This window comes from Numida meleagris, chromosome 19 (genome assembly GCF_002078875.1).
Source record: "Numida meleagris isolate 19003 breed g44 Domestic line chromosome 19, NumMel1.0, whole genome shotgun sequence".
Classification (NCBI taxonomy): domain Eukaryota; kingdom Metazoa; phylum Chordata; class Aves; order Galliformes; family Numididae; genus Numida; species Numida meleagris.
Genome location: NC_034427.1, coordinates 10,133,969 through 10,199,276, shown reverse-complemented (window position 1 = coordinate 10,199,276; position 65,308 = coordinate 10,133,969). Strand labels below are relative to the sequence as shown.

Sequence of the window (65,308 nt, the reverse complement as noted above, 5' to 3'; positions counted from 1 at the left end):
TAAGGAGGAGATTCTGCACAGGGAGAAGCTGGTTGATATCGTGGCAGGCCCTGATGCATATCGGGACCTTCCCCGGCTGCTGGCCGTGGCTGAATCTGGGCAGCAGGCTGCTAATGTCCTGTTATCACTAGATGAGACTTATGCAGATATTCTGCCTGTCCAGACTAGCGCAGGTGGCAAAACAGCATTTGTGTGAGTACCTTTTTTTTTTCTGTGTGTATTTCTGTCATTCTGGTTTGGAAATGTTGCTGTGCTGAGCAGTCATGTCAGTGACAGCAGCTACCCGAGAGAGGCAATGCCTGGCTGCACTCACTCCCCCAGCCCAGAGGCAGCAGCACACCAGACTGTGTTTGCTGTCTTTTTGCTGTCTGACTGAGTGCTGGAGAGACTGACCTGTGCTCTGGCTGGCTGCAGGCTTCTCTTGCTGTCCTCTGAGAATGCTGCTTGTCTAAGCACGGTGCTGCAGCAAGTGAATTCTGTCCCACTGATGTCTGTGCCTTTCAAGTCTGTGCCTTCTGTCATCTTCCTTCTGCTGTGTTCTGTCTTCTAATCCTCCATGCATTGTAATTTTTGTTGGTTTTATTTCCATTTGTTCAGATTTGGTAATAAGATTCCCAAATAATGAAGTCAGATTCTGCTAGGTATGACCTTAGTGTACAGAGGAATAGTTTTCACCCTCTGCAGGTGCAGAGTGCAGAAGGATCCTTCATCCCTACCAGGTTGCAGTGCACGTCTGTGTCTTATCAGTTGCTTTCCAGGTTAATTGTTTGGAAATGTACATGGAAAATTATGAGGTGTTAGCTAGGGGCAAGCAGAATTCAGCTCTAATTGGAATGATGTGTAAGAGAAAGCTGCAAAGCTGTGTTCAGAGTTGGTGCTGTGTGTGCTGCAGACAAGTGAGTTGGCCGAAGGTAGCAGTGCTGGGAAGGGTGGATGGAGGGCAGGATGCAACATGGATGATTCTTCCAGAGTGATCATGGTGTGACCTGTGCTTCACCTCCCGGCAGGTCCATCATGCGGGGCTGTGACAACATGTGTAGCTATTGCATTGTGCCCTTCACCCGTGGCCGTGAAAGGAGCCGCCCCATCGCGTCCATCCTGGAGGAAGTGAAGATACTCTCAGATCAGGTAGGGCAGAGCCTACTTCCACCTGTCCCAAATGATGTGCGGGTTCTCAGTGATAGCTTTGACCAATGAGACAGCCTTCATCTCTGGAGATGAGGTCACTGTGGGCGTCCACCAATTGCTACTTCATTCCCCTTGTAATACTCTTGAGACAGACAGGGAAGAGAGGGATCCCCTTGGAGACTCCTCCTTGAAGTAAGAGAAGAGCCATGGCTGCCACTGCAGCTTAGCCATCCTGTCTGGATCATAATTTTTTCTTCCCTCTCTGTTTATCTTTGTAGGGGGTGAAAGAAGTGACCCTTTTGGGTCAGAATGTCAACAGCTTTCGAGATATGTCTGAGGTGCAGTTTCAGTCAGCTGCTGCCCCAGTCCTCAGTCGTGGCTTTAGCACTGTCTACAAAGCTAAACCAGGAGGCTTGCGTTTTGCACATCTTCTAGACCAGGTCTCTAGAATTGATCCAGAAATGAGGATTCGTTTCACTTCTCCACACCCCAAGGATTTTCCTGATGAGGCAAGTATGAGATAAAAACCTGGACCTCTATCTTGCAGGCAGACAGCTGTGAAATGTTAGATACGGGTTGTGCTTCCTTCCCAGAGGTAGCAAAGAATCACAGGATAGGAGCCTAGGAGGGGAAATGTGTATGCTAAAGCTGGCAGTTTTTCAATCTGCTGTCTTTTATCTGGGGCAGACTCTTTCCTTTAGCACTCTGGTAGAGCTGAGCTATCTATGATACTGTCTCCCGAACGTGCCTCACAGGTCCTGCAGCTTATCCAGGAGCGACACAACATCTGCAAACAACTTCACCTCCCAGCCCAGAGTGGAAGCACACGAGTCCTGGAGGCCATGAGACGGGGGTGAGCGATGGCCATGGGGAGCCCTGTGCCCTGCTGCCTGATTTAGGGTGCTGGTTTCTCCTCACCAACATCAGAGTTTTCTGATCAGCAAATCCTTGTGCTGTTCATTGCAGATACACAAGAGAAGCATACTTAGAGCTCGTACACCATGTGCGCAACACCATTCCAGGTAGGGACTCCCTTTAGCTTGATCTGAGCTCAATACAGCTGTATCTTACTGTCCTTTCTTGAATGAAATGTTCCTCTCTTCCTTGAGTGAAGTGTAAATCTGCATCTCTGTGACAGGAGTGAGTTTAAGCAGTGATTTCATTGCTGGTTTCTGTGGGGAAACAGAAGAAGATCACCAGCAGACTGTGTCCTTGCTGCGAGAAGTCCGCTACAATGTAGGCTTCCTCTTCGCTTATAGCATGAGACAGGTGAGTGCAAGATCTACTGGAAAAGAGTCTTTTCTGTGGGCATCTCCTCTAACTCCTTAAGTGCTATTTCTCACAGTAAGACAGTAACAGAGCCTGTTGAAAACAATACCTAGAGATGTGGTATCTTGACAAATTTTTTTGCTTGCGTGCAACATTTCAAGTATATATGGTGCTGCAAGAGCCATGTTTATGCCAGAAAAGCTTCCAGCTTTCCTTGTGCAAGCATCAGGGTTGATTACTGATAGGGCAGCCTGGTTTTGCGGGTGTCCTAGAGTGATTGCAACAGAGCAGCTGTGCAACAAAGCAACAAACCTGGCTGCAGGTCCATCTTTCTTTGCTGATGGAAAGTTGTGCTGATGTAGCTGGGCTCAAGTCCAGCTATAGAGACTTTTTGTCAATCAAGTCTGGAGAGAACTTATGTATTTTCAGAAGGTATTTCAAGGAGAAAAGTTGACAGTTGACAAGTTTTTATTAGAATGCTCTCCAAAGTGTAAGATGTTGATAGGAGAAGAGGACAGGAGGTTGGGAAACATAAGGAAAAAAGGATTATGGATCATCTTTCAGCACAATGGGAGTAGAGGTGCTAGAATCCGTTGCCTGTCCTTGTGAACAGCCAGGCAATGCACATATCTTGCATAGGAGCTGCAGTACTTCTGCCTCACACAGCCACAAATACTCTATGTCAAAACTTCTACCAATATGATGGCCCAGAAAGAATAAGAGGAAATCAAGGAAGTTGCTGGTTCTTAGGATCCTGTCTGAGCAGCACATCTAATGCCTGGAAATGTTCCTCGAGATTGCAAGGAGGAACTGTAGAGCATAGAAATGTGTTGCTTGATTGAAGAGTAGCCCTGCTGGCTGAGATCAGACACGGCTCTGAAATCACTTTGGTTGCTGAAGGGCCATGCTTGCTTCTGTTGTTTACAGAAAACTCGGGCGTATCACCGGCTGCAGGATGATGTGCCTGCAGATGTGAAACGGAGGCGGCTGGAGGAGCTCATCACTGTCTTTCGAGAGGAGGCTGCAAGGGCAAATGAGGCCATGGTGGGCCAGTCCCAGCTGGTGCTGGTGGAAGGGGTGAGTGTGCTTGAAAGAGTTGTCTTTTTGCCCTCTTGTTGTCCAAGAGGCTCTTAGTCTGTACGCTGCAGTCATCACCTCTGCCTTCGCTTCTTGCCTTTCCCCACACAATCCTGATACTTCAAGGTCCCCTCCAACCTAAGCCATTCTATGATATTCCAAGACCAAGCATTCAGCTTGATTTTTCCGCAGCACTCAGCCAAGCACAGAGTGGTGCCAAGTAAAGTTGCATTCCCTCTGGTCTGGGGTTTTAGCGACTTTGCTTCTTAAAAACCTTGGTCTGAATATTGGGAAACTTCATAGTTGGGATGTTGTACAGCAGTCTGTGAAGAGGTAACTGAACGAGGCTGAAGTGATTTATTATGGCTTGGTAGCAAGGCACAAAAAACAGGTTGGATCTTTCATACATTTGTGAAGGAGAGGCTGCTTTCTGAAGGGGTGATGGTCCTGGAAAGGAATGGGATAGGTTAGAGATATGTCTTTGTCCAAACATGGAATGAGTGTAGGCTTTCAAACATTGCCTTTAGTGCGTGTCTCTCAACAGCAGCTCTGTCCACAGGGCATTGTTACATGGCATGCTTAATCGTGTGGAATTGGGATTTTCGTACTGACATTGGTGCTCAATTCCTGATGCAATAAAGCCCAGGAATGAGCTGAAGCTATTGCCATGCCAGTAATGTTTCCTGTTCTCCTTGCAGCCCAGCAAGCGCTCTGCCTCTGAGTTGTGTGGGAGGAATGATGGCAACATCAAGGTGATCTTCCCTGATACCGACACAGAGGATGCTGGGGGCTGCAAGGCTCTGGTCAGAGCCCAGCCAGGCGACTATGTTTTGGTGAAGGTGACCTGCCTCTAATTCTTGTTTCCTTAGGCTCTTTTTTTTTCTGCGCAGTGCTGTTTCCTACAGCAGCTGTTGCCAGGAGAGCCTAAAATTAGACTGGATCCTCCTCAGCCTTTTTGTTCCTGAGGAATGTTATGCTGTTTCTTTCAGGTAACCTCTGCCAGCTCTCAGACCTTGAAGGGAGTTCTGCTTTGTCGTACCACCCTCTCCCGCTCTGCAGCTTGTCGTTGAGGTATCCTTGCTGCCAGTGGACAAAAGTAGCACATTTTCTCTAGGAAAAAACAGGGAAATTTGGTTAAGTGGAGATGGGGCAGAAACAGGACCTATTTATTTATTTATTTTATATAATTGGGTCTCTCTCCCATTTGGCAATAATACGCCCCTTACAGATCTGTGCAAGTTCATAGGTAAAAGGGATGGAAGCTGTGCATTCATGTACCAAACCCCAGTACTGTATGATTTGGAGTCTTCACTTGCTGTCAGGCCTGCCTCACCTTTGCAGTGCTGCAGGTTTCTCATGGATCATGTCCTCTAATGCAGCCCAGCCCTGAGAACTTTGTCAGCAGAGCAGATCGTTCCTCCTAGCTCAGCTGAATTTAGGAGCTGCAAAGACTGGTAGCACCTGGAAAACAAAACTCCAGGAACTTCCAGAGGATCACAGGAGAACTGCCAAAGGAGACAGATAACTTGAAGAACAGGATAAGATTGTGATGGATTCTTACCAAATAACGATAACCTCCTCAACTGTGAAACACTTGGGAAGTAAGACTCTGCACTGTGCCTGTATGATGGAATGTAGTGCCAAAGTGTGGAATATAAAATGTTTTTTTAATGAGCATGAGTGGTGCTTTATGTGGGGCTGAGGGAATACAGCTTTGCCCTTGCTCTGGGATTGCTTGGTTCTGTGTTGGAAGGGATTTCCCTGTCTCCAGGCCTAAGGGAATGAATGCATGGGAAGAACTGTCTTCCAGCTGAGGGTTCTCTCTCTAGCCTGTTAAATCTTTAACTACAGCTTTGTACTCATTTGCTGTGGTAAGTCTTTCCTTTTGCTTCACAAGGGGGAAGAAATTGTGCCGATTTAAAAGGCCGATGACTTTGTAAGCACATCTTACAGTTGCTTGTTTTTATCAGAGCCTGCAGTTGGCTGTGGATGCATTGTGTCATATTCCAGCCTGGGCTGCTAGATTAAAACAAATGCCTGTAACCTGCACTTGTAAGCAAACTCTCCTCTGAGATTTGAGGAAAAAATCACACCTTTCAGTACTGATTATTGTGTTACTAAAAGAAATCATTGTAAAAAACTCTGGCCAGAGAGATTTTGAAGGAGCAGCTGATCAACCCTCAACAGAGCAGTCACTACATGAATTTACAGAATTTTTAAGTAAGCATGAAACCCTTTTGCTGGAGAGCTGAGCAGGAGAGAAGACTTTATCTGGGATATAATTGTATCTCTTTGAGAACAGCATGGCTCAATGAATATTCATCAGACCTTAGCTTAAGAAACAAATACATTTTTCTGATGATCTCAGAGCTGGTTCCCATGGAAGTGAATCTGCACAGTCAGCAAGGATGAGCGTGGGTTTTGAGGTGCTGAGAAATACTCAGTGTCTTTCTGCCATCCTTTGTCCAGCTGAGAAGGACTCATAGACCCAAACTCCCAAACCAAGGCTTAGACCTCTGCTGTCGAGCACGGAGCACAGGCTTTGCAGTGGGTTCTTAAGGAAGAGGCAGCAAGAAGCTACTGGGTTTGAAATACCAAAGGAAGGGGGCAGGGTGTATGCACATCATCTCCCAGCTCTGACAGTAGTGAAGCCAACCTGTGCTTGCTAATAAAGGCCATCTGGTGAGTGGCCCAGTTTTCATTGCCCTGTGGCATCTCTTTCAACTCTTGCTCTCCCATGCATCTTGAAACCGTGCCCTGAGAAGGGCTGACCGCTGCCTTTCCCTGCTCGTTTTGATCTGTCCCTGTGTTCCTTAGAAGCACCTATTCCCAGCTGGGAAATGCAGACCTGAGTGTGCTCTCCCTGCTCCAGCCAGCCAGATTTGAGGCCAGCTGTGGTCGTTTTACAATCATTATTTTAAGAGTGAGAGACTAATGAGGAGGAGAGCTGGGTTTTACATTTTGATGAGAAGGTGATAACGCTCACTGCACAGACTCCCCAAGGAGCCATAGTGCTTACCATTTACCTCGCCTCCTTAGTTTTTATAGGCCTCGGGAATGAAGGCTGAGGTTTTAAGGCAGCAAAGCATCCATTAGGAAGCACTTACAGTGACCTTGGAGGCAGAGTTAAGTCATTTGACACTGCCTGAAAGCAGGAATGTCCCCCTCCACCCCTTCCCTCTGGGGCTGGAAGGCGCATGGTTTCCGAGTGGCACGTGAGATGATTTGCTCCCTGAGTTTGGCTGTTGGGAGCATCGAGCTCCTCTCTCTTCCCGTGTCTTTCTGGCCTAGGCTGCCCTCTCGGGGCTTCCTACAGCTCAGCCTGTCCCGGAGCCTCAGCACTTGCTGCAGGGTCCCTCCAGGGAATGGGAACAAAGCTTTTGTGCATCTGTGGGGCCGGAGGAGCCGGGGTGACACCTGCACATCTCTCTGGTTCTGATGAGGCCCTGCAGTCAAACCCTAACGAGGTGCTTGGTGGGTAAGTTTCCAAGCACAGCCCACAGTGCTGGGCTGATGTTTGCATTCAAGCTTCAGCCGTGCCCTGAGGCAGCTCCCGACACAGGGATTTCACAGCATGCAAACCACACACTTTCTGCTTGCAGCATGTTGCAGGTGCAGCCCGGGGCCCAGAGTCCTGCGGCTTCTCCCTCTCCTTTGTGAGCAATTTATCTCCTGTGCTGACAGCTCACTATTGACTCCTCGTCCTCCTGAAGAGGAGCTGTCCTGCCTCATCAGCTTTAAATTAGTTTTATCTTTAGACTTTCCTATTAATAAGCCCTTGTCGCGGTGTCGTTATTTGATATCTTCTGATGTTCTTCATTAATGGCTCTCTATCTTCCCACACTTCTTCCCTCCTGGCTGCCTTATTCGGTCGTTGGACACGCACGGAGCAGCCCAGTGCTCATGGACCAGTGCACCCCAATGGAGGGCAATGGGGCAGAGGTGCAATGGGGCCATGGTTCTTGCAGCCCTCCACCGGGGTTGGGCTGCGTGCGCTGGCTGCTCTTGAGAGCACAGATGAATGGAGACATTAAATCGCTGTGGTGCGATTCCTTTGGGCAGCCCTATGGGACTGCAGCCAGCAGCCCCAAACAGAGCCAGGGAGCTGCTGCCCTGCGGCTGTGAATCTGCACAGAGCGGGCCTGGAACGCTGACAGCCCTTCGGGTTTGGGAAAAAAAGAGCTATGTGCACGTGTGGTTTGAGGTCTTGTTGGGCAGGGGAGGGTTTGGGACCTGGAGCTCCCACTGAGCGTGGTCACAGCTCAGGGCTCCCCTGCTCACAGTTCTCACGTTAAAGGGGACGAGAAGGCCACCCGGTTCCTTGTCAGAAAACCCCGATATGAAAACCCACTGCTGCACAGCTGCATTGCTAATGAAGCTATCAGGGTGCTTCAGGGCTGCTCATGGTCTGTGTTATGTCTGCTATCTGCAAAGTCAGGTCACGGGGAGAATGAGCTGCCCAGCCCCTGCTGTTGACTCGCATGCAGAAATTACACAGCAAAGTGCCACCAACTGCAAGATCTGTCATTTGCAGCAGTGCCTACAGCACTGTTTTTAGGCTGATTAATATTCAGAGCACTGCTGTGAAAATGAAAAGCCAGACAGAACAGTCCTCCTCCCCTTTCTGCATCCACGAAGATGCCAAGGGGAATGGCTGAGGCGAGGAAACAAACACAGCATTCCCTCTCATTTGGGCTGATATGGGTCGTGTGAGCCTAAAGGAGCTACTCCATCTTCTGCAGGTTGCTTCCTTAGGACCTGTGAGCACAGCACCCCGAGGCATTGCTCACAGCAGTGAGCTCCATCTCTCCCCTGCCCCATAGCCCCCTCGCAGGGCTATTGAGGGACCCCCAGCCCCATCCTAAACCTAATTTAACAGAGAAAAAAACATTTTCTATCATCAGAAATGGTTCATGTGGGTGCAGGTCAGTGCTTCAGGGTCCCTGGGTGGCCATACTGGGGCAGGGGGCACAGCTGCCCCCCAGGCTCTTCACTGCAGCCCCTCCTGCTGTGCCCCTCAGGCCCCCGAGTTTGGGTTCTGGGGGCCCTGTCGCCCCCAGCAGCACTGGTTTGTGTTCAAGCTGGAAACAAGCGAGTGGTGGGAGAAGGGAATAAAAGAACCTCGGGGCCAGGGGCAGAATACATCTGCATACGTACAAAAGAGGGGAAAGTTTGTTCCTCTCATTGACCGGATTTCTGCAGCTCTGCCACTGACTGCTCCTTGCAAGCAAGGTACTCCCGGAGCTGAGAGGAGAGGGGAGTAGCAAAACCCTCACAAACGCAAAGCTCTTTTGGAAAGAACCCAAAACCACGTGCTGAATGCAGATGAGGAAAAGTCCTTTTTATTGGGAGGAGCAGCAGAAGGGTCCGGGTCAGCCTCACCCACAGCAGAGCATGGCAGAGCCCGCTCGGAGCCAACGGGGCAGGGGAGCATTCGCCTACTGCCCACTGCCGGGGTCAATGCCTGCAGCTGGGAGATGGGAGCATGGTCAGAGCCCCCCCGGCCCCGTGAGCCCCCCAGCCCTGCTGTGCTCTGCCCGTGCCCGGCGCTTTGGGCTGAGCTGATTTGTTGCCCTGAGGAATTGGGCCCTAGGGAAGCTGGGACGGCTTCCAACTCTTCCTTCCTTCCTCTCTATATTAACTTCGCCTGCATATGAAGCTGAAAGCTCTTCCAATCACCTCTGCAAATATTAATTAATCCTCGCAGCATCCCGAGAACCATTATTCACTCCCACTAGGTAAATATTATGAGATCCTTTTATAAGAGGTGAAGCACCTTTCCCAGGGCTGTACAGCGCAGCAGAGTGCAAAACTCATCACCTCCTGGTGCCCACGTTGCCCTGTCCCTTGTCCCTGTCCCTATTTCCCCCTGTCCCCACGTCCCCCGCTCCCAGCACTGCACTCACTGCGCAGCAGCCAGTCAATGAAGACAGCTGGGAACGGGGAATTCTGCAACAAACAAGGAGGGCTGTGAGTGCAGGGAGGTGGGGAAAGGAGAGGAGCAGGATGGGGCCGGGCCCACAGCACCCACGGGGCCGTACCCGCAGGTCCAGATCCATGGAGTGCTCCGAGGTCAGCGGCAAGCTGGTGAGTGCAGAGTGGATCTTCCCAAGGAGCCCAAAAGGAACAGCACCTGCGGAGAGCGAGAGGATGGGAGGAGAGGCAGTGCCTGGGGCCGGCAGCACGGCTGCAGGGCTGTGTCCTGCCCCCAGTCTGGTGCCTGGGAACACATCCCTGGGCAGGGATGTCCCAGTGCCAAGAGGAAAACGCTCTCATCTTTCTGAGGTCTCAAACATTGATGGGTCCACGGGCACTGAAAGCCATCGGTCTGGGGATGATTGCCGGATGGCACCTCCCACAGAGAATGTTTGGGGGAAACAGCAAAAGCTTTCCATGGACTGCATGCAGACACTTCATCTACTGCTCTAAGAATTCATGCGGGCACGTGGACAACTTACGGCTGAGAAATTGCAGCTCGGTATTGACGATGCCGAACCAAGCGTTCACTAATGGGCAAAACTGCAACGGTACAACAAGAGGAAGAACCTCGGTGAGGCAGAGCGGCCCTAGGAACATCTCAGCACCATCATCTGAGGCTCACAGGCTTCAAATGAAGATGGAGCAATCAGCTCCTGGAGCATCGTTTCCTCCGCGGAAAAAGAGCGCTATAAATTGTTCAGCCCGCTTCTCCGAACAGCCCCGATCCTATTTAGCAGAATAACAGATTTTCCAGCCAGCACCTTTTTCCTAAGTGAGGCTGTCACTTCTGTTTACTGCACCTTCTCCGTGCGAGAAGGCATTTCGCAAAGCAATCGGTTACAAATTATCCCGTAACATTGCATGATGGAACTTGAATTACTTCTAACAAATAAATCCTGACCGTGAGGAAGATCAAGGGAGTCTGCGGAATTCAGTTATAGGGCGTGGGTGTGCGCCTGTGCATGCACATACATATGAGGATATGGATATGTAAATCTGCCGCGCGGCGACGGGAAAGAGCGGTGATTTCGTTTAAGCTGCGCCTTCTCACGGTGATGGAATTTCACGCACTCACCACCACAGGGAGGAGGGAGCGAAGAGAGGAGTTCAGCAAACCGCTCACCACGTTGGTGAGGAGCCTGGAGGGGAACAGAGGCGGGGATGGGGCTGGCACAGCCTGCTCGCAGAAGCCAGACAGGGCTGAAACGCTGCGCTGGGGCTGATGCTGTCAGCTTCTCCCCAGTGGCAAAGGATGCTGCGAGCCCACAGCTCCCCCAGGCTTCGGCAGGAGCTATTGGCACTTGGGCTCTTATCACCTGCTCAGCATCATCTGGCCCTTAACATCTAAATCTGTGCCCACTGCAGACATTCCAGCACTCCAAAGGGCTGACCCGCGGCAAAGGGCTGACCCGCGGCAAAGGGCTGACCCACACCTTGTCCTGCCCATTATTTTAGCTATTTTCACATGCACATCGCAGCATCCCATCTCCTTATACAGGTTTCTCAAACAAATGGCTTTTCTGTGAGCGGAACCCCCTGGTTTCCTGATGGCCGAACCACAGAGCTCCCATTCACCCTGCGTGCTGCCCATGGTGCCATCCTGCCCTGGGGAGCTTGGGCAGCTCTGGCTGAGCCCAGTATGAAGGAGGGAGAGCCCTGTGGGTCTGTCCTTGCAGATCACCCTGGGGATTCTGACCGAGAAGCTGCACATCACCATAAAACAGCGCAGCACCGGCCAATGTGGCACTCACCCCTTCCGCAGGGTGACCTTAAAGCCGCCGAACAGGTTCCTGCAATCCTTCATCACCAGCCTGAGGTCACCGGGGCTGTCTTGTGTCAGCGCAATGTGGGATGTGATGTTCGTTTCCACTGAGGATCCGCTCAGAAAGAGAAATATTCTGAAAAGCGAGGAGAGAGCCGCTGCGCCTCCAAGGGCGATGGAAAAGACCAAAGCCCAGCAAAGCCTGAGCTTCACTGTTCTCTTCATGAAAGCAGGATTTCTAAGGGAGTGCTGCAAACCTGAAATCACAGCAGCTCCAGGGCTCTATCTGGTGCTCAGTTCCCTAACAACCAGCGTCTGCAGGCATTTCTGCAGCCCCCGTCCCACCCCTGCATCATCCCCCCGCTGTGCTCCACTCACCCCGGCAGGCTGAGCGTCAGCCTCGAGTACAGGCTCAGCACCAGCTCTCCCCCGGGCAGCACCTTCCATGACACGCGAGCTCTCTCCAGGTTCAGCACCTTCAGCCTGCCAGGAAGCAAAGCTCCATGAGCTGGGAGCCAGGCACCAGTCCTGCAGCCCCATCCCCTCTGGTGGCCACTGCACCAGCTCCCTGGGTGGGTACTCCCAGTTGAAATATGCAGGTGGGGAAGGGGCACCTCTCAGGAACACCCTGCTCTCGGTGTTGTCACCCTCCCTATGACTGCTGGAAGCAGGTCTGCCACCTCTGTGAGACAAACGCCAGCTAAATATCTGTTGTTATTTAATACTAAAACTTAGCATTAAAGCCCCAGGCTCACACGAGCTGTCACCAGGTCAGGGAAGTCAGTGTATGGACTAAAGCTCCGCAGTGAGCACTGCTGCTGTGCATCTGCTCCCACTCACCAGGCAAAGCGTTGTGATGGCCGAGGGACGGCAGCACCGCTCTCTCCTTGTCCCAGCAGTGCTCCGAGCCCTCCTTGTCCCAGCAGTCCTTCTTGCCCCAGGAGCCCATCCAGCCCAAGCAGACTTCCATTGCCCCCTTGGCCAAGCAGCCCCGTGCCGAGCAGCCCCTTCTCTCCAAGGATGCCAGTGCCAAGGAGTCCTTCCCCACCGAGGAGCCCTGTGCCGAGCAGACCACTGCCACCAGGCTGTCCTCCTGCAACAGTCAGACCCCGTCACCGAGCCTGCTTGGCTGCCAGGAGCCCTCCTCCCCCAGGTGCACACATACACTGCAGATCCGCCTCACCCAGCAGCCCTGTGCCAAGGAGCCCCGCGCTCTGGGGTTCACCTCCAGCGCCTTCACTGCCATCTCTGCTCGGGCTCTTCCTGCCCAGGAGACCGGTGCCCAGCAGTCCACCTTCTCCAAGGAGGCCAGTGCCCAGCAGCCCTCCTTCAACAAGCAATCCCAGTTACTAATCAGACTTACACTGCTGAAAAGAATTCCACTGAGGAGGAAATTTGTTTCAGGGATGCTGTGAGCAGGAGGACCTGTTGCCCTTGTGCAGGAATATCCACCCCAGGTGAAGCTCATGTCCTGCATCAGACAAAGCTGCACCTCCAGCAGGTCTGTGTCAGGCACCGTGCTGCTCACAACAACACCACTGCCAGCCATGGGCTCACACTGCTCATCTGCTACTGAGCAAATGCACCATCCCTTCCCGTCCTCCATCCCACCGGGGCTCATCTGCCTGGGACCACGTGGGTGGTGCCTGCTTTTCATTCTGACCACATGGGCAAGGGATATCTATTGTTATTAGCTAAAGCTCTTTTACAAATAGAGTGAGCCCCTGCCAGCAGCCCAGTGTGGGCAGTTTGGTGGTGCTCAGGTCCCACAGCTTCCAAAGCCGAAGGGTGTCACCATCGGCTCTGCAGGACATCATCCAGGCATGGACATGTGGGGCTTGGCAGAGGAAAGAGAGATCGATGCTCTGTGCTGGGTGCTTTGTCCTCCAGAAGGGGAGCCCCCGGAGCACTCACTGGGGGTGTGCATAGCCCCATGCACAGTTCTCCCCACACACAGCCACCCCCAAGGTCCCCCCAGCAGCTGAAACACGGGGATGCGGCACCAACGCGGCGTGACCACAGCACATGTCAGCACAGCGGGGACAGAACCCTGCGCTCACCGTCCGAGGGCTGCGCGGGGCTGGAGCCCAGGATACCCCCCAAGCTGAGGAGCCCCCAGCAGGGGGGCAGGAGGCCCCCGAGAAGGGTGAGACACCAGAGCATCCGCATCTCCATCCCAGCACCTGCCGAGAGACCGCGTCACCGGGGCACAGTCCTGTGTGCCCATTGCTCTGCCACCCAGAGCACCCCCTGCACCAGGGACTGCCATGCCCCCATCCCACCGCTGTCAGATGGTTCCCAAAGCAGGGACACCTCACTCCAGGGACCGTCCCCACGCCCGGCACAGAGCATCCATGTGACACGCAGGGAGGCTGCAGGGAGAGGAACGGCGTCGTGGAGTGAGCAGGAGAAGAGGCAGAGGACCTTGGAGCGAGGAGATGGATCGCTTCAACCTGCTCCGGAACGGCCCTGAAATGAGAGCAGTTAGAGGGGCACAGCCAGATGAAAAATGATACGTGTCAGAGCCGCGTCCTTCTGTGCCGCGTGAAGAGCACCTCGCGTTATTAAAGCTCAAAGCGCAGCCAAAACCAGGTGCACTTCCCCGTGGCCGGGCTGTTTGTTTTTCCCACTTTGCTCCACTCATCCTTTCAGAGCCCGTTCTGCCGTGTCGGAGCTGCCCCATCCCCGTGGGTCACCCACCGCGACCTCCCTGTGCTGCCAGCCCGGTGCCACGCTGCTGTTGCTGAGGAGGAAGGTGACAGTGAAGCAGAGCTGTGGTCTCGGTTCCACCAACACCCAAGTACAGCAGCGCAGTCCCCGCTGTGGGCCCGGCAGCATCTCAATGAAAGGCAGCGTTGGATCTGCATATTGCAGCGTGCCAGCTCTGAGTAGTAACGCTATTTAGGTCACTCGGAACAACTTCCTTACCTGCTCCAGATACTTTTTAACAATCCCGCTATGACAGCTCTTGGCACAATTAAATCAGACTTTAATTCACCACGCTGCCTTTTGCATTTCCCTTTGATCAGCGTGTAATGATGCACCGCTCCTGCAGCTGCGATTATTGAGCAGAGGAGAAAGATAGAGGCTGGAGCAGCTTCGATTGAGAGCGGTGTCAAATAAAATCAGTGGGATTTGTCGGAGGGTCCCTGCAGGACGTGTGCAGCATGGTAAGAGGATGCCAGAGTGGTTCTAGGTCTTTAAAAGGAGCTCTTAGAGAGAAGGTGTGCAACAGCAGGGAAATATCCGTGCAGGTGTCAGCCGTGCCCACCTGGCTGGTGGCACTCGCACCAGAGTGGAGCATCCCCCACGTGCAGAACGTTGGTAGGGGTTAGCACACAGCTGAGATTAGATCTGAGGAGCTGAGAATTGTTCTGAATCCCAGGCAACAAGAACAATTAAAGAGCCCCGCTCATTTCTTCCAGCTCGGTCAGTGTAATAAACTCAGCAGCACAAAAATAAACGCGGGGTTTGACAAGGAAGAGCTCGGCTGGCTTTAAAAAATTAATTCCCATCAATGATTAAATGCTGCTGCAGAAATCAAAGGAAACGAACGCCGTTAGGACTCTGGCACCCAGAGGTGCTGCCAACACCGAGCGTCCGTGTCTGCACGCAGCAGGAGGAGGGCTGCCTCCGGCAAGCACACCGTGCATGGCAGCAGAGTGAGGCTGAGCAAAAAGGGTCGTTGCCAGCCAGAGGCTGTGGGGGTTTGTGCACCGCTCCAGGAGAACCATGTGCTACCCAGAGGCGAGCAGGAGGTGGCTGCGCCCCAAAGGGAGATCTGGGCAGATGGAGGAGGTTTGAGAGAGGGAACTAGCACAAGAGAAAGGGGAAATAAATGGAGATGGGAAGGGAGAAAGAATGGGAAAGATGGCAGGAAAGGGCCGTGTCAGCTCTGGGGGGTTCTCGGGGAGGAGCAGCCTGGCAGAGCACACGGGCTGGAAGGCAGCAGTGTGAGAGCAGGCCCAGCATGCTCCCCGCAGCCCAGCAGCACTCAGTGGCTTCCCTGGAACTGGGGCAGTGCTGAGGGCAGGTGAGGGGCTTTTACACGGACCAGCTGGAATGGGGTCACATAACCCTGTGTGTAACCTGCCCACGTGAGAATGCAGAGCCCACCGCATCCTGCCAAGCATCTCCAAAAGGAAGAGTCCAGAACGCAACATTCAGAGTCAACAACCACCCGTGTTTCCTTCTGTATTCAAAGCTACACAGGGAGGACGCCACGTTTCTGTGGAGGAGCTGATTTGCCCGCGTTGGCGCGGAGGGAAGTGCAGGCGGGCAGCGCCGGGCTGGATTCCCATCCTGGGGGCAAAGTGCAGCTCACGCTGACAGCACGAGGAGGTCCTGGTGGGGCAGAGGGCCCGGTGTGATGTGGGGCGTTCTGTACACTGTGCCCGGGGAGGAGGGGTGCCATGGGGCAGCGCTCACCTCGATGACGTTGATGTCAGCGTTGGTGAAGTCAATGTTCAGCAGGCGTGGGAGCGGCACCCCCTGGCCCAGCATGGCTGTGGGGCGGCAGCACGCTCAGCACAGCCCTACCCACCCCTCCCCCCCTCCTGTGCTCCCCAACCAGCACTGCGTGCCCCAGCTCCACTGTGGGTGGATGAGGCACCAAAGCTTCCTCACCATTCAGGGCAGGCAGGAAGGCAGCATTGAAGACCTCGTCAATCAGTGTCTCCAGCAGAGAGATCTGCAGCAAGGAGAGGGGTCCCTCATGCCTCGCCCTGTCCTCGGGGTATGGGGATGCTCCTTGCACACTGCTGCTCCAGCTCCACACCCACTCCATGCGAACTGCTTAGAAACTAGAGGTGCATGCGAGGCCCCGCAGCCCCGGTACCAAACCCACACCACTGCAGCGTGGGTGCACATGGTGCCAAATGCTTTGGGGATCCCTGCTTTGTTCCCCTGTGCCCCAACACCAGCTGGCTCCCATTTTCCATCGCTCTCTTTCACTGCACAGATCTAGGGGATTTTTTTTTTTTCCCCAAAAAATTGCTCATGGATCATCCATGAAGCAAACGCATCTGCGGAGGTGAAAGAAAGGCCCTATTAAAAATGCAACACAAACGACACTGCATAATCGGCCCTTAATTCTCCCAGCCAATCTCTATCGGCACTTTGCTCTCTGCGGTAGATGTCACGTGCTGCTGGGGCCGCTCGTGATCTTACATCAAAATCACCAACGGATGAAGACACCAAGAAGAGCTCAGTCCTGCAGAAGGAAGCAGAGGCAAAGTGAAGGGCTGGCCCATCCCACCATCACAGCCCACCCCACACCAGCAGGAGTGGAGGCAGAAAGCAGCGTCCTACTTCTCAAGGCCGGCGCTGATCTTCAGTTTGTTGGCCTCAACAGTGAACTGGGCCAGCAGGGATGCGTCCTGCAGCCAGGGGACAGGCATGGGTTGGCCATGCAGGAGGCAGCTGCCCGCTTCCTGTGCTCCAGCACACATTGGCACAGCTGCCTCTCTGTACGTACGATATTCAGAAGGCAGAGAAACTTCTGCACGTTGCCCGAGTGGATGGCCGCCACCTCTGCTGTAGCCTTGAGCTGGATGGCAGCTTTGTTTTTCTTTAAGGTCACCATGGGTGCTTCGGGAACTGTGATTTTCAGCAGCAAGTTGCACGGATCAGGGTATGCCTTGAGAACCTGCAGCATCCGGAGGCAGAAAGCCTGGGGTGAGCAGGCAGAGCGAGCACAGCGGGAGCAATAGGGTAAGGATGGGGCCGGCTGCCTGCTGGGCAGCATCTGCTGCTCTCGGGATGGATTTGCTCCTGGGCTGCTCCAGCTCAAGGCTGTTCACCGCTGGTGGAGCTGAACTCAAGCCAGGTCGGAGCTCAGCCACTGGGGTGCCCTGAAGCCTGCTGGGAACATATGGTCCTGGCTGTGGGGCTTCTGTAAGGGGCTTTGATGACTGGGGAAGTGCAGGGGATAAGGTGACAAACCGGGCTCTGGCCTGCTGTGGTTTCTGATTTTGGAACAAAGTCAAAGCTCTTCCAAGCCCATTGGACATGTGAGATGATGAAGCAGGGGCCTGCCCTGTCTCTGTGTGCTTCCCATGCCAGGATATTTGCAGTGCATGGTGGAACCAGGACTCACCGCAGGAACCAGGGCTCCAAGAGTCGACGTTGTCAGCGGTGGAAGCTCGGGAAACTGTCACAGACAAAGGGGGAAATGCTGCATGGGTGTGTGCTGGTTTTCAGCAGAGATCTCCTACTTTGAGTGATACACCTACACCACATAAGTCCATCACTCTCAGAGATCCTGATAAACAGTGATGAGATACTAGGGCACTGCAAATCGAGAGCAGTTTGCTGAAACCCTGAGCTTTCTGAATGCCAGAGGCAGGCAGTTTCCAGGCTCACCATAGCGTTGGAGATGTCCAGGTCCAGGGCTCCTTCCTTCTGCAGGGCAGCCAGCACCGAGCTGAGGAAGTTCACAGACAGGCCCAGCTGGGAGGAGCTGGTGTCCGGCATCAGTGGCAGAGGAGGCATGGGGACCCATGGAGGTGTGGGGGCACTTTCTGGTCTTCCCAGTGGGTAGTCAACCAGGCCTCCTGCTACTCGTCCGACGACAGTCTGCAGTTACAGGGAAGGAAGCGCGAGCCAAAAGGTTGCAGCAGTTGGCAATGTTTGCCTTTACGGTTAACTTCATGTTCCATCGATGTGAAATCCCTGCACGCACAACCAAGTCAGATCCCATTGCATTTCCTTCTCCAGAAGCTCATGAAATGTGAACCCCATGACGATGGCAGTGCAGGAGCAGGGCGTGGAGCCAGGACCTCTGTGACCCTCTCACAGTGCCCTCAGATCTGATGTGCGTGACCACAAGCACGGCCCAGGAGACATTCCCAAACCCCCTGAGATATCATAGAGCAGAAGGAGAAGGTGCAGGACTTACATTCAGGTCTACTTCAAGGAACTGGCCGGTCACCAGTGGCAGGCTGGACACGGTGTACTGGATACTGCCCAGCAAACCCAGTGGCACCAGTGCTGGTGGAGGGGAAGCAGACCAGTGGCTGCTATGGGGATGTGGCACAGAGCTCACCCCCAGCAGGCTCTACCTGGTTCTGAGAGCTCCATGCTGCTGGCAGAGGGGACTGCAGCATCACAGCTTCAATGCACCCAGCACGACCCAAGGGAAAGACAGGGTGGGGAGCTCCACTACTTACAGTTAACCAGCCCCAGCTGATCATTGACAAGTCCCAGGGCAACATCAAGTACTGGGCAGAGCTGTGGGGGGATGAGGAGCAGCTGATTAGGGCTGTACCCAGCCCTAAAGCCCTGCATTGGGTGCAGTGACAGCACTGACCAAGTTGGGCCCTGGCTCAGCTGATGCAGATCTGCACCATGAAGGTTTTTCCTTCCAGCTTACCAGATTAGGAAGAAGCCTGTTCAGGACACCAGCCAATAAATTATCCACAATTGGGAGCAGGCTGTGGAAAAACAAAGGTTCTTCGTGGAAAAAAAAAAAAAAAAAAAAAAGCTTGCTGCAAGGTAAATGAGTTTTAAACAATTCCCTGCGAAATGAGTGTAGAGCAGACCTCCCGGAGCAAGGCAATTGCAGCAGCAAAGTGCACTGTGTATGCTTGGATTTTGCATGAGATAAGTCTAATTGGCATCCCAAAATAGCCAGTGGGAAATTTACTGCTGCCTTTTATCTACTGGTATATAGGCTCCTTAAATGAGCAGCAGCAGCCTCAGCCTGAGAGCTTTTTGTGCTTCACATGCCAAATGCTTACACCTCAGAGGACCCCACGCAATCCAGGGTGGAATGACCTCGAACGCAGCACAAGGGACAGAAACGTCCCCCAGAATGTCACGCACCCTCTCAGCAGTCTGACTTTAATGCCTCCGGGGAGTGTGTCGCATTTTTCCACCACCAGTCTGGGGTAGCTGGTGCCATCCATGGTCAGCCGGACCCGCGAGGTGATGTTCACTTCCACGGCGATGTCCAGCAGACCCAGGAGGCTGTAGGGGGGAGCAGGAGCAGCTCGGCCCTCCATCCCCTGGCAGCCAGGCTTGCAGGGCGGTGGGGCACTGCCAGACCCACCTTCTGCCATTGAGGGCCACCCGCGTGTAGAGGTTGAGGTGGAGGCCGATGCCGGGCAGGAGCCGCAGGGACGCCCTGGGCAGTGTCAGCTCCACGATCCTCAGCCTGCATGGACAGCAAGGGGACGGGTGGGTGGTGGCCCTGGCCTGGACGCAGCCCCTTTGGGCAAGCGATGGCAAAAAGCACCCCATTTTCTCAGCTGTTTTCCCATTTTATCAGAATCTTGTGCTTCTGCTCAGTGCTGGGTTTCAAATAAGAGTTAAAGCAGGAAATCAGCCAACAGCTCAGCAGCGGGTAGGCAGCGGTGCTGATGCGTGGCTTCGAGCTCCCCCTACGGGAAGCACTTCCAGGCTCCCACCCCTCGCACCACGGAGAGATCCTCACGCAGCCTCAACACCGACAGCCAGGAGCCACACTTACCCCGTGAGCCCCTGCACGGTGCTGAGCAGGCCTCTGTCCCCGAGGACACCCAGCAAGCCTCCTCCGAGGAGCCCAGCTGTGCCGGGGGGGCCTCCATCACCCAGCAGAGCCCCCTGCCCCACTGCTGCCCCCGGCACACCCGCAGGGAGGGACCCCCTGTGGACAGGCCAGCTTCTGGGAGGGGGATGGCTGCGAGGGGCCGCCCAGGAAGCATCCCCACCACCGCGGAGACCGTCACCGGCATCACCCCCTCCACCAAGGAGATCAGCACCAGCACCGTCACCTCCACCCAGCAGGCCGCCCGTCAGCCCCCCCAGCAGCCCCCCGCCGCCCAGCAGCCCGCCAAGCAGCCCCCCGCCACCCAGGAGGCCCCCTCCATGGCTGCCCTGCAGCGCTCCGCTTCCATCCGTCCCGCTGATGGGCAGATCTCTGAGGGCTCCTCGCAGGGCCACGCTGCGTTGCAGGGAACCTGCGAGAGCTGGAGAGCTGTGTCAGCCCCGCGACCACACTGGGATGAGCACGCGGGGCCCGGGTGTGGGTCACGGGGGATTTGTGCTCTCCATCCTGGTCACCGCCTGCTCCAATCCCGGCCCGTAATATGGCATTTGTACCCAGCCCGGGAAAATGGCTCTGGCACCTTGTAGATGCTGGGGCAGGAGGCACAGTGCCCAGGGGAATGTGGAGGTGGGACAGTGAGGGGCCTGGCATGGTGACAGGGCCTGGCGTGGTGGCAAATCCTAAGGTGAAGGGCTCACATCTCCGCAGAGGAGCAGACCCCAGGAGGTGCAGCCATCACTGCTTCATCCCTGTCAAATGGGAGCCCTTCTGGAACCCTGGCTACTTGAAATTTTAATTACCAAAAGAAAGACCCAGGGTTCAATTTGGGGAGCAGGTATGCGTGCAACCCTCAGGCTCCTTCGCTCCATGCCACCCCTCTCCCTCTCTGACCTCACTGGGCTGCATGGCACCTCAAACCCAGGACCCCACTATTGAACTCACCATCGCTCAGAACATCTTTGTTGAGCCGGAGGACGGCATCTGTTGGCAGCTGGCTCAGGGCTGGGGACAGCAGGGAGTAGAGCACAGCGATGCTCAGAGCTGTTGGCATGGTGTCCTCTGGTGTGGAAGGACGGGGACACAGGGGACAGCTCACACCGCCGGCACCAAGGCAGCCAGCAGCAACCTGGGGAGGGAAACTGGGAGGCGAGAGGAATGCCTGAGGGGTTCTGAGCAAGGTGCGCATTTTTCAGTGAACAGCAAATCTGAGCTTTAGGAGAACCAAAACCCTCGGTGTGTTTGAGCCCCATTCAGCAAACAGATTTGGATGCACATGAAAAAGGATAAAGAAGGAGGACAACCGTAGGCACGTCTGCAGGCAAGGTTTCTGCACAGCCACAACGCCTGTGTGCTTGCTGCCACTCACACGCACCCGAGCAACGTGCTCCGTTCCATCTCTGGTCGCTGTGACATGGCTTTAAACTTGGAGTGTGAAATTATTACTCATAACCCAGAGACTGCTCCGTGCTTCCCCTGCTGACACCACCCCGTGCGTGTGTGCAAACTCCCCCCGCTGCAACACAAGCAGCTTGCACTGCAGTACAGCCTTTCCGCTCTACTTCAAATCTGCTTTTCTGAGTTTTCGGCTAAACCAGAATCACTTACCTACGTTTTTATTTTTCTCCCCTGTCAGAGCACAGCATAAGGCTGGCTGTAAAGCTGTGCCCCCCGGCTGCAGCCCCGCACCACCATTACCTGGCCCTATCCCGTCTCCGATGCTCCTGCTCCGCTCCTGGCCGGGGGGGGACCTCGCAGCTCACCCACCTGTCACCACCTAAGAACGGGGGGTTCTTATATAGCAAATCTGATGCAGGGAAAGAGGAAGGATGCCTAAGTTGTATAAAGGCGGACTGGCGGGTTTAGTCCATACCGGAGCATTTGTGGTTTTCCTGTATTCCAGTATAAACAAGGATTTGTGCGCTGGGGCTAGGTATGGTGCAATAGGTCACTGGATCCCCCCTTATCACCAGTACCATTTGCCAAGAGCTAAGAGGAAGGGAGAAAATCCCCGAACCTCTGGAGCGCAGAGCTGCCACCAACCCCACAGGAGTCGCTGGAAAACCAGCCCGTTCCCAACACCATCCAGGCAAATCCAGCCAACCCCTGCACCCAGATGCAGACACAAACCATGCGCACACCTGCGGGTGATTTTTCAGACCCTGCCCAGCTTTCTAGCAAGCACATGGGTAGGAGCCAGACAAGCCCTGGGAGACATTTCATCTCCTTTAGTGCTCAACCTGAGAAGCAGCTCCCGAGGATCATCCTCCCTGCCCACGCAGCTGCCCCAGCCCTGAATGCATTTCTGCAGCTGCAGGAAAGTGCCTGCATGCTGAGAAACACAGCTTGGGTGCCAGCCTGCAGATCACAGCGTGCTTTTGTCCTCATGTCTTGGACGGCTAATGCCTCCCTGAGATACAATACATTGCTCAGATCCCAGCTAAAGCTATCCAGTGCATCTTACATAACAGGAGGAAAATACATCCGGAAACAAAGAGGTGGGAATGCAGAGCTCAGCTTGCGCCCTACTCCAAAGGGGAGTGGTGCTGCTCCTTTCCGACCCATCTGCTCTGCTCCCATTCTGCCATCGAAGTTCAGCCCTGCTCCCCATGCTCCAGGCAGATCATGCTGCCTCTGCCCACAGCCCTGAGCTTCAAGAATGCATTCCCCAAGCTGCCAGCGTACCAAATTCTTTGCCGTGGATATGGCCCTCTCCTTGAACTGCTTTGCTTTTCTGTGGCCGTATGGTGTAGGGGCACTGCAGAGGCAAATGGGCCCTGGCAGCTGGAGACTCACATCCAATGAATATTCAGAGAGAAATATTGACGCAGTGAAGGACTTTATTGAAAGAGCAATTTGGGAGGAACATCGATACCTAAACAACAGCTGCGGTTCCAGACTTTGGGTGTTAGAATTGGCCACAGAAAGTCCCCCCTGACATCCAGCAGCTGAGCAGCATCTCCGTGCCGGAGTTTGGGCTGCAGCAGGATGGACAGAGCTGAAGCAGCCCTTCTTCTGGGGCCACGGTGATAAACCGAGATGGTGCCCAGGAGAAAATAAAGACAAAGCAACTGGGGATGGCCAGGGTTCTGTGGGGAATTGTCTGTCTCATCCCAGGAGCAAAGTGGAGGTTCCTCCAGTACGAGATGGTTTTAGAGCACTCTGCTCTGGTTGATCACGAAAGTGTTCTGCCAGGAAGAAGGACAGAAATGATTCAGTTTTCTCCCTTGGGTTTCCCCGGTTCTTCCCTACACCCCACCAGCCCAGCTTTGCACAGGGTAGCCCCACAGGAGGAACAGCAGCTCCCTGGGACAGGGAGGCACTAGCCTTACATCAGCCACGTCCACCTGGCCGTTCTCAAAGCTGGTGTTGAAGATGTTGGGCAGCGGGATCCCCATGCCCACAGCATCTGCAAGACCAAGAGAGAGCGGCTCAGCAGAGATGAAACCCCAAAAGTGCCAGCCAGGGAGGGGGCTACAGGCTGGGCATGGATGGGGGGTTCATCCCCCGCCGTACTGTTGATGGCAGGCGTGTATGCAGCTGCGAGGACGTCCTTCACCCATCCTTCCAGCCGGGAGACCTGCGGGGGGAGGAGGCACGAATCAGTGCCCGAGTGGCGGTGCTGGGGAGAGCTGAGCGCTGCACCACATACTTACATTGATGGGGCCGAGCTGCGAGGATGCCAGTCTCAGGTTGACTCTGCAAAAGATAAAAACATGGAGGAGCGCCGCAGGAGCGGCTGCTGCTGAGCATTCTGAACAGCGCTCACACCCTTTTCGGTCCAGAATTTTTCCTATCCACACAAAGGTGGAATGAATCTGAAAACAACTCCGTTTCTACAGAAGTCTTTCCTGTCTTCGGGTGAGCTTTTCATCTGAGGTTGGTGCTGGCTCTGAGCCCTTCACACCCGCATCGTGTAGCCCCATTACCCACGGTCAGACCCAGCCCCTGTGCCCCCAGCAGGGCTCTACCTGTCCACAGCCAGGGCGATGCGCAGACGGCCACCGGAGACGGACGGGGTGACGTCCAGAACGATGTCCTGCCATTGCGACAACAGCAGAAAGGAAGTTATTTTCCCTCAAAGACAACCCAGAATATTTGTAAGTAACTCAAGCTGTGATAAAACACCCGTCTGTGCTCAGAAATAACATTTCTGGGGACAGATGGCATCACAGATTTCCCCCCCAGGATTTGGAATTATTCACCAAAAGTTTCACCTGCTCGGGTATGGGCATGACAGCGGGGCTGGGCAGTGTGCTCCCGAGGTGCAGGGGAGGCAGCAGCTCAGGGCACTCACCGAGTCCAGGGTGAAGAGGGTCTGCGGGGGGAAGCCAGGGCGGTTTGCAAGGACGTCGATGGCTGCTCGCAGGGTGGCAGTGGCCTTCCCGTCCCTCAGGGCCACCACGGGCGCATCAGCCAGGCGTACACGCAATGCCAGAGGCAGCGACCCGGGCAATACGGTGCTGAGCTGGAGGGAGAAGTGCAATCAGAGCGTTGGCACGGCTGGGGTTGGGCTTCAGAGACACAAATATCACCGATGTTATAAAGGGGGCTGACCTGGGGGAAGGCTGAGAGCAGGGCTGAGGTGGTCAGCGGGATGCTGTTGGGCACCTGTGGGAACAGTGATGGTGGTCAGCCCAGGCGGGGGGGCGGTGGGAGCACCCCTAAACCCGGCCCCGACTCACTGCCGAGCTGGAGATGTCCATGCTGAAGGCTCCCTGCCTCTGTGCCAGCGCCAGCACGGCACCCAGCACGCCCTGTGACAGCCCCAGCTGAGCCCCGGGACCTGAGGCTGGTGGCAGGGTGACGGGCATCGACAGACCTCCTGCTGGCTCCACCACGTTGCCCTCTGCATCCCTGAGGAGGAGCTGCAGGGACAGAACAGGGCAGGATGTTGGCACAAGCGGGGCCACCCGTGTCATTAATCAGCACTGCAGTAATCAATGCACAGCTGCTTTCGACTGCTCTGGCACAGGCAGTGGTTGCATTTGCTGCAGCTCTCTGCGTAAAGCACTGTGACATCCGCTGATCAGTAAGACGCACTGACAATACCTCTTGTGCAATTATAATCCCTATTAATTACATACCCATCTTTTACAAACCGCTCACAAACGGAACCTTTTTATAAATGGTGACCCACTGCTCTTGTACAAAATGCTAACACTGGGCTTTTCTCACGAGTGACACTGTGAGTGCTGCAATCATGCTTAATTAGCCAGCGTCCAGCTGGTCTGTCTCATGCTGCCCTCACGGATTAGCAAACATGGAACAGACATAGACCCAGCGGTGGAAGGAGCACGGGGCTGGCTGGGCTGTGCTGTTCTGTGAACACCCTCCCATAGAGCCGGGGACCAGCACTCATCCACAAGCAGCCACCCCACCGGGGTGAATTACCCAAACCCGCCGACTCAAAGGCAGCGCTTACGTTCAGATCCAGTTGGATGGACTTGTCGCCAATGATGGGAAGGGAGGACAGCGTGTACTGGAGATTTCCCAGAGCCCCCAGAGGGAGCACAGCTGCAAGACACAGGGAGGAGATCATCTAACCCGCGAGGAGCAGCTGCCCCCAAGTACCACAGTCCCCAAAGACCCCGGACTGTAGGCAGCCCCCACTTGCAGCCTGCCTGGCCAGATAAGGTGCTGCAAGCGCTGTTCTGCAGCAAAAACTGCTAAGTGCAGGGCAGACCTTGGTAGGGCACACGGACAGGGGGACAGGAGGAGGGAGCCTCCAGCACTTACAGGTAACAGAGCCCAGCAATGAGTTCACGACGCCCAGCACGGTGTCAACGACGGGGCACAGCTGGGGAAGCAGAGGGGTGTCAGGACCCCCAGCACACGGCAGGGTGCAGTGTGGCTGCATGGTGCTGGGGGCTCGTCACCCCCTCCTGCTTGCACTGGGACTGCGTGTCTGGGGCAGGACTCAGCACTGCCACGGGTGTACAGGAGCACATTTCTCACATTCCAAGGGGCGGTGGTGGCAGTGGGGCTGGGTGTCCCAGGTGAGCCTGCAGCTGTGCAAACAGCCTGGCCACCGGCAGCAGTGATGCTCATCGCCCAGACTTACCAGCCTGGGCAGCACGTTCCCAAGGACACTCTTTAAGGTTTTTTCCACAAGTGGCACTTTGGGTCTGGGTAACAGGCAAATAAGAAACAAAATGGGATAAAGGGTGAGCAGCTGGAAAATAAGTGTGCTTTGCACAAGAGAAATATGAGGCCTTGCTTGCACCACCCAGGTTTGTACATCAGTGCCAAAATATCACCCAAAACTCCCACGCAGACCTACCCAACACGGATATTGATGTCTCCAAGAAGGGTCTTGCAGTCTTCAACCACCAGCCTGAGAGCCCCTGACTTGTCCTGGACCAGCCGCACTCTTGCAGTGATGTTTGCTTCCACCTGGAGCTGGAGCAGTCCGCCCACGGCACTGCACAGCCCAAAGGGACACATCTCAGAAGGTTTTGTAGCCATCTACTTTCCAACAAGATGGTGCAGCCCCTGCCCTGAGCTGTGCCCCCAGTGAATGCTCCTTACCCATTGCCATCTATCAGCAGCTGGGTGTAGATATTCAGCTGGAGCCCAATGCCTGGCAGGAAGCGCAGAGTTATTTTGGGGAGAGTGATGTTCACAATTCTCAGCCTGGAGTTGGAACGAGGAAAGGCAGTAAATAACATATTTTCTACTTCTTACTTTCCTGGGGTCCTCTCAGCCCCCAGTGCTGTAGTTGGTCACAGAGCTGCAACCTTGGGGTCCCCTGCACCCTGGGCCAGTGGGGCTCCCTTCCAGCCAGGGCCAGCTCGTGATGAGCACATGCAGCCTTGCGGCAGAAACTCCCCATTTTTGAACCCTCATTTATGAACTCGCCCTAGGAGGAGAAGGTAGGCCCCATGTCCAGACCACAGGCATGTCCAGTGATGGAGGGCTGCTCGGGGACGCATCTCCCACTCTCACTCACCCTGTGAGTCCTTGCACGGTGCCCAGCAGACCGTCCTTGCCAAGGAGATCTCCTCCAAGAAGCGAGCCTTGACCCTTGTTACCACTTCCACCAAGGAGTCCGCCGCCGAGGAGACCACCCACAAGGCCATCACCACCAAGGAGACCGCCAGTGGGTCCGCCACCACCAAGGAGACCGCCAACAGCTCCATTACCGCCAAGGAGACTGCCAGCAGGTCCATCTCCTCCAAGGAGACCACCAACAGCTCCATCACCGCCAACAAGACCACCCGCAAGACCATCATCACCAAGGAGACCACCAACAGGTCCACCACCTCCAAGGAGACCACCCACAAGACCATCACCACCAAGTAGACCACCAGCAGGTCCATCACCACCTAGGATACCACCAACAAGTCCGTTGCCGCCAAGCAGACCACCAACAAGTCCATCGCCACCAAGCAGACCACCAACAAGTCCATCGCCACCAAGCAGACCACCAACAAGTCCATTGGGGCCTAGCAGACCACCAAGAAGTCCATCGGCGCCGAGCAGACCATCCAGTAGCCCCTGGAGAAGGTTGCCATTGGCTAGCGACCCTGTAATGGCTGAAGAAATGGATGAGAGGTCACCGTGAGCCATGTGCACCCAGCACACAAATATGCTGTGTCAGCCTGGCTGATCCTTCCCCTCATCTCTGCCCCTTTTTCTCTCCTTCACACAACAGAGGTAATGCTCCAGCCTCTGCACAGCATCTTTAGTTCTATCTTCAAAGTGCTTTATAAATGCAAATTATGAGCATTGTCACTGCAGCCTGAAAGGATCTGAACCATATTCTGATTTTCTGCACATGGTCAAGAGACAGAAAGAGCAGAAGTGGTCTCAAAATGGAGAAAAATCCTGCCTCTTCCAAACACTTACCACTTTCTAGCACGCCTTTATCCACCCTGGCAGACACCGGGGCACTCCCAGGAAGTCCTTGAGAAGAGGTGAGCAGGCCACAGGTGAGGAAAACCACCCAGAACACACCCATCTTCAGTCCTGGTAACTGGAAGCAATTGGCATCAGTGTAGTGCTGGACAGTGAGCACCAGCTGATGGCTGTAGCAAGGAGGAGGAGGAAGGAGGATAGAAAAGGAGGAATGCCTCTCAGAGAAGACAAAATCAGAGAGAAAGCTCCTGGCACCTCTCCACCTCTTGCAGCAGCCAAGAATAACAGTTTTTGTTAAAAAGTCCACAGCCATAAGCTCACATCAAGGCTTCTCCTTTGGGAGGCACTGGGGTTTGCAGAAGCAGAAGCTAAGAGCGTGCTTTTTGAGGAATAGTTTTGCTCTTACCCAACCGATCTCTGCAGAACAAGGATGTCTTCAGCCGCTGTCCCTGCCTTCTGCAGACGACCCACAGCATGCATCCTTATATACAGGACTTTTCAATAGGAATGAGGCAAACGATGTCACCGAGGGCATCCAGAATAATTAGGGGGGAGCAAAACAAACAAGACATGGTTTCTGGTGACTTCCACTGCAAATATTTCCTTATAGATATTAGGAGTTGGGTAAATTGTTGAGCAACAACCAGTAGCTGTAGCAGCAGACGTCAGTCCAGCACTGGGTGCCAGTGCTCACGGGATGTGGACACACTGCTTCTGGGTTAGAGCAGTGTGGGTTGGGGCTGTATCAAGATGTGGACGTGGCTTTAAAGTCATGCCCTGGTAAAATACTCTTTTTTTCTCCATCTGAAATTAAGGCCTTGCCAGAAAACTGTGTCAAAACACTGGGTAGAGATGCAGTGAGTACGTGCCATGTGTTAGGGATGTTGAAGGAAGGGCCAGATTCATCCCAGTGCCATGGCAGACCATGGGGCTGGTATCAGAGCTGGGTATTCACTGAGCCTACAAGGCAAGACCCAATGTACCCAGAACCTGTGACCTCACCCACCGCTTACCAGCAGTGACCTGAATGGCTCAGAACCTGTTTGGTAGTTGAGCAGAAGGAGGCATTGAATTGGCAGGGAGTAGTGACGCTGCCATAAGGCACATGGGTCGGGTGTCATGGCTTTATGGATACCCTGAGCTTATAGATTCTGTCTGATTGTGGACTCAGACGTCACTTTTGAGCCCATCACTGCCTCCACGTGCTGCAGGACTGGAGGTGAGATGAGTAACCATGGTAGGAAAGCACATGTCACGTGCATCCACAGTCACCATGGCTCTCTCCCTGTCCCCTCACTCCTGGCCCCAGCATTGCTCTTCGAGCTGCTCCACAGCAGGAGCTCTGGGGCAGAACAGAACAGTTCTCCTCTGGGGGCTGCAGACCCACACAGCCCCACTTCACGCCTGCACCTTGCAGCCTGCCCCTGGGAGGGGACACACTGCCCAACCCAGGGGACAGCCATGAACTGTTCACTCTGCTGCCACAATGATTAAGGACAAGGTTAGATGGGCTGATCCCCAGCTTGGAGGAGTAATAGCCCAGAAAAATGCTTTCTCAGAGTTAATACTTTCTGCAAACTTGGAAATAAGTATTTCCAGGAGATTAGCCAGCTTCTGTCACACGTTAATTCCAGCTTTAAGAAATACCTTAGCTAGAGGCCAAGGAGGGGATGACAAAGGTGCCAAAGTACTTATGGAGCTGTCACTGTGCTGCAACCTGATCACTCAGGCACCCCCGGAGCACAAAGCCGGGCTGTCACTGCCAGATCGTGGCATTTGATAAGATGGAAGAGAGCTGTTAACAAGATGGTATCACGTTGTCATCCCTCCTGGACCGCTTCGCTCTTTGGGCAATCAATCACGCTAGGAAGGCTGACTGACCGTAAAGACCCAACGATGGTCAACACACGGCAGCAGGCACTGGGAAATAGCTCCTGTGCAGTGACCCTTCAGACCTGATGGCAACGGGGCGTCGCACCGCTGAATGCAGAGGTCTCTGATGACCAAATATTTTAGATAAACCAATGCAGGTTCCCATAAAGAGAATGACATCTCAAGGTCCAGCACTCACCAAAGCGATTCTCAAAGCCCGCAGAACCCGGAGCCAAATCAGTGTGGGAAGTCAGACACACCGAGTACAGCAGAACAAAGGGAGAAGAAAGTGGACAAATACCGCTTTGACGCCTGGATCAGCGGGGAGCTGAGGGGTGAGGGTGGGCAGCAGCAGCCCCAACCAGCACTGGAGATCTTGATGTGAGCAGAACAGGCATTGCCTGAACGTGGGCGATACCACGACTGTGGGGAATTGGGACTGTGATAGCTTTGGGGTGACAGGTGGAGCTGGTGGCTGCAAGGGGGTCCCCTCGCTGCTGGGGTGAGGGCCCCCACCCCTTCTCCTTTTGCACCAGCACAGAGGGAATCACGTTGCCCATGGTTCAGGAAGGGGCCCAAGGGCTCTGCGCTGCACCCAGCGGCCACCCAAGGCTGCAGGCTGCAACAGGTTACGTGATAGCACAGCCTGGCACTGCATGACGTGCTCCATGGCAGGCGAAACCGGTGCCACCTGAGATGCACAGCTCTGGTTTCTCCTTGGAGAGCTGCATCCAGATCCGTATTTCATCTTAGAGAAATCCAAACCCAAACGGTTTGGTCCTTTATTGGCTAACCCAAGGACAATAAGGAAAATCTTTTTCTCTGCATTTTTTAAAACGGGCTTGGCTTTGAGAACATTCGCACAGCACTGAGGAGGGCAGGCACCGTAACAGCACCGTAAGAGCCGTCCTCGCAGGGAGCTGTGACCACTGGGACCATTCCTCCCGAGCACCCAGCAGCACGCAGAGGAAAACAAATGGGGTTTTCATTGCCGGCCTCGCAGCACAGTGTCCTCCAGGACATGTTCTTAAAAACGCAATGATTTTTTTTTTTCAAAGATAATCTTAGTTCCACACCAACCACCTGCCACTGGGAAAAAATGTTCAACCCGTGTTGGCTCGATGAAATGGGGATCGAAGCTGTTTATTGACCTACTAATGACATGTAATTATCCAGCAATAAGTGAGCGATACGCTCGGGATCGATACCTGCACTGCAGCTGATGGCCGTGGCAGGAGGTGCTCCTGAAATACTAAAACACACTGCAACCTGCCCCACCGTGCCCACTGACTGTGTCCCAAAGTGCCACATCTCCACAGCTCTGGAGCACCTCCAGGGACGGTGAGCACCCACCTCCCCGAGCAGCCTGTGCCAGAGCATCACCACTCTTTTGGAGAAGAAATTTCCCCTAATATCCAACACGCAGCACCAGAGTCCATCACTGGGCTACCAGCTCTCTTTATTTTAGCTCAGAGAGCTGAAAAATTGAAAAGCCGAGGGGAGAGGAAGGAGCCCCCAGGAGCGCAGCCCCCTCCCACCCTCCGGGTGCAGCCGTCCCTCCTCATTCATCAGTGCTCTGCCACGGGCACGTCCAGCACCAGCCCATCCTGTGGGTTAAAGAGAAAAAGCAACAGGCAGAGTTCCATCACTCCATGGCAGTGGGTGTGGAGGATGAGGGCTCAGCTGCCTGGGGTTCCCGGCTCCCCACGCTGTGCCTACCTGCATCTGCCTGAGCTCCACGTGCTGGTACGGGGCGCCCAGCAGCGGGGGCAGCGGGACCCCTCCTCGCAGTGCTCCTGCAAGAGGTGGGGAGGGGGTGTCAGGGGTGGGAGGTGGGGACCAGACCCAGGCATCAGCAGGTGGTGCTGGCTGGGTTGGGTACAATGGCACAAATGAGGTCCTGTCCCTTGACACACATTCCATAGGAGTTCAGCAGATAAAAGGATGTTCTATGGCAGGCTGCTTTAACAGTGCTTTGCCATGGGATATCTGCCCAGTAGGGAGCCATCACTCCCTGCCCCCGAGGGCAAGGCCAGCCAGCCAATGCCGTTTCCAAAAGCAGATAACAACAGGCTGTAGGCAAAGAAATGAGGACCGTTTTCCCTGTGCAGAATGCGAGCCCTCCGATGAAGCCGTAGCATGCTTACTGTTGATGGATGGCACGTAAGCCACATGAATAATGTCTGCCAGGGCTCCTCTCAGCGACAGCACCTGGAACACAGAGGGGTGATGGACGCAGCCCATCTTTCCGAACGCCGGCAGCCACACCTGTCAGGCTCCCCTCCATTAATTCACCCAGTGCGGCCTCAAATCACGGGAAAATTGCACAGGCCCCCCTGCAACCCCAAGATGAATGGGAACATTTGAGAAGTTCTAAATTTCAGTGCAAGCTGCCAGAAAAGGCTCTCCTTCCCCACACCTGCAGCACTGTGGGTACCCAGTGCCTCCTCCTCACCACCCAGCCCCGTGCAGAAGGACAGACCCTGCTCACCACCCCCCAACCCCCCCGTGTGGCTCTGCTGCTGTGATGGGATGGGAGCAGGATTTGGGCGCTTGAGCACCCAGCACACGCGGTGCTGGGCAGCCCAGAGCTCAGCTGTCATTTATGGCCCAGACCTCCCAGGAATGCACACGCTGATTGCATTGCGAGCAGGGAGAAGGGTCTGAGCGTTTGTGCTCGCGGGCAAATGGTTGTGGCAGTTCATTTATCGTTTACAACATCTTCCCTTGAAATTTTCATCTTCAGCATTCAATTTGGCTTTCTTTAGTTATTCATAATGAAAGAAAGGGGGCCGGGCTCCGGGGATGGAATCCTCCTCAAGCCCAGCAGCGTTCAGACCCACAGAGCAGAGCCATGCCCACACCCCCAGGACTCACATTGAATGCACCAATGGAGGAATTCACCACGGCCACCTGGGACAGGCTGCGGGGACAGGAGCATGGGGTCACTGCTCACCCCACTCTGAGCACAGTGCACCCACTGCCCTGCCCGGCATCACCCCCGGGCCTCAGCTCACACACCTCCAAGACCCCCATAGGTTTTAGTTTGGCTGCACTCTGACATGCTGAACATTTGTCTTTCTTTTGAAATAGCTGCTAGTATCAACCACTTAAAATCCACATGGAGAGATGGAAGTGCACCAACAAGGTGTGAGATGCACTGCTCTCCAGCAGCATTGTCCCTCTGCAGCATGGCCCCTCTGCAGCATTGTCCTTTTGCTGGTGGTGGCACTGGGCAGACAGACCTGTGCTGTTACCTGTGCAGCATCAGGGAGAACTGCAGCCTCTCTTCAGCGACAGCAAACCGTACACCCAGCTCAGAGTGCTGCAGGGAGAAAAGGGGAGCGGGTCCCCAGTGGGATATGTGTGCATGCAAGCGGGTCCAGCCCCTGCCCCTCGCCCCACACCTCCTGCTGCCCTGCTGCAGGGGTGACCACATCCCACCAGCGCTGCCAAAGCGTTCAGCTCACCACATCCAGGACAAAGAGGGATTCAGGAGCAGAGCCAGGAGTGGAAGCCCAGAACTCGGCAGTGCTGTAGAGGTGCACGGTGCTTTTCTCTGGGGTTATTGTCACCAGCGGTGGTTGCGCCTCTTGCATTTCAATCACCACCGGCCGGGATGGAGGCAGCATGCTGGAGATCTGGGGAAAACCAAGCAGAGGGTGACATTCCTATTGCTTCCCAGTTCTCTGCCCTGGGGATTGTACTGGTGACTGCTGAGCATCAGGACCATTCACCAAAGTCCATGGTGACTGGACAACATGGTCCTCACTGCTCATCAGTGTTATTCATACCACTTTTGCTAATACAACACAAAAAGCACCAAACTGGCCCTCACCATCAATGGCCTGAGATGGCCAGAGAGCAGCAGGACTGCACAAAGTACACCCACCTCAGGGATGAGGGCTCCCAGCATTGTGGTCACCAGCGGGAGAAGCCCCAGAACCTGTTGAGGAAGTGTCAGAGGGACATAAAACACACAGCTGGGGGGATCAATGTGGGGAGGGGCTGCAGAATGGCATGGTTACCCCACCATGCCATTGGTGATGTTCAGGCCAAAGGATGCCTGCATGACAGAGAGCTCAGCATTCAGGAAGCTCGCAGCCAGCACAAGCTGGGTGGTAGCTTCCCTCTTTGGGGGGAAGGAAGTGAGAGGTGGCAGGTCTGTGGGCAGGGCAACCTCCTCTCCCTCCTTGCTGCGGAGAATGGTCTGAAAGGGCCCACAGACAGAGCCACGTCAGCACAGGTCCACTTGCAGGGTCTGCATTTGGGGCATGCACAGGGCACTGAGTGCATCTTACCTTCAGCTCCAGCTGGATGAATGCTTCTGTCACCGTGGGGGGATTCAGGAGGGCATATTGGAGCATCCCAGCATTCCCAAGAGGGATAGCATCTGCAGGGAGGTGAGGGGGGGCTCAGAAGAGCTGTGCTAGCAGCACCACAGCAGCTCCAGGCTGCTCCCTCCCTGCCAGTGCCGGCCATGCCAGGTGATGCCATGCACTCCCACGCCTGAACAGGGGCACACACTTGGCCCCACCAAGGGCTGATCCTGGTCTGACCCAGGTGTGGGGGTGGGAAGAACACAAGGGCTCAGTGGGTGGGGTGGGCATAGGTAGAGAGGTGGACAGGTGAGTGGAGGGGTGGACAGGTGCCAACTTACACATCATGGTGGCAAACTTTGCGTTCACGAGGTCGAGCACCATGTCCATGGCTGGACACAGCTGGAGGGTGAGAAGAGAGCTGTGAGAGCACCGTGCATGGCAGCTCCAGGGTGGAGCACAGCTCCATGGCAGTCAGGCTTGCACAGCTCCTGCCCCAAGACACTGGCATTCTCTGCTCCTAATTACCCAGGCAGGCTCACCTTGGCTGAGTTATGCCCAAATGCAGCATCCCATCCCACACCCACCAGCTGATCTGCTCCCTGCCATAAAAGCAGTGAGCAGCAGAGCAGGCACAGGAGTCCACCAAGGAGATGCTGTGCAGCACCGAGCAGTACTCACCAAGTCGCGCAGCGCTTTCTGGAGGGTGCTCACGACCAGGGGCAGCATGCTGGGCAGAGAGAACACACCATCAGCCAGCATGGCCACGAGGCAATGCGTGCTGACTGCAGACCGAAATGCCAGGAAGTCAGGTGATAAGGACACCCAGCTGGCATGGATTAGGCCAAAGCATGCCTGGTGTGCAGCAGAAGGTATTTCCCCATATAGAAAACTTTTCTCAGGAATGCCATCTTTTGGCTTTAAACAAGCCTGAAAGCAGCACAGCACTTCCACAAGGACTTTGGCCAAAAATGGGTGCTGCATGGGATGACACAGATAGGGCCAGCCTGGATTCAACTGTAAAACAGTTGGGGTTTCATAGTGGGAAAAAAACAGGGCCTTCAATAAATGAATATTTGTAGTGAAAAGAGCTCGAGCTCTGTAGAACCCCATTCCCAGGCACTGCCCCCCCTCACCGGGGGGGCACGTTGGTCCAGCTGCAGAGCAGTGCCACGTGGCAGCGTCCGGTGCTGAGCCGGGGACAGCCCTGCATGTCCCGCACCATCCGGCTGCTGGCGCTCAGGTTGGCGGCCACCGGGATCTCCATTTTTCCTCCTATGAATCTGCACAGGACAGAGCATCATTACCATGGGATAACCTTCCCCTGATGGCCGGCAGCCCCCATGTGTACCATTCTCCCACCTTTTCCCCTTGAGGGTCATCTGGACCAGCACATCCATGGAGATCCCCACAGCGGGCGAGAGCTGCAGCGCTACCTCCGTGGCACGGAGCTCCATCACCTTCAGCCTGGGGGAAAAGAGAGGAAAAGCTCAGGGAGGGGGGTACAGCCGGACAGCAACCAACCCCCCCGCCAGCTGGAAGCAGGAGCCGGCACGCTTTGTTGCCTTAAAGTTATAGTTTCCCCTTTGCAGACACAGCCATGCAGAAAATCACCGCCTTCAATATCACGCTTGTTAGCGGGGAGTGATTTGTTTCTGCCTCCGGGCTGACACTTCCAAACCTTCTGCTTTTATTTTGCGATTTCCAGATTCAGGCTCCCGGTGAAAGGCTGCTGAGCATCACTCACCCGGAGATGCCTTTGATGGGTTTCGTATCTGCCTTTTTTTTTGTCGCTCCCTCTCCCAGCTTCTGGAGAACATCGCTCTCGTTCAGTGCGGTGGAGATCGCTGGAACATTCGCAGAAGGGGTTTAGCACAGATGCCCCAGGGTGGGGGGTGGGGAGACAATGCTGGAGCAGAGAGAACTCATCACCCCCGTAGAACAGGGTTGGTAGCACACCCCTGCTGCAGCAGGCACACACCCCTGCTCTGACTTACCGTGGCCGATGGTTCTGACATCCATCCTGAGGACAGCCCCTGAACCCCCAGCCCTTGGTGATGCAGCCAGGCAGCCCCCGAGCAGCAAAAGGCACCACAGCATGGTCACAGCTGGCACCAGCGTGCGTCCAGCTCCGGAGGCTGAAGGGACACAAAGAGGCAATCAGCTGGAGGCAGCTCCCACCAGCCCTTATATGCAGAGCCCTGGCTGAGAAAGAGGAGAAAACAACGGATTAAGGAGCTGGGTAATGTGATGTACTTTACTGTGATATAAAGCTAATCCCTCCGTGTTTCGTCCACCTTCCAACACAAATTATTTCACTAGTAAGCTGAAGGTTGGGGTAAGCGCCGGCGCCGCAGCTGTGGGGTGGAGCTCCTGACCCTATTGCTCAACACTCAGAAGGGGCCCACAGAGCTTCACGTGTGGCATCTGAAAGAGAAAAACCGATCTGCTGACGATGAATTCTGCCTCTGGGGACACAGATGGGGTGTGAGTGTCCCTTGGGATGAGCCACCTGCTCCCCAGATCCATGGAACTCCTGCAAGTGCCAGTGGAGGAGCTGGGGGCAGCGGGGGGAACCCCAGGCAGCGCTGTGGCTGCCCCATGTCACCCAGAGCCCACCCTGCTGGGATCCTGCAGCACCACGGAATTTATTTCTTCTCTTCATCTCCATATAAAACATGTCACGGGGCTTAATCTGTCGTTACCTCCCGCCGTGATATACTCAGTGGCTCTAAGCGCAGACAGGGAGATTTACATCTCATCTAACGGGAGTGTAGGATTTATAGATGACTCCCATTGAGGAGCCCATCACACCTTCGTGCCAGTCACTCGCTCAGTCACTGCTGGAAGCTGACATCTCATTAAGCCTCCACGGGGACCGCCAGGTCCAGAGCAGCTCTTGAAGAGCAGAACACCCACATCCAAGCACTGCAGCACCCTTCTGTCCCATCAGCTCAGCCCCACGCACTTGTGCCCCTCTAGATGATGGTAACACTGCAAATGCATCTCCAGTGCTGCTGGGATTACCGATGCTGCAACAAGGCTGAGCAGCCCCTCCGGCAGCAGTTGTGCCTCCAAGTTGGGAGCTGGGACCTTTCTTTGTGCTCTCAGTAGCCCCACAATGGAGGCAAGCTGCCCGAGCACCTGCTGCTCCATATGTCACCCTGCTGGGACGATGGCCAATGTCATCAGGTCTATGGGAAACAATAAAAATGGCACAGAAAACAAAGCGCCGCCGCCCGGCACGCCCCCTCCTGCCCTCTCTGCCAATTTCTGCCCCCCACCAGCCCCAGTTAGGCAGATATATAAAGCCACCACAAGTCCTTTTTGCAGCCACAGCAAGACACAGACGGACCCGGGAGGATGGGAGAAGCAAACAGGAAAGGTAAAGTTGCGTTCACGCAGTGAGAGTGATGGGAGCGCGTACCTGGGTGGTCTCAGAGCGTCGGCGCTGAGCGGAGGCCCTCCCCTGCCAAGGCTGACACAGACACGAGTTGTTCTCGTGTTGCGTGGAGGGCATCACAACCTACAGTGCACCAGCAATTCCAAAATGCTTTTCACATCCCCCTCCCGCAGGCAGCGCCATGCCCCTGCTCTGCACCCTGGGTGCCCTCCTGGCCCTCCTGGACCCTGTGCAGACCACCAGGGCACCCGACTGTGGGGGCATCCTCACCCCCCTGGGATTGAGCTACCGTAAGTACGTGTCCCCCAGCCTGCAATGGGGCAGGGGGGGGGACACCTTCCAGCCATGCAGTGGGACAGCGCATTGATACTGCTGCACCGGGAATTGGATCGTTTTCAGCCATCGTTTGGAAATAGAGGGGTTTAGGAAGAGGGGGGAGTGCACTACTGGGGCAGATTTCAGACCATCCATCCCTGTGCATGGGATCGCAGGCTTGGGAGCATCTCACAAGGTGTCTGCTCTATTTTGCAGTTGCTGAAATCTCGAAGCCGCATGCAGAGGTGGCCCTCAGATGGGACCTGATGGCCCTGAGAGCCTCAGACCTGTTCCTTGGCTCCACAGACCCCAGCAGGTGAGGGCCTGGCTCTGCCTCACCCAGGGCTTTGCTGCTTCACGTGGGGGTTTTGCCAGAGCACCTGGAATATCATAAGAAATAAAAGCAAAAATTGTCCTGGGAATTGACACTACAGTTTAAAACGTCTATATGGAAGCAAGCTCCTGGCTCCTCCTTTGGGATCTGATGGCATCGGCCCTGGTGCCACCCTCAGGTGCAGTGCACCAATCCCATAGACCCTGGGGCAGGAGCAGCACAGGGCTCCTTACACCCACATTTCCTCGAGCAGGGACCGAATTACCTCTGTAAAAGTGGTTGACCTGCAGCTGACGCTCATCCCAGAGGCCGAGCTGCGGCTGGGCATCGAGGTGGAGCTGGGCATCGCACCCCTGCTGTGAGTCACGTCCACCCGTGGTGTGGGGCAGTGGGGCAACAGCACAGCTCTGCACCACAGGGCAGCCCCAGCTCTGCCTCCCCCCGCAGTGCCGTGCCCAAGCCGGCCAGGCTCTCCATCCAGGCTGACCTCCACGTGGACCTGGGCCCCGATGGCAACCTGCGGCTGCTGACCTCTGCCTGCAGACCCACCGTGCGGGCACAGAGCACCAGGAAGGAAGAAAGGTCGGCCCTGGGTTTCCTTGGGCATGGGGTTGGGTGAATAGGGGAAAAGACACAGAGCAACAAGCAATGCTGTGCAGGAAGGACCAAGAGCTGATTGCTGACCTGAAAGGTTACAAAGGTTAACAGAAACACTTTAGCTTCAAGGCGGAAGCTTTGTTCTGTTTGCAGCATTGTCCTCACCTCTCTCATAATAGGGTTTCATTCTCTCAGAAGGGAGCAGAAGTTTCCAAGCACTGAGCAGGAACATTTTTAGTACAAGACTAGCGGCACGTCTTCAGTATTTCTGGTTTCCAAACTGTAGTCACAGTTTAACAGATGACAGAAAGTAGTGATAACGATGTCTCTGAATGCTTTTTGGGTCCCTTGGCCGAGCTGGCACTGCCTAACCTCCTCCATTCTGCTGCTTTCATCCAGCAAGTCCTCCAGATCCATCCTGGACAAGGAGGTGGATGTCGATAAGGTAAGAGAACATCTGCACGGACAGGAGGCAGCAGGAGAAAAGGTCTGCAAGGTCTGCAGCAGATACACCCAGGGATGGTGCTGGCAGCCCCTGCATTCATCTCCCACCTCTCTGGGTTTGTTCTTTATCCTGTAGCTTTGCCTGGGCGTCTCCAAGTTGCTCCTTTTCCCAAACGAGCAGCTGGTCTCACTGACAGGTGAGCAGCTCGGCAGCTCCGGGCACCAGAAATCTGGGAGTGGGGCGGGCAGAACAACATGAGAAATGAATCCTACTCTCCCCCTCTGAATTGCATTCCTCTGGGAAACCCAGGAGGGCCACGGGCACAGCCTTCCACCTCTGCTCCCCTCTGAGTGTCCCTCTGCTCACTCTGCAGCGCCGTTCCCCGTCACCCCCAGCTGCCAGCTCCAGTACCTGCCGCTGGCTGCCCCCGTGTTCTCCAAGCAGGGCATCGCCCTGTCCCTGCAGGTGAGGCAGGGCTCTGCAGCACCCACCTCCCTGCTGCACGCTGCGCCTCTGCCCTGGGCAAGCAGCTGCTGAGTGCCTGCAGCATGCTCCGAGCACCCCAGCCCTTCTTCCCCTCCCGGTGTCCCTGCAGACGTCATTCCAGGTGGCGGGAGAAGCTGTCCCTGTGCCAGTCAGCCCCGTGCCCTTCAGCATGCCCGAGCTGGTGAGCACCAGCAATTCCCACCTCATCCTGGCTTTCTCCGAGCACTTCTACACCAGCCTCTACTTCACCCTGGAGAGGGCTGGAGCCTTCAACATGACCATCCCCGTGAGTAGCAGGGGAGGGAGGAGGGAAGGACACACTGACAGCAATTGCTGTGCCCCCACCCCAAGGAGCCATGTCCCTTGAGCACCCTGGAGCCGCACCGCATCCCCCCCTGGGCTCTTACCTCAGCTGAAGGGCTGCGCTTTGCTTCCAGAGCATGCTGACCACCACCACGCTGGCACAGAAGATCCCTCAGGTGCGTGGCTGTGTCCTGCAGCCATGGGGCAATGCCCCACTGCCCTCCCCACACTGTTGGGCAGCCGGGCTGGAAACACTTCCCCATAGGTGGGCTCCCTGTACCCCGAGGACCTGCCCATCATGCTGAGCGCCGCACTCCGAAGCTCTCCTCGGGTGGTGCTGGAGGAAGGCCGGGCAGCTCTGAAGCTCTTCCTCTCTGTTCACATCGGGGCGGGCTCACCTGATGTCCAGAGCTTCCTGAGTGTGAGCGCGGTGAGTGAGCACTGCAGTGGGCACAGTGCCCCGTGACATGGGTCTCCTGCATGAGCAGGATGCGTGCAGTGCCTCGCAGGGGCAGCACACAGACAGCTTCACTGCATCCCAGCATTCTGAGCCGGAGTGACACCGTTTGCTCACTCTGACCCTGTTGTCCTCGCAGGATGTGACCGCAGGACTGCAGCTCAGCGTGTCTGACACACGGATGATGATCTCCACAGCAGTGATAGAGTAACAAGCCTGGCTGTGCTGTGCAGCCTATCAGGCGACACAGCACAGCCATAGCATGGGATGGGAGAGGCAGAGCGGTCCGAGGCATTCCCTAGCTCTGATAGCTTGGCCATGCAGAGGTAGCTCTAGCCCAAAGGAAGTGGTGAGAGAAGAAAAGAAAGTGCCCAGTTGCTGCGCATCACACTGAGCATCCTACGACCCGTAGCAAATTCTCATTGCAGCCCTGGGCTCCCCCAGCTCCGTGCTGCTGTGTGCAGGGCAGAGGCAGCGCCGCTGCCTGGTGGGAGGTGCCTGGCTGCAGGGTGCTGCTGGCCGGGCACTGCCCAGTGTGTGAGCCTCTGCCTGTCACCAAGCCCAGGTGCCTCAAGAAAACTGCCCAGCGACCCAACCAAAGGGCTGCTGAGCAACACCTGTGCTGCCTTTTGTTTTGCAGGGATGCTGAGCTCAGCCTGGCTGCTTCTGATGTGGGCTTGGTGCCGGTAGGTTCCTCAAGCACCCCCAGGAAATGGAGCATGTCCAGGCCCCCTAACTATGCTGCACTGAGCCCAGCCATTCTCAGCCACCTCGCACCACGGGCACCAGGGCTAGGCCAGCCCCAGCCTCTTCCCTCTCCCTTTGGAACTGACTCTTCCCTGTTTCTCCCTGCAGGCTGCACTGCTGGAGGAGCTGTTCCTGGCCCCCGTCTGCCAGCAGGTGCCGGCGTGGATGGACGGTGAGCGGCGGGCACGTCCTGCAGGCAGCGCTGGGCACGGGGCAGCGCTCCGCTGGAACTTCCCCGTCTGCTTTCCCCATTTCTCCTCCCAGATGTGCTGAGGGAAGGCGTACACCTGCCGCACCTGTCCCGCTTCACCTACACCGACGTCAGCGTTGTGATCCACAAGGTAAGGAGCAGCGCATTCAAAGTGCTCCCTGCAAGAAGGCATTTAAGCAGCTCCTGCTATAGATGATTTAAAGAGGAGCAAGGCTTCCCTCCCAGCTCTACAGCTAGTCTGAGCCCTCTCCTCCCAGAACCATGCTCCCTTGCTTTCCATGGGCATCCCTCACAAACCACATTAGCACAAGCCAAAAGTGTGCACCAGGAGGAGCAGGGCGTGCTCTGCCCCTGCCTGCTCCCCTCTGTCTCTAGGATTACGTCCTGGTCCCATGCAACCTGAAGCTGCAGAGCACCACGGCCTGAACCTGCCTCAACATTTGGGTGAAAGCAGTGGAAGACTGCTCCGCTTTGTGGATTTTCACCGCGCAAAACGTGAAGAATCTTATTTCTTTAGTAAAGCAACACTTTCTCACATTTAGGATGACAATGGCATTGCACTAGAGTCCTCCTCTTCCCACCCTGATCTTGGCGTTTTTGGTGCACAAGGAGGATGGATTGTAACAATGTTCCGTGCTTTAATTAAACATTTCCCTTTAATATTGCATTCTCCTGTACGGTATCGACTATTTTCCCCTCAATGCACCAAAAGATGGATGAATTCCATCTCACTGAGCGCCGGGACAAATGCCCAGCCCTCAGATTTCACCAAGGGAGCGTCAAAATTCCACTAATTCCTGTGGACAGGAGGCAGCCCTATGCGGCACAGTGTCACCCCTACCCACCACAGACACTTCATGGCTTTTCCTCCACTTCTAGTGTTACTATGGGAACCAAAAAGCTGGCGAGCCGGGCCAGAAAGAAGAAAAAAGAAAAAATCACGGTTCATCTGTACAATGGTTTCTAATATTAGCCTGGAAGCCGGTCGTGCTTCCAAAAACATGCTTCTGGCAAAGCTGTAGCAGAGCGGGTGGACAGCAGCACCCAGCGGACCCTGCACCACAGTGCCACCAGTGCCAGGGGTGGGGATAGGGTCCCCATGTGCTGTCCAGGAGGAGTGCCCGCACCGCTCGCTGTGCACTCAGCACCCAGCCCACGGAGCTGTGTTAATTACACATCCATCTGCTTTCCCTGTCCACATCATTTCCAGCCTTTGGAGCAGCTGAAAAGCACTTGAAAACCTCATATTTCAGAGACTCGGGGATAGGAAAGGAAACAAAACAAGCCGGTTTGATTTATTGCAGGGAGTGAAAAAACCTGAAGGTTTCTATGCCCGTCCTGGGGACCTGACTAATGATTTTAATGCCCGAGGTTGGCAATAGCAGGAACTGTTCCTAATAAAAGTTTGCTGGTAGAGCTGCAACCATTATTCTTTGACTAATATATCTTAACCTAGCTTCCCAAGAGGAATAAGCTGCAGTAGGAAGAGCATTTATTTGCTTGGCAGCCAGGGTCACTGTGCCCTGAGCCCCTCCTGGCACCGGGCTGGCACTGCCAGACCCACAGTGCCAGGTTGGGACATGGGTACACAGAGCTCATCCAGCCCCAGGGCACCCTGGCTGACACAGGACCCAGTGTCTGCCAGTTCAGAAATTCAGTTTCATTCTGATTTCTACATGTGTTTTAGCAATGGGTTACCCAACAGCAGGAGCCACCAGCAATCCAAGAATGTTGTTCTTAGGAATTTGGGATGGAAGATTTCAAACCGAACCCCAACATAGCACTGTCACAGAGGGACCAGATCCTCCAGGAGGAGGCACAGAGGGGCACCCCTGAGAGCATCAAAAACCTTCTGAGCACTGAAAAAGAAAGAATGTTTATTACTAAAGGAATTAATGACAAATGTATCCCGAGCTCCTGCTCGGCGCTTTGGACTTTTCTCAACACGGATGGTGCCATCCACATGGAGAGCCACATGCAAAAAGTTCACTTCTTCATTACATTGACAACAACTTTCCCAAAGACCAAATATTCAAGGAATTTAACAATTCAGCTGCAGCATCACACATGTCACTTCTACAACCGTGACTTCTAATTCACCCTAATTTCTCTAAATAAATATTTGTACACAGAGCTGCCTATCTGGTGTCGGCTTATGCAAGCGTCTCAGTACCATGTGAGCCAGTTTAATTTGAAGTGCCTTAAATATTACCAAGAATCTTGACGTACATTTAGGAAAGGAAAGAAGATAACGTTGGTCCCAACGCTCCATTCTGGCCGGACCTCCTCCCTCTTTCTTCCCAGGGCTGTGCCCAGAGCTGCCAGCACCCTGCACATCTCACAAGCGGATCAGCAACACTCCCTGCAGAGTAACAGGGCCACGTCACTGCCCAGCCTCTTCTTGGCCACCAGTGCACGCTGCTGCCTCATGGTCCCCCTGTTGGCCACCATTGGCCTTCTTGGCCACAAGGATGCACTGCTGGCTCCTGGTCACCTTGTTGGCACCAGGTTGACCCAGGTCCTCCCCTGCAGGGCTTAGAGTTTGATGTGACTCAGGGCACTTTGTGTGGGAGCATGCCACATCAGGACCCACGTGCCAGAAACAACCCCAGCAACCTAACTCACACCAACGCCTCCAGGAGGGCGGAGCCACGTCCAACACTCACCTTCAAGATCTGGAAGTTCGCCCTTTCCAGGGGAAAGCCAAACACTTGCGGCAGGGGTATCCCATTTTCTGCAGCAGCTGTGAGACAGACAGAGCCTGACCCAGTGCAGGGACACGCAGCCCCAGTGCTGGGAGTTGGCTGGTGGGCATCCAGCTGCAGCCTCAGCGTGGACGCAGCAGCCCCCCCTGCCACATACACACCACCCCCTCTCCTCGACCAAAGTGCTCCAAATCTCAGGGCTGCCCCAGGCCCCTTACCATTGAGAGGTGGCAGGTACGCCTCCACCAGCAGATTAATGAAGTGCGGCTTCAGGCTGGAGATCTGAGGCAGAGATGGAACAGCACCGTGAGCAGCGCACGCGGCAGCAGCGAGCTCGGCTCAGCACACGGCCTGTTCTTTAAGGAAATCTACTTTTCTTTCTCAGTTTGTACTTGGTGCTTCCTTTGGGAAGGGTTCTAGGGGTAACATTTCAGCCGGAGCTCAGTGTGAGCTTAACCCAAAGCAGGGTTGAGTAAACAGAGACTTCAGGCTTCGCATTTGCATTATTAGAAAAGGCATAATAATAATAATAGTAATAAAAAGCAGCAAAATAATTGCCACAGCATGCAGAGCCACAGCTGACAGCTCAGACCCCCGGCACTGTGCCCCCCAGCACACGGGCTCCACACCCCGTGGGAAGGGCCCTCCTGGTGGGGGACTTACATCACTGATGCCAATTTCGGATGCCTTCAAGATGAGGGAAACGCTGCAGAAAGGAAAAGCCAACGGCATGTCAGACAGTGGGTCAGCAGCAGGAGCTTGGCCCCCAGCCCCCACACCCCCCAGCACTGCGTTCCTCAGCCCATGGGCAAAGGACTTCTGTGAGCCTCGTCCCTAAAGGGACCGCAGTGTCCTGACATAAAAAGCAGGCACTGCCACGCTTGCAAGACTGCTGAAGAAAAGAGCAAAAGAAAAACAATAAATCAACGTTAAAATCTTAATTTTCACTGGCTTGAATGAAACAGCACCACCACAGTGCACACACAAGCTCTTGGCTTCCCCCTCCTCCCCTGTGCCCAAGTAGCTGTTCACCTTAGAAAAGGAATCAGTTTCTGTTTAGCTGAGAGCAGAGCTTCTAGAAAAAGCACCCAGCCCAAACATAAGGATCATGAGCTCTGGAGAATTTGCTAGAGCTCCCAATCTATCATTGCAATCACACTGCTATCTCCATAGCTAAAACCTCTGCTTTATTTCCACTTTGAGTTTCTCTTTTCTGCTTCCATTGAATCTTGTTATACCTTTGTCTATTGAATTAAAAGCCCTTTGATGCATTCCCATTGTCTGTATCACTGCATATGGGCTGTGCCAATGTTGCTTCTAAATCTAACTCTTTGACAAGTTAAATGGCTTGAATTCCTCAGACCTCACGCTGTAAGAAATGCTTCCCAATCTTTAATCATGCCTTGACTGGCACTAACGATAGCATTTTCCTTTGCTCCTTTATCACTCATGTCCAATACGAGGCACTTGGAAGTGCTGCCCAGGATCAAAGTCAAGCTGACACTGTTACAGTTTTTCAGACCGCCTCATCTCTCCTGGTTATAAGATGGACACAGATTTCCTTCCGCGCTCCTAAAACTCTCCTACCGCTGTGATGAGCAATACTCCTCCACTTTGTGCCATCAATCAGGTGTGGAATTCTCTGATTTGGGAAATCGAGGGGTCACAGATATTGGAAAATCCCCAGAGACAGCAGCTCCAGAGCCAACATTGCCTAGGAGAGGCTTCCAGCAGCCTGGAACGGGGCTGAACTCCCTCACTGTGCCCCGTTCCCATTGCTTCCACCTTGCTCAGGGCATCCCGGTAGGATGCGCTTCCCCTGGGACCAGTGGTCCCTTCCTGCCATACTGTGTCCCCACTCCCCTGACCCCGCACCCTGAGTTCCAGCAGAGCCCCAGGCTGGGCACCACGGGAGGAACAGGCTACCTGCCCAGGGATAAGCCCAGCACCAGGCTGCCCCTGGCAATCGACAGGCGGACGTTCAGACTGAGGGCCTGCAAGCAGACAGTGAGACGGTCAGCCCATGCCGCAGCCCCATCTCTGCTGGCAGCCCGGGTGCCTCGTGTCCCACTTACTGCCTTCAGGAACAGCAGGCTGGTGATGGACCCATCCGGGCGATTAACGAACACCTGGAGCAGGGCTGGCAGTTTGATGGTGGCTTTGTTGGGTTCCAAGACGAGGTGGGGGTTCCCCTCACACTCCACGCGGATGCTCAGAGGACTGGCTGCAGGGCAGCTGGTGCACTGCAGGGATGGAGGACACAAAGGTGGCTGCCCGCACCCAGCCCACGGACCCACACAGCCCCACAGCTCTGTGGGGCTCCCCATAGGTCACACAGACCTTGGACGAGCCCAGATTTACACAAGTGTGGAGACCAAATCCAGACAGGAGAGAGAAATAGAACCACGAGGCTGCAGACAGGCACCGGGGGCTGCAGCATCACAAGGCACCCACAGCGTGCAGCAGTGGGGAGACACTGGGCAGTTTCCAGCCCAGTGAACCACAAGGGAAGACACAGGGGCACTGGAGGAGGTTGACTGCAGCTGGTCACATGCAGGAGAAGAGCACCAAGCTGTGCTGCTGCGCACCAGCTCCATCCCCAAGGCCAGGAGGAAGGAGCAGAGGATCAGAGATGGCCCAGGTGCACGCCCAGGTGCATTGTGTAGGTGGCCTCGGACCCAGGAAGACTTACCCAAATCTTACCCAAGCCCTTGCACCAGCCAAAGTCACTCACCCCAGTGGGAAAAAGGGCTATGATGGCATCTCTCATCTGGTTGGCCCCGGAGAACTGCAGGGAGAGAAGCACACAGCCCAGGTGGGCGTTCTGCAGGTCCCAGCACCGCCCACCCGCTCCCCATTCCCTGTTCCCAGCCGCTTGGTGCACATTCCCAGGCCGGTCCCAAGCCCCCCCAGTGTAGGGCAGTGCCGGTCACTCATTCAGGTGAGAGCCACCAGCAGCAGGAGAGGCTGGTGATGTGCAACACAGCACTGCGGCACTCACAGCTTCCGGCGAGCAGGGGAAGGTGTGCGGCTGGAGCTGGAGCATCACGGCCACCAGGATGCTGAGGAAGCCCTGGCGCAGGGCGATGAGTATCAACCCGTCCAGCAGCGGGGGCAAGGCGGAGGAGTACGAGTCGTGGGGGATGATGCCACCTCCCCTCTGCTGCACCGTGCCCTGCGAGCAAATGGCAACGCGGTCCCACACTGCGTGCAGGGCTGTTCCCTCCAGATTTAGCGCGTGAAAGGAGCTGATGGGAAAAAGCTGCACCACAGACTCAGGCAGTGCAAGGGGAGTGGCAACTGCTCCTCCCAAGCAGCTTGCAAACAACGTGGGCAGAATGCAGCAAGTTTGCTAATAGAGCCAAAGGGAGCACCCGGTCACCTGGTGATGGGGTAGGATAGGGGCTGGCACATTTAGCTGGAGTTCCCAGAACAGCTCATCAGCACGGCCCTTGTTTGGTTGTGCTGAAAGAAGCCCAGGGTGCACCGGGTACCGATATCCAGGGTTAACTTACATCTAAATCCATTATCAGGGACGAACCGGAGATGAATGGCTGGCCGGCCAGGTGGTAGTGAACCGTCCCCTTCTGGCCAATTGGGATCACCACTGCATGTGGAAACCATCCGTGAAGGTCAGGGAATGCACGGCTCCTCCCGGCCCCAGGTCCCGGCCAGAGGGAGCAGCACACCCCAAGCACCCACATCTCCGGGGTGCTCTGTAAAACTGCTGCCACTCAACAGAGGCAAAACGTCCCCAAATTAAACTCTGTGGGATCTGAGCTGAGGATATAGCCCAAAGTTTGGAGCTGAAATCCGAGGCCCTGAGATGCTCTCATTCAGAGTCAATCTCTGCCTTCGGAGCATTTAGAACCCCAGTGCAGCAGGGTAGCAGCATGGGACCGCGCGCATCCCGCCACAGGAGCACGGCAAGCAGCTTCCACCGGGACCTACCATCCACAGTGCTCAGGAGCTGGATGTTCACCATGTTGAAGACAATATCTATCACTGGACACAGCTGCAGTAGAAGACAGCACAGGGCGGCTCATGGGTGCCCTGGCAGCCCCGATGGCACCGAGCCACACAGCACGAAGCCTTGGGGCAGCCAGCAGGCACTGGGATGGGCTTGGGGTGATGGAGTTTCCCTGGAGCCTACACGGGCTCCAGGGGACACTGCAGGCAAAGTGCAGCAGCAGCAGCAGCCAGGCTGCCCACACTGCACATTGCCACCACGGGAGCATGCTGCAGCTCGCTACAGCCCTGCAGTGTGGTATCCCCAGTATTTCTGCATTTCAGCTACGGGAGAAGGGCAGAGTTTGGGCTTACCAAACCAGGCAGAGTTGCTGTCAGATGGCCGAGCACAACGTCATGCACTGATAGAGGCAGTAAGCTGGAAAGGTGGGGAAAAAAAAAACAAAAGAGAATGTATGAGAGCCAAAAGCCAACAACTCCCAGGCACTGCAGCAGAGCAGAAGACCTTCACTGTCCACACGGCTCCAGCCCCAGGTGTCCCTCCCAGCACCACCAGCAGAAGGGATGTGTGCCTCATGGGGGGAGGGTTGGGCTCATGGCTGCAGCACTCGGGGTGTGCAGACATCGCTGTGGGCAAGGAACGAGTTTCTCACAGCATATACTGAGCTTGGCCATCTCCCTCTGGTATTTAAATCAGTGCTGTAGTTAAGGGGAGGTGAAGCTGTTGTGAATTCCATGTTAGTTATGGGAAACAAACAATTTACATGTGGAATAACAAGAGGAGAAATCTGCTGTGAAGCATTCCCTCACTGCTGCTAAATAGATGGCTCTGGGTTACACGCTGCCTGCAGGCACTGCAGAGACATTCAGCTTGAGAATCAATACATTTCTGGACTACTGAGCTCGAACACACAGCAGTGCTTCAATCCACATGTGGCACGGACTCGTTGTGCAGCATGATATTTATGGGAGAGTTCTGCCTGCAGACGCATCTGAGGATCCACCACAAACCACCTGGGCATGCACATACCCACCCTATCCTCAGCAGCTCCCCTCCTGCACACATCACCTTCACCCTGCTAAGACCCAGTGTATGAGCCCTGGAGCAGGTGGGCAGTTTCCTCAGACAAAGCCTTCCAAACCATCACTAATGGAAATAAAATGCATGGTGCCAAAATATTCAATGCAAAAAAAAAATTAATTAGGAGAAATTCAGTCCATCTGAAAAGTGAGCCATTCAAAACCAGCTAAAGGAAATATTTCCCAGCCATCAATTGAAAAGTGGCATTCATCAACGCAGGAAGTCAGCAAGTTCCTTCTGCTAGGAATTGAATGGGGCTGAGCTGCAGAGGGGGCACTTGCATGGGATCACACAGCCCCGCAGAGATCAGACCGATGGATCAAACACCCAACATGTTTCTGCTACAGCAGCCAAAGGCTGAGACTGGAGGAGGGCATGTCTGTGGGGCTGCTTTCCTGCAACACCCCCCCACCTTCAGTTTAGTATCTCTTGGATATCAGTTCACTACCTAGGTCCAAGAAAACTGCACTGGAATTAATGCTAAACGTCATCATTCACGTGCCCATGGGCAAACAGGGCAGGTCAACCCTCATCTTCCAACAGCCAATTTTCCATTGAGGAACCAGCCTTGGCAGCAGGAAAGGAATCTCTTCCCTTGCTCTGCTGGCGCAGCGCTGGCAGCCAGTCCAGATCATGGGATAAAGCACAGGACAATGGAAAATATCAACCCACGAGCGCTTACCCAGAGAGCAGCTTGATCTTTACAGTACCAACAATGCAGAAACAGTCATCAACAATGACATGGACTGCACCCGACTCAAAATTTGGGCATTTGATGCTTGAGGTAATGGTCACCTCCAGGGAGATAAGTATTATCTCGGAGAGAAGGCCAACCAAGCTGAAAGAAGCAAATGAGAGGCTGAGAGTTGGAATCTGTTCCACTCACCAGAGACGCTCAGCAAAGCCTCCATCTGCACTAATTTGTGGCAAAGGCCATGAGCCATCCTCTGCTGCCTGTGGATTTATCATAGGCGAACCCACGCAGGACGCAAAGCGCTGTGTGGTGGGACACCCGTGCACCCGGCAGCACTGTGGAGCTGTGCACACTCACCAGTTGCCACTGAGATCCAAGTGCACGTTGATGAGCAACTGCATCCCGGCCCCGGGCACCAGTGCCACCGACAGCGTGGGCAGCCAGGACCTCTCCAGGTGCAGCCTGCAAAAACCAGCAAGCAGCCATCACAAAATGACAGCACAGCCCGAGGGCCGAGCGCTGCCAGGGAGCAGCCTGCAATGCCCAACCCCTGCAGTGCTCCGAGCCAGCACTCACACCCCGCTCACCCCGTGATGATGGTGCGGGAGTTCAGCAGACCCCCGTCACCCCTGAAGTTCGGCAGCGTCATGCCCTGCAGTTCCTTCTGGAAGAGCCCGCTCTGAATGATGGCACTGGACAGCACTGCAAAACAGCTCCGCGTGAGGTCCCACCTCTCCCCAAACTCCTGTGTGAGCCGTTCCCAGGGTCCACTCAGGCAAATAGGGAGGGGTGATGTTTTGTAATGCTGGATAACAAAGCAGCCCTCGGTGGGTTCGGCAGGAGCATGGCACAGCTGCAGCCCACTGCTTGCTGCCTGCTACCAGAGGGCGTTGGTTTTGCTTCCCTTTGGTTTGTTTTTGGAACAGAAGCCACAAGAAGCAAGCCAGGCTTGTGTTGTGGAGATGGCTGCTAAGCTTCACCACGGTTGCTGGCAAAAAAATCAGCTGCTATAACAGGGAAACGAAAACAAAGACCAAGAGGAGAGGAAAGGATCCAGAATCCTAAAGTTCTGCATGGCCTTTTGGGGCAGAATGCCACCCCTGTCCTGGAGGTGGAAGGTCTCCCCTCCCTGCAAACCCAGCGATGGCTCCCGCAGCCCCGAGGAACCACACAGTGATGGCAGTCAGGGTTATGCCACGTACCGGCCCCACGGGACCACCATTGCTCCCATTACCTTGCTGCATGCCCCTGGGACTGATGGCACAGGACAGGCCGGACAGGACACCCTGAGTGGATGAGAGCAGCCCACAGAAGAAAACCATTCCGAAAAGCTTCAGCGGCTTCATCCTGTCCTGCAGCGGGGGAGGCAGCAGCGTGAGCAGTGCAGAAGGACAGGGACAGTGCTGTGAGACGCAGCCCTTCTGTCACCTGCACTGGGAGATGCCCTCTCAGCCCGGTTCTGCGCAGCACCCGACTCCTGCCCGCTCCGTTTTGGTGCCAGCAGCCGCCCTTATATCAAGTTCGCTGCCATCTGGACACACCTTTTCCTCGTGGCCATCGCATCCCAGCAGCGGGCACCCCCTGCATCTCCGCCAGCAACACCCAGCTGCCACGCTGCTGATTTATACAGCACCACGTCACCGCTGCCTTCCCCAGCGGCTGCTTCCCTCCCTGGCCCAGGGCACTCACCTGGGCACTGCTTTTCCCCTCTCTGCCTTAAAAAGGTGCCCACAGTGGTGGCCCGGGGGATCCCCATGCTCGTAGGAAACCTTCTTTTGGGGGAGCTGTCAGAGTTTCTGCAGCACATGGGTTGCACCGGGGGCTGATGGGGCCGTGGGGTGGGAGGGAATTGAATCTCCCCACCCTGAGGAGCTGTGGGATTTGCAGTGCTCAACGATGTTTCACATGCAGCGTTGGAAAATGATTTTTTTAACCAAAAAAAAAAAAAAAAAGTAACTTGGGGAAAGCTGAAAAGCATCAGTTTTGCTAAGACTGACCTTCAAATGGATTTCTGTTGCGTCTGTAAAGAGTGACAGTGAGGAACGCAGCTGTACAGAAATGCACAAAGCCAGCAGCAAGCATCAGCGCGACACAGCGATGCTGCAGGAGCAGAGCCCAAGGAGAGCTGAGGACGGGCCCTGGCCGGGTGCCGCGGCAGTTTCCATTGTGCGGGGCCGGGCAGATCCTATCGGCGCGGTGCAGCGGGGCGAGGCTGCACGCAGCAGAACAAAGCCGAGCCGATAGCATCGCCCCCGGGGAGCAGCTGGCAGGGGAACACACGCTGCTGCCCTCAGGGTTGGCCGTGTGTTGCCATCGCGGCCGGCCAAGCCGCTGTAGGTTGTGCCCTTTGGGAGAGCACCATCCAAAATCCCAATGCCTCACAGCCACAGACCAGCACATATCAGCTGCAAGAATGCAGCATGCTTTGTGCCCCAGCACGGGTGTTCCCCTCTCTGTATGGGTTTCTGCTGCCCAGCTGCACCCTTTGCTCCTCTCACCCACCTGGATTGCATCCTCCCCTCGCGGCAGCGCTTCGGGTGTCGCTCACAGGAAGCCTGAGCTCAGTTCTGCAGTGACAAGGGAGCATGCATTAAAATGAAGCATCGCCAGAAACGTGGGAAGGGATCATCCCAACACCACCGCTGCAAAGCAGAAGGGCTACGGAGAGACTGCACGTGTGCAGAGGGAAAGATGCCCCGAGCAGCCCCGAGGCACTTTGCAGAGCGGTATTAAAGCAAACAAATACACGTTATTTGACGTGATTAAATCTGCCATTTTTTTTCTCTCCGGCGTTAAGAACCGCAGGAGCTCGGGGAGAACCGTCCTAAAATAAAAGAGGGAGCAACCTGAATGAGAAATACAGAGAATTTTTCTGCCCCGGTTTGAATGGCACCACCAGGATTTTATGGTTCTGATACACGCTGGAGGTTTGCGGGCTGCGGGAGCACAACCCCGGCTTTATTGTTATGTGGTGAATAAAAAGAAAGAATAACCTCAGCCCGTAAAACCCCTTCAGAGGGGAAATAGAAACTCCTTGTTAAGAATACACATAAACTGAGCGCTGTCTCCCAAGGGGAAAAAACTAAACCCAGTGGCATGAATTACACCCTCCAATAACACTGCCCTGAGCAAACAGTGCCTGCTCCTTGTGGGGTGGTGAGCGGCTGCTGCGGGCATGAATGGAACTGCTCCGCTCAAATGTCAATGGAAAGTGATTTCTCTGATGTCAACAAAACAAAGGAGCCAGCCAAAGGGAGCAGCACCGTGGAAAGGGAGAAAGCACTCGGGTATGGAAGAGGCACGGCAAGTAAATGGAGCGAGGCAGCTAGAGCAACATCTGGGGAAGGAAGAGGAGAAATGCAGTACGTATAAATTCAGGCTGCAGCCGGACTGGGAGCTCCCAGCCTGGTCCCAGAGCAGCCAAAATGCAGCAGGGGCTGCGCTGCAGGAGGCCTCGGCCACTGCCATGGGCAGCAGCAACGCGGTCCTGAAGCCATCAACGAACACGTGCAGCAATATTCTTTGGTGCTTTGCTCACTCTGCCTCATAGCCGTGTATAGCAGAGGAGTTTTTTTCCCCAATCCTGTGCTTGGGATTGCTCAGATTGCAATGAAGGAATCTTCCCAAAGCCAGGCTCAGCAACTCACTTCTAGCAGCAAGATCCGGCCAAACAGGACCTGGAAACTCCGGGAGATGAGAGCAGAGCAGAGGGCACCGAGTCCTGCAGGCAAGGCCAGGCTCCATCCCAGGGCCACCAAACCCTCAGCCATGCTCACATCGCTCAGCAGCTCCCAGGGCACAGCAGCACAGCGGGTGCTGAGCACCCACAGCAGCACTGAGCCTCGGGATGGCCCCGGCTCGTGCTGACCCAGGGCACAAATTGCTCTCTGCTCACTGCTCACACGGGGCTTGCAGCACGCCATGCACGGGCAGACGTCAGAGGCGTCCCTCTATGCGGCTGTGTCTGATCACTCACCTGTGCAGTTTCCTACGTATGGAACTCAAGAGGCAGAAACAACTTCGGGAAGGATGCACAGATAGCACCAAGGGAGAAGGTGAACTGGAGGGACAGCAGCGCTGGGTTCTGGGTGCACAGCGGAGCTGAGAGCAGGCACACAGCACAAATGCTACCAGGATAAACAACAAATCAGCATCGCCAGGAATTTTACAGACAGGAAACCATCTTTTTCCAAGGTGTGAAGTGAAGCACGATGAGCTGAATGTTATCAAACCAAAAAGATACAAAGCCCGTTTCCAGGTGCTGCGTCATGAGCTGCAGCACATGGGGACAGGCAGAGCAGCACGGACACACGCAGCCCCGGGTCCTGCCAAGTCAGGCCCAGTGCTGTGTGTGACACAAGCAGCGCTTGCTGCCTTTCCCCCATCATTCCAAATCACTCACACTGTGAGCTCTTCGGACACCTCAATTCCTCCTCACTCTTCATTCTTCCAATTTGTTGGTTGTTTTGTTTTTTTTTTTTTTTTTTTCCTGCTTTCCTTCCGGCCTGGAAAATAGATTTCTGTCCATTCCACTGTCTCAGGAAGCATCGGCACCGCTGTGCCAACAGAGACCTCTTAAATAAAGACAGTTATTTCCATTTGACTGAAAGAGAGCAGCGCAGGCACCGAGTCATGTTTCTGTCTCGCCTCGGGTTCGGGGAAGCTTCACTTACAGAAGGAAACGCAATATTGAGTGAATGTGTCCTTGATGTTCTCTATCAATCCCCAGGAAGAATTAGCAGCAGCCTTATATTACACACATACGTCTTCTGTACGTAGAGATTTCAGCCTTCCATCTCGCTCAGCTTTTAATGAAGACAGGACACAGCGTCTCTGGACACATCCTCAGCACAGTTGGCAGAATTAGCATTGTGCTTTGTCCAGACATCCCTCTGGGGGTAAATCACAGCCCTGCTGCTAGTCACGATATCAATAATTTTCTATTTCTATTTCTAAGGGAGCCCCGCTGCTCACCACGCAAAGTGCCGAGGCGAGACTCGAACCCGTGGCCACCGGGAGCGGGCGGGTCGCTCCGGCCCAGGGGGTTGGACCGGCCCTGGAGCGGCGCGGCGGGGCAGGGAGCGAACCCAAAAGCACAGAGGTTTTCTGCAGCCTGGTGCCATCGGGTGCACTCGTGCTTCCCCTGTCAGAGCCAGCACCAAACGGGAACGCGCTGGGAACGCTGTGCAGAAAACTATTTCACAGTCGCTGGCAGGATAGCACTCCTAAACCAACTCACAGTGGGGTCAGATTGATTCCCGTGCACAAAAATGCAATATAGACAAAAAAGGAGATCGTTTAATTCCCTCTTAACTGTGAAAAGCAATTTGGTGCAGTGCGTGACACATTGCAGAGCACCGAGCATCGCCCTGGAAAACAAATATAGCACATGGGAGTGAACCACACACCCGGCACCGGCATGTCACACTGCTGGGCGAAGTTAAAATAAATTAAAAAAAAATAATAGAACAAAATTGGTTCGAGGCCAACCTCACTCCCTCTCTCACACAGCAGCAGCAAGGCGTGGGGAGCGCCGGAGCAGCACAGCCTGATCCTACAGCAGCAGCCACCAACAGCCCCGCTGCATCCCAGCGCAGCCCTTCCCGCACCCCACTGCCCACCTTGGGGCATTACTGGGCTGCACGGCAGCAGCAGGTCTGCATACAGCCATTCACAGCCTCTAAAACAAAGAACGGGGCCCTTCAAGCACCGCAGGGCTCGGACGATTTCCTCTCCTGCCTGCAGATGCTCAGACCATAAATAATCAGCACGCAGTTTTTGCTGCTGCTGCTGTTTTATTGCCTGAGGCACCCACTTGCTGCTCTGCCTCCGAGATAAGGGTGGGCGGGCTTCGGAGGGTTGGGGCACTTTGAGCAGCGTTTTCTCAACATCAAAGTCCCGGCGGGTTTTTTAGTGAGACTTTAGAACCCAAGTGAAGGATTTTTCATGTGCTTTACGCCAAGTGGCATCAAAGCGGCCGCTTTCTGCAGGGAGCTGCTGCACCACACGGTCACCAGCAGCACCGACACAGCGCCGAACTGAGCAGCCCCACCAGCAGCGGGAGGGGAGCACTCGGGAGCTTTACTTGGAGCGGTCTGAATCAAAATCCCGACTCCTCGCTTGCCATAGCGTTGCTGAAACGAAAACACAGCCCCGAGATTCCCTGAGCCGGCGCGGAGCAGCTCGGAAGAAATACTCTCATTGAATGACAGCCCTTTGCAGCCCTCACGCATCGCATCGAGGTCAGCTCCAGCAGTTAGAGAGCTCCGCTCCCTGGGCTCCTCTCGTTCCGCACACACTTGTTTCTTTTCCAGCAGAAGCTCTTGTTAAGTGGAGGCTATCGGGGGGAGCACGGTTAATGAGACCGCAGCCATCAGCAGCACTGCAGGGAGCGCAGAGCGGTGCTGCTCCGGCTCAGGCTCAGGATCTGATAAGACCAGGGACTGTAATTCGTTTTCTCCCATTGCTCATCCCTGCCCAGGAGCCACGAGGGGGTTGGACATTGAAGGACCCCACACAACACAGCAGCTCCGTCCTACCCACAGCACGGTAACGCCTTCAGACCCACCCAGTTCTCACTTCTTTCAGCCCAACCGCGGCGCAAGGAGGTGATAACCCATTTTGAAACCTCATTTTCTAAGGGGAAAAGCAGGACCCTGATCTGATGCCGGCTCCTTGTCTGGGAGACAGCGCAGCTCTCCCCATTGCTTTCCTTCCCCTTCCCCTTTAGGCTGAAGGGACAGTGCTGTGTCAGACCGGCAGCACCACGGCTGCAGGCAGCACGCCCCGCTGCTGAACGTGAGGCTGATGACATTTCTGCAAGGCACTGAGCCTAGTGTCAAATGCTTCAGACAGATTTCCTAAGCTGTTTCGCTCAGACGGAAGCAGCTGTGAGCCAGGAGCCAGGCAGAAGCAGGATCCCTGGCTGGCACACAGCTGAAAACCACACAAGGATGAAGCGAATGCAGCCCCGCCAGCCATTGTGGTCACCTTCAGCATCACCAGCACTCAGCACCTCGTCCAAGGCCGAGCTGCCACGGGATTTGTGACAGAACCACCTCCAGTCTCCCAGGAGCAAGTGTCAGGGCCTCCATCAGGAACAAAGCGGGGACCTCTCCCCGTATCGCAGCACAAACCTCAGTGATTTCTTTCTCAAAGCTTTGATTCCTAAAACCTCCCTTCCATCCCTCTTGGCATCAAAACACCCACCTCGTTCGCTCGCGCCGTCACAGGGGAGCGGGGCTGTGCTATTAGAAGCAGCCCTGAGGTGAATTAACAGCAGCCTGTAACCACGTTCCGCTACGGCAACTTTATCCCCACCAAACCGAGGCGCTGAGCAGTATTTTATCGGATGCATCTTGGCTCGGCAGAGAGCGGCAGCTGCTCCCCATATGATTTATGGAATGGATGTTTTCTAAATAGCCAAAGCCGGGCTCTGAAGCCAGGCACAAAATCCCCCGTTCGTGGCAACCCTGTGTGGAGATGGGGAGAGAAATTCATGCTCTGGATGGTGGCGAGAGCGGGCACGAACCGTTTTATTGACTTTTTTTTTTTTTTTCCCTCCCCATATACACAACGGAGATGCAAGAAGCTGTATAACAAAACCTATAAATATTGATGCTCAACAGCTGGCAGCGGTGATAGGAGGCACGCAGCAGCCTTTGTTACGCAAATGCAGAAGCGAATCGGCTCAGCCCTAAGCCAAGGGACCACCAGGGGTTCCAAGACCCCCATGCACCGTTAGGGGGAGGCAAGGGGCAGCGCTCTGCTCCCGGATGGGACCACCCCCCCCCCCCCCAGTGCCCCCAGCACGACGCCCAGCACCAGCACAGAGGGGAGCGGGCAGATAAGCAGAGGTGGAAGTAAAGCACTGGGAAAGAAATCGCATCAGCAGAACACCTCCAGCAAACAGGATTGCAGCATAAGCGGCTCAAGCAGGGATTTGGGGCAGGCGGAAACGCGTTTTCACATGGATGGTTCAAATACGGGATAGGCTGCCAAAGGGCATCTCCGAAGCCAAGACGTTAATTAGGTTCCAAAGCAGCCTGAACGCTCCCAGAGGCACACGGTGAGCGGATCCTATTGCCAGCTGACATGAACACACTACCTGCGGATTTTCGAATGGAACAGATAGAGCTGCAAGCAGACCTTCAGCTCGAAGGAAACCTCGATCCTGTCTCTTTCCCAGCCCTCTGTGAGCCCTCTCTTACCAGCAAGAATTACCCCTCGCCTCCCCATTGCCCCTCATTCACGTCGCCGCTTTTTGACGGTGCCTACGTTTGTGAACGCCTGCTTTCAATAAGGAAGCACAGGAGGAGTAAAACTCCGCCACAAACCCCTGACCAGCACCGTGAGAGCTCACTGGGAGCTGCAGCCACTCCCCGGGAACCAGATCCAAGCATTACTCTGTCACAAGCACAGGGTCCCATATCCCCCTGGCTTCACGTTTTCATTGCCCTTTTTTTGCTGTTATTAGAATTAAAAAAAAAAAAAATCAAGACTAAAATCAGCTTTGTTGTCTGTATACGTGAACCATATTTTCATGAAGGCTGCTCCGAAAGTAATGCCTCCTATTTTATGACGTCAGCCCACGGTGGCAGACGTGGATGTTGGTGGGATGGCAGTAGAGGTTGAACCTTCCCACCAATATCCCGTTACATTTTGTTGCTGTGTGACAGACGGCAGCAGAGGGGCAGTCTGACAGAATGGCATCTGACGTAGAAGCGAGGATGGAGCAAAGGTGTGACATTGAATCCCTCCTTCCAGAAAAAATGGCACCCATTGACACTTGGAGATTGTTGATGGAGACCAAAGAGTGGCAGTGAGCACAGTGAGGCTGTGGGCGGTGTGTTTCACCAGTGGTGGCAGCGGGTCAGATTCTGATGGGAGCAGAACGTTCATTGCCACCCAAAATGCATAGCTAATAGTGGTGACTATGGTCAATGAATCACAGAATGGCTTGGGTTGGAAGGGATCTCAAAGATCACCTAATTCCAACCCTCCTGGCACGGGCAGGGTGGTTGCAGTGGAAAAGCAGTGTTTTGCAGCTGAGAATGTGCGCTACCAAGTAGCGCTGTTTGTATCTGTTGTCATTTCCATGGAAACAGAGAGGAGGCATTACTTTTGGAGCAACCTGCAGCCCAAGGCGATCCCTCCTCAACTCCACGCGGCCCCAAGAAGCCCAAGGGTGGCACAGCTGCAGATTTAGGCCTCGCAATGCAGCAGAGCCCAGCAGCACAGGAGCAGTGCACGGCACGGGAACACTGCACAGCACTGGGATGTGCACAAGCACTGACCGCCATGGGAACACCAAGCACCCAGTGCTGCTCAGAGCTCAGTGCACGATCCAGGGGGGAGATGGCAGCACCGACACGTGGGGGTGAGGGGCTGCACTGTAAAGCTCTGCCTCTAGGAATTGCCATCTGTGGCACTGCTGGTTCGATGGAACCGGGCTGGGAGGAAGGCTCAGGCGACATTCCCTGTCTCTCATGGAACATCAGTGAAGCCTTACGGAAAAAAAATAGCTTTCAATGCTCACAAAACAAAGCGCTCACAAAGGCTTTGCCTTCCGCCAGCTCAAGTCCCTCTGTGCAGATCCCCAAACCAAACAAACCTGGGGTGCCAGCGGGGCACACATTTCACAATATTCCGCTCCGTGGCTAAAAATAAAGAGATTTCTCCCATGCTCTGCCCTTGGCTAACGTGCACTTAGAGCAATAAAGGCGCACCTGGCCTCGCACGAGCGTTGCACAAGGAGGTGATGGGCCAGAAGCGGCAGCCAAGGCATGAACAGGTGAGGAATGCAAGAAACAAGCATCACACGGACCTGGCTTCTCCTGGCAAGGGACTCTCTTTGTGAGATTATAGTCCTACGCCATTCAAGAGAAAGAAGAAAAGAAATGGGGGTAAAAGAGAGCGTATTTCAGCTGTAAAAGGTTTATCCCTTCAATTTACATGTGAATCAATTACCCAGGCCAAGCTCAAACGGTGCCAATAGGATTTAGGTGACCGAACACACCTCGCATTCAAGCCGTCTAATCCGGATCTGCAATTCCTGATAGCTTCACGGGCTGCAACTCAGGAGCGGATGCAGTCCTCCCCCTTCGAAGAATCAGTTTGAGAACAAAGAACGATGCAGACGAGCCCATCTTGCTCGGGGTCGGGCAGCAGCAGCTCCTCCTGCACTTTGCTCTGTGCAGAGCCACGAGAGCAACGCTCCCGTCCTGCAAACAAAGAGCAGGTCCGCTCCTCTGCTCTCCTCCTCTGCTGGTAGGATACATGTGCTCAATGGGACAGCTCGGCCTTGTGCCTGTGCAATAAGAGAAGGGATGATGGAGCTGAGAATCCCATTAGCAGCAACAGGCGGCCATGGAGGCGGGGGGGAGGGCATGGGGATGGGTTATTTTTTGAAAGAGGAGCGGGAGAAGGAAAAAATCCCATTAGATAAGCAAGCATTCCTCCTAGACCTGGAACCCACAGCGCGTTGCGAAGCTGAATTTGTTGCTGTTGGTTTTGCTTCGCAGCATTAATCACCAACACCATGCTGAGGTGGGCAGAAAAAAATCCCATTTTGCGTCGTATTAACTCCGTGGAATTTAAGGAGCCTTTCAAAACTCCAAACATTGAGCTGATTTCCTTTTGAGACCCAATGCCGGGCCATCTATGCACAGGGCTGTCTATGCACAGGGCCCCCCGCCCCACCTGGCTTTACGAATTAACACGGGTAGATATGCAACTGCTTCAGCAAAGAGTGGACGCTTAAACTGTTCCAGAAGGGGGAAAAAAAAGAACAAAGAAATGCAAACAAACCAAACAGAACCACACACACACAACTCCTGGCTCCTGCGCTTTGGGTTCTGGCTAACAAGGCCTGGGGGAAGGAAGCATCCCTGTGGACTCGGAATTGATTTCATTTAATACTGCTTCCCGAGCAGGCGCTCTCGAGGGTTCTGGGAGAAGCCCGATCTGAAAAGCAGGAATGGCTCTGTAGGAAAATCAGCAGGATGCTTTGCTGAAATTGTGTCCCATGCTGCCCGGCAGGGAGGGGATTTCTGCTGGGCAGGCTTTGCCCACCACTGCCACACCAGCAGGAGCCCCCAGTGCTCCGGGGCCGCAAGGGATGCACTGGGTTCTGCACGGACCCCTGGGACAGGATCCCTCCTTGGCTCCAGCGCTGCCATTTGCTGCCAGCAGCACCTCGGGGCTGCTGGTCCCATTGGTGCTGCACACCAAACCCAAAAACAGAGAACACCACACACTTACCCCTCATTGCATTGACCTCAATGAAGGAGTGACGCTGGTGGGAGCAGCAGCACCATTCCCCACGAGCCCCGGCGGTGCTGGCAGCCGATGGGCAGCGCTGTGGTTCCTCTGCCATCCCCTCCTGACCGGGGCTGTAGGAGCCAGCAGCTCTAAGACAGCTCAGAAGCCATCGAGAAAAGAGCTGAGAAACCCCGGTCCCTGGGGCGGTCTCGGCTCGCACTCACCTCAGAGCTATTTCAGAGCAGTAATTACGCACTCCGGGTGCATGGGCACAGATATAATTTTCCTTTTCTCAAACGCAATTACAGCTGCACAGAGACAGAAAGAGGTTTACGGACAAAGCACCGGTGGAATCGATACATCAGATGGGATGGGAGACCATGATTTCAGCTGCTGCTGAACTGCATTAAACCACCTAAATTAACTTAATTAGGTGTCAAAACAAGTCTGCTTGGTATAGAAGAGATATGTTTTAAGAAAGGCTCAGCTCGGCTGCCAGCAGCAGGCACAGCCGCTACCAACAAACCCACGTAACCCACTCGTGGCCGCAGACGCCAGCCGCCTCGCCGTGGGTTTTCTCTTGGCACAACAATGCCAGCAACCAGCAAACAAAACCAAACCGAACAGAACTGACAGAGGTGAGAACAGGGAGACAACACGGGAGGAAGGCAGACCTCTACCTGCTCGAGTTGCCTATCAGCTCCGGGAGCATTGGAAGCAGATGCCAAGTGCAAGGGAAAGCAGAGCAGCAGCCCTGCTCCGCACGCAGGGCACTGCTGCAGACGGGATGGACGAGCTCACCCGTCGTGTTTCCCTCCCATCAGCCTCGCTCGGAGCTTGCACAAAAACTTCTTGTTCCTTTTGCACGCTTCTCACGGACCCCTCCTGGTCCCCCATGGGCGGTGAGTCACGCCTGGTGAAAGCCTCTATTGATGCTCCCTGCTATATTTATGTCGCTGAATGCCGTCCACTGGCTCCAATAACAAGCACCAGGAGCACAGCAGCATCAGCTGCCACAAGCCCTTGGGGCTGTCACATCAATTCACTGAATGGCTTAGGTTGGAGGGGACCTTAAAGATCACCCAGTTCCAACCCCCTGCCATGGGCTGGTTGCCCCCAACAAGGTCAGGGCCCAGGGCCCACCCAGCCCAGCTTGAACACCCATAGGAATGTCACATGCTCAGAGACATGCCTGGCAGGATGCTGGGGGACATGGACCTTACACGGTTCCACCCGCTGGTGCTAAGGGACGAGCTGCATTCCCAATGGATGCTCTGCCTAGGGCACAGTGAGCACCCCGTTGCCGTGGGGTCACACCAGTTAGGCACCAGTGCTTTCCAGCTAGTAACTCCAAAACTCTTCCTTACACAGCTGTGCTAACAGGAACACACTCACTGTTAGCTCGCAATGGAAGCAGGACGCAATAGCAACCAGGCAGATATAGCAGCATGATAACTGGGTTAGGAGATCGCTAAACTGGAACTGGAGGCTCTGTGACAACGTCACAGGAGAAACAATGCGTTAAGGGCATCCACAGTGCTGTACTGGGAATGAGGATGCCATTAAAGCTCAGCAGATACTGAAATATTTAATCAGTGCTCATCTCCCTGCAAGGATTACCCCCCTGCTTTCCCTGGAAGCTGATGCACGTGCAGAAGTTGCTGCACTGTAACACAAATGGATGGCCCACCAACACATCCCTACCAACAACGGGTTGCAGACAAAGCGATCCATCGTGCACAACGGAGCAAAACTGCATGAACGTGCAACAAACATCACAGGGGGAAAAAAAACAGGGGAGCAGGAGGCCGAAAAATCCCAACTGCGTGGATGCTGCTTGGTCGTGGTGGAGGTTGCAGGAGAACCCTGACAGAATTGGGCTTTGTGCAGCCTCCTGCTCAGCAATTCCTGCAGAACCAGGCGCAGTTCTAAAGAACTGGGGTGTCATTAGTGCAGACCCGCTGATTAAGGCGCAAGTCTCTGTATCCCTAACGAAGCAGCGAGTATCAGAAATAACAGCCTTTATAAGCGTGTATAATCTCAGCTGCAGAATGGCAAAAAGAAATAACTTTTATGGTGCCTTGCCTGTGGCACCCATCTCTGGGGAGCCATCAAGGCAGGAGATGCCTCTCTCTGAAGGCTGATGGGCTGTGAGCGGAGGAGATGGACAGCCGTGCATGGAAACGACTGCGGGTCCCCTGCAGCACGGGGCAGGTCTGTGCGTCTGCCTGTAAGGGTCGGTGCGAAGGAGGAGAGCTCCGGGGTGAGAACAGCGGGGGTCACGCGGTAAAACTTGAGAAAACCAGGGAAAATGGAAGAAGAGAGAAAAAGGAGGCAAAGCGGGGGGGAACGAACGAAAGGGTGAATATCTGGGGAGCGGGACAGAAGCGGCAAAAGCCGCTCACGGGGCGAAGCCGGTGTGCGAGCAGCAGAACGGAGCAGGACGGAGCTCCCCGCACGCGGACGGCGCTGTCCGAGAGAACCGCGGCCCAACAGCGCCACCTGGTGGCAACCCCGGCCGCTCCGGAGCTTGGCCCCCCCGCGGCTGCACGGCCCCTCCCGGCCCCGAGAGGGGCGGCCTCGGGCGGCTTGCTCCGAAAGTAATGCCTCCCGCTTGCTTCCGCGGAAATTACAAAGGATGCAAAGAGCCGGCGATGAAGGGGCTGCACGCCGCGCTTGTAAAAATCTGCGCCGGAGGATCTGACCCGCTGTCTCCGCGGCTGCAGCGCATCGCCCGCTGCCTCACTGTGCTCCATCTGCGTCCACCGAGCCTCAGTGACTGCCAGTGGGTGCCATTTTTTCCTGCGTGGTGGGATTCAATGATGTCACACCTTTGCTCCCTCCTCATTTCCATGTCAGACACCGCTCTGGCAGACTGCCCCTCTGCTGCCGTCTGTCACACAGCAACAAAATGGAATGGAGTATTTGGATATTCAGAAGGTGCAACCTCTGCTGCCCTCCCACCAACACCTGCCACTGACATTGTGGGCCAACAGCACAAAATAGGAGGCATTACTTTTGGAGCACTGTGGAAATAGGAAGGGGAAATGCAGGAATGCTGAGCCCCAGGAGGGAAAAAGAGGTGAGAAAGTGAATGAGACGGGAGGGAGAGGCATACAGAGGCACAGCCACGGAGTGCAAATAAGAACAGGAGCGGTGATATGAAGAAAAGACAAATTCAAACAGTGGGATTGAGGCTTGTGCAATACTTGCAAAAAAAAAAAGCAGAAAAACAGGACTGAAAGGCAACTGAGAAATGAAGGGAGGTGAGGAGGTGAAGACCCAGGAGGATGCCCAGCTCATGCAGGCACCAAGGAGCCCTCGAGCATCCCCAGGATGAGCACAGTGCAGCCACCAGCACTGCTCCCCTCCCCTGGCTCAGCCCTCTGAGCTCCCCTGCCCCACATTCTGCCCCAGCAATCCCCCCCCCCCCCAGCCAGGGGATGCCCCCATAGCGCAATGGGAGCTGATCCCGCACCCATTCATTCTCCCCCTGCAGGAGATTTCAAAAGCTCTGCTTATTCACAGGACGCTGCAAACATCAGCTGAGCCTCTTCCACGTTTTCTCCAGAATTCACATTTCCCACAGCCCAAAAGTTTGGTACAGGTCGGTTTTACCTGGAGGGAAGGCAACGTGAAGATGCCAGCAGCATCGCCCGGTACCATTGTGCAACAGATGCATTATAGAACAGAGGCTGAGACCTGTCTTACTGGAGTTTGCCTGTGTTATTCCATGGCCAAGCAAGCGTCGCAGCTCCCTTATCAGCTGCTGAGCAGGAGGCAACAAGCTCGAGCTCAGGAATGAGCTTTATCTGGTGGCACCAGTTCCCCAGGAGCATCTGGAAGAGAAGAAAGATTTCACCCAGTGGCACCGGGGTTTGAGCCTCCACGTTTCACAGCAAACGCTTCGCTTGTAGGGGAACGGGGATAGGGGTGTCCATCAAATCCAGCACGCTGCTTCAAAAAAAAAGGAAGAGCCCAGGAGAATATAGAAGGTGGATTTAAATACCGAGAGTGAGGAGAAAGCAGGAGGGAATAAGAGGGGTCTGGACACAAGAAGTGGAGAGAAACGGAATGCTGGAGAGAAAACCCAAAGAGAACAGAGGGGATACAGCATCCCCATGCTCCCCCACTCCCCACAGTGGGGACATTGCAGAAAAGTGCAGTTCCCATCTTGGTGCAGGAAGGTGCAGGCACGGAGAGGAGCGGGGCAGCTGCTGACCCACAGGTATTAGTATTTATATTATGCCGGTGGCTTACGAGCAATAAAAATACTCCAGAACAATTTTACACCTCAGATTCACTGCCCCTTGGAGACACGCAGCCACAGCAGCGATTTACTGCGCTGCCTTACAGGAAAGGCTCCGAGGCCATCACTGCTGAGCGCACAGCTCCTGGGGGATGCCTCAGCCCCAGCAGGGCTGTGCTGAGCACAAACACCCAGAGAAGGCGCTGCCTGAAGGCCTCGAGGACAGTTATGCTTTGCTGGGTACCTGGTGCTCGGTGCTG

At 54.9% G+C, this 65,308-nt stretch overlaps 6 protein-coding genes and 1 long non-coding RNA gene across 37 annotated transcripts in view; 2 read left to right on the top strand and 5 right to left on the bottom strand.

The window, feature by feature from the left end:
• The window catches only part of CDK5RAP1 (CDK5 regulatory subunit associated protein 1), a 7,452-nt gene extending 2,303 nt beyond the window's left edge, over nucleotides 1–5,149 (top strand). Inside the window, exons 5-14 of one of the 2 annotated variants that reach the window (XM_021416826.1) lie at nucleotides 1–192; nucleotides 1,008–1,128; nucleotides 1,407–1,637; nucleotides 1,884–1,981; nucleotides 2,095–2,150; nucleotides 2,267–2,397; nucleotides 3,325–3,474; nucleotides 4,173–4,313; nucleotides 4,464–4,545; nucleotides 4,854–5,149. The exon at nucleotides 1–192 is cut by the window's left edge and continues 19 nt beyond it. In XM_021416826.1, coding sequence (XP_021272501.1) covers nucleotides 1–192; nucleotides 1,008–1,128; nucleotides 1,407–1,637; nucleotides 1,884–1,981; nucleotides 2,095–2,150; nucleotides 2,267–2,397; nucleotides 3,325–3,474; nucleotides 4,173–4,313; nucleotides 4,464–4,544 — 1,201 coding nt within the window. In that variant the 3' untranslated portion in view covers nucleotide 4,545; nucleotides 4,854–5,149. Of the gene's footprint in view, nucleotides 193–1,007; nucleotides 1,129–1,406; nucleotides 1,638–1,883; nucleotides 1,982–2,094; nucleotides 2,151–2,266; nucleotides 2,398–3,324; nucleotides 3,475–4,172; nucleotides 4,314–4,463 lie in introns of both variants that reach the window. The other variant, XM_021416827.1, reaches the window with a different exon arrangement.
• Nucleotides 11,250–12,394, bottom strand: LOC110408045. The gene is made up of 3 exons (XR_002444137.1): nucleotides 12,056–12,394; nucleotides 11,594–11,698; nucleotides 11,250–11,351 (listed from the first exon to the last, which is right to left on the bottom strand). It is a non-coding gene; the product is annotated as an uncharacterized LOC110408045 (long non-coding RNA).
• LOC110408370 (BPI fold-containing family B member 4-like) lies at nucleotides 13,572–20,793 on the bottom strand. The gene is made up of 16 exons (XM_021416996.1): nucleotides 20,685–20,793; nucleotides 19,969–20,154; nucleotides 19,686–19,809; nucleotides 19,266–19,370; nucleotides 19,040–19,183; nucleotides 18,588–18,648; nucleotides 18,385–18,445; nucleotides 18,114–18,205; nucleotides 17,579–17,791; nucleotides 17,313–17,366; nucleotides 16,692–16,862; nucleotides 16,526–16,593; nucleotides 16,385–16,427; nucleotides 15,842–15,905; nucleotides 15,644–15,720; nucleotides 13,572–15,559 (listed from the first exon to the last, which is right to left on the bottom strand). The coding sequence occupies exons 1-16, from the start codon at nucleotides 20,791–20,793 to the stop codon at nucleotides 15,536–15,538; spliced, it is 1,596 nt and encodes a 531-aa protein (XP_021272671.1). The 3' UTR covers nucleotides 13,572–15,535.
• Nucleotides 22,560–30,441, bottom strand: LOC110408038 (BPI fold-containing family B member 4-like). Of its 4 annotated transcripts, XM_021416383.1 has the most exons (16): nucleotides 28,006–30,441; nucleotides 27,591–27,710; nucleotides 26,692–27,277; nucleotides 26,271–26,375; nucleotides 26,023–26,163; nucleotides 25,804–25,867; nucleotides 25,479–25,539; nucleotides 25,165–25,256; nucleotides 24,425–24,607; nucleotides 24,297–24,350; nucleotides 24,037–24,207; nucleotides 23,711–23,778; nucleotides 23,396–23,438; nucleotides 23,256–23,319; nucleotides 23,072–23,148; nucleotides 22,560–22,927 (listed from the first exon to the last, which is right to left on the bottom strand). In XM_021416383.1, the coding sequence occupies exons 1-16, from the start codon at nucleotides 28,073–28,075 to the stop codon at nucleotides 22,892–22,894; spliced, it is 1,935 nt and encodes a 644-aa protein (XP_021272058.1). In that variant the 5' UTR covers nucleotides 28,076–30,441; the 3' UTR covers nucleotides 22,560–22,891. The 4 variants fall into 4 exon arrangements, with proteins under 4 accessions (XP_021272058.1, XP_021272056.1, XP_021272057.1 ...); XM_021416381.1 differs by having other exon boundaries at nucleotides 27,591–30,441; XM_021416382.1 differs by having other exon boundaries at nucleotides 23,072–23,319; nucleotides 27,591–27,717.
• LOC110408041 (BPI fold-containing family B member 6-like) lies at nucleotides 30,599–39,950 on the bottom strand. Of its 22 annotated transcripts, none has more exons than XM_021416401.1 (20): nucleotides 39,778–39,950; nucleotides 38,992–39,113; nucleotides 38,812–38,857; nucleotides 38,605–38,719; nucleotides 36,047–38,440; nucleotides 35,788–35,928; nucleotides 35,538–35,699; nucleotides 35,153–35,257; nucleotides 34,927–35,073; nucleotides 34,472–34,807; nucleotides 34,132–34,192; nucleotides 33,773–33,864; nucleotides 33,505–33,681; nucleotides 33,310–33,417; nucleotides 32,942–33,112; nucleotides 32,729–32,796; nucleotides 32,349–32,394; nucleotides 31,619–31,682; nucleotides 31,191–31,267; nucleotides 30,910–31,078 (listed from the first exon to the last, which is right to left on the bottom strand). In XM_021416401.1, exons 6-20 carry the CDS (start codon nucleotides 35,806–35,808, stop codon nucleotides 31,040–31,042), a joined length of 1,674 nt encoding a protein of 557 aa, XP_021272076.1. In that variant the 5' UTR covers nucleotides 35,809–35,928; nucleotides 36,047–38,440; nucleotides 38,605–38,719; nucleotides 38,812–38,857; nucleotides 38,992–39,113; nucleotides 39,778–39,950; the 3' UTR covers nucleotides 30,910–31,039. The 22 variants fall into 22 exon arrangements, 20 of the variants coding, with proteins under 20 accessions (XP_021272076.1, XP_021272080.1, XP_021272074.1 ...); XM_021416405.1 differs by having other exon boundaries at nucleotides 36,047–37,888; XM_021416399.1 differs by having other exon boundaries at nucleotides 36,047–38,719; nucleotides 38,812–38,896.
• BPIFB2 (BPI fold containing family B member 2) lies at nucleotides 37,037–41,755 on the top strand. Of its 6 annotated transcripts, XM_021416388.1 has the most exons (17): nucleotides 37,037–37,175; nucleotides 37,367–37,483; nucleotides 37,725–37,824; nucleotides 37,943–38,020; nucleotides 38,096–38,200; nucleotides 38,290–38,424; nucleotides 38,839–38,884; nucleotides 39,020–39,080; nucleotides 39,258–39,349; nucleotides 39,480–39,656; nucleotides 39,808–39,849; nucleotides 39,939–40,103; nucleotides 40,270–40,337; nucleotides 40,771–40,816; nucleotides 40,986–41,049; nucleotides 41,142–41,218; nucleotides 41,464–41,755. In XM_021416388.1, the coding sequence occupies exons 1-17, from the start codon at nucleotides 37,154–37,156 to the stop codon at nucleotides 41,512–41,514; spliced, it is 1,446 nt and encodes a 481-aa protein (XP_021272063.1). In that variant the 5' UTR covers nucleotides 37,037–37,153; the 3' UTR covers nucleotides 41,515–41,755. The 6 variants fall into 6 exon arrangements, with proteins under 6 accessions (XP_021272063.1, XP_021272065.1, XP_021272059.1 ...); XM_021416390.1 differs by lacking the exon at nucleotides 37,943–38,020; XM_021416384.1 differs by having other exon boundaries at nucleotides 40,771–41,049.
• On the bottom strand, nucleotides 42,939–51,125 carry LOC110408044 (BPI fold-containing family B member 4-like). The gene is made up of 16 exons (XM_021416412.1): nucleotides 50,966–51,125; nucleotides 50,772–50,889; nucleotides 50,125–50,239; nucleotides 49,895–49,999; nucleotides 49,526–49,681; nucleotides 48,117–48,180; nucleotides 47,745–47,808; nucleotides 47,309–47,400; nucleotides 46,795–46,968; nucleotides 46,528–46,581; nucleotides 45,869–46,036; nucleotides 45,720–45,787; nucleotides 44,457–44,499; nucleotides 44,012–44,075; nucleotides 43,755–43,831; nucleotides 42,939–43,450 (listed from the first exon to the last, which is right to left on the bottom strand). The coding sequence occupies exons 2-16, from the start codon at nucleotides 50,881–50,883 to the stop codon at nucleotides 43,427–43,429; spliced, it is 1,380 nt and encodes a 459-aa protein (XP_021272087.1). The 5' UTR covers nucleotides 50,884–50,889; nucleotides 50,966–51,125; the 3' UTR covers nucleotides 42,939–43,426.

What these genes read in the sequence shown, in the direction of transcription:
- LOC110408370 (XM_021416996.1), bottom strand. Translation starts at nt 20,793, where the DNA reads ATGCCAACAGCTCTGAGCATCGCTGTGCTCTACTCCCTGCTGTCCCCA. An exon ending in TGGACATCTCCAACGCTATG is followed by an intron (nt 17,367 to 17,578) that starts GTGAGCCTGGAA and finishes TGTCTGTGACAG; the next exon opens with TTTCCCGAGCTTCCACCGCT. An exon ending in TTGGAGCCCTGGTTCCTGCG is followed by an intron (nt 16,863 to 17,312) that starts GTGAGTCCTGGT and finishes CGGATGCTGCAG; the next exon opens with GTTCTCAAGGCATACCCTGA.
- LOC110408038 (XM_021416380.1), bottom strand. Translation starts at nt 27,912, where the DNA reads ATGGCTGTGGACTTTTTAACAAAAACTGTTATTCTTGGCTGCTGCAAG. An exon ending in CTGCTGATAGATGGCAATGG is followed by an intron (nt 26,164 to 26,270) that starts GTAAGGAGCATT and finishes TGGGCTGTGCAG; the next exon opens with TGCCGTGGGCGGACTGCTCC. An exon ending in ATCGCCCTGGCTGTGGACAG is followed by an intron (nt 23,439 to 23,710) that starts GTAGAGCCCTGC and finishes TATCTTTTGCAG; the next exon opens with AGTCAACCTGAGACTGGCAT.
- LOC110408041 (XM_021416393.1), bottom strand. Translation starts at nt 35,808, where the DNA reads ATGTCAGAACCATCGGCCACG. An exon ending in TCATCCAGCTGGAGCTGAAG is followed by an intron (nt 33,682 to 33,772) that starts GTAAGATGCACT and finishes GGGCCCTTTCAG; the next exon opens with ACCATTCTCCGCAGCAAGGA. An exon ending in CCCTCTTTGTCCTGGATGTG is followed by an intron (nt 32,797 to 32,941) that starts GTGAGCTGAACG and finishes TTCTCCCTGCAG; the next exon opens with CACTCTGAGCTGGGTGTACG.
- BPIFB2 (XM_021416384.1), top strand. Translation starts at nt 37,154, where the DNA reads ATGGGAGAAGCAAACAGGAAAG. An exon ending in AGGAGGTGGATGTCGATAAG is followed by an intron (nt 38,885 to 39,019) that starts GTAAGAGAACAT and finishes TTTATCCTGTAG; the next exon opens with CTTTGCCTGGGCGTCTCCAA. An exon ending in GCTTCCTGAGTGTGAGCGCG is followed by an intron (nt 40,104 to 40,269) that starts GTGAGTGAGCAC and finishes TTGTCCTCGCAG; the next exon opens with GATGTGACCGCAGGACTGCA.
- LOC110408044 (XM_021416412.1), bottom strand. Translation starts at nt 50,883, where the DNA reads ATGAAGCCGCTGAAGCTTTTCGGAATGGTTTTCTTCTGTGGGCTGCTC. An exon ending in TCCCAGGGGCATGCAGCAAG is followed by an intron (nt 50,240 to 50,771) that starts GTAATGGGAGCA and finishes GCTGTTTTGCAG; the next exon opens with TGCTGTCCAGTGCCATCATT. An exon ending in CCCTGATAATGGATTTAGAT is followed by an intron (nt 46,969 to 47,308) that starts GTAAGTTAACCC and finishes ATTTGCTCGCAG; the next exon opens with GGCACGGTGCAGCAGAGGGG.